A 72089-nucleotide genomic window follows, 5' to 3' on the forward strand; every position below is an offset into this window, starting at 1 on the left:
TCGTGCTCTTGCGTGCTGTGAGTTATCAGGTGAAACCCAATTAACTCTCTAACTGGACGATCTGGTAAATGTTTACCCATCACTTCATGGACCAATAATTCAAAAGAACAAATATTAAGTAATGTTAAAGATTTGTGACCAGGAGCATTTCAGTGATTATGTCAACATGCAATCTCAAAATATAAAGAGAATCAAGCAGGTCATTCTTTAAAGGATCAACCATTTGGAAATGTTATTAATGTGAGTGATTCTAACCGTTTCGGTAGTTAAATTCAAAGTCATTTTTCACAAACAGAATATTTTAACCTTGTGCTCATTTTTATTAATATATTTCCATATACAGTATGCATTAAAAATCTGTGTCAGTTTGGCTTATGAGTGATTAAACCAATACCCACGGCATTGTATTTCATTCTGTTACACTGCTTGAATTGTAAATGTATATACGGTACAGTGAAACATCCACATAATGTGCACACTAGCTCCCATTATGGTGATTAATGAAAATTTTATTTATCACTCAGATCATAAATAGGAGATCTTTCTTTAATTAAACTCAAATTACACTGTACATCTACTGTGGTAAACTCTAAAGGATTGAAATTACGCTGTGCAGATGTTTTAACATGTTTAAATGAAATTCCTTTGTTTGCTTATTAATTCAGATGGGATCATGATTTCAACTCACAGCTCTTTTTTTCTAAGTATTAAATGCAGTGGAATGTAAAGCAGGGCGGTCTTGTCCAGAAGCTCAGGACTTGATGGTCATGGAAGATGCATACATAATGTGGCCAAGCAGTTTGATTATTGACCTGTAAATCCTTCCAAAATTGCTGATGGCAGGAATAGAGAAATGATAAAAGTAAGAAACTACTTGCGAGAATGATGTGCAGACCCCCTAAGAGCAACCATGAGGTAGGATGGGTTATAAAGGAAGATATTATGGGAGCTTGTCATAAAAGTATGGTGATAATCATGGGGAATTTTAATCTGGAAAAATTAGATGAGCAAAGTTAACCAAAATGAGGAGTTCATAGAATGTTTTTGGGATAGTTTCTTAGAACAGCATGTTCTGATGCAAACGAGAGAGAATGGCTCTGCTAGACCTGATATTGTGCAACAAGATGGGATTAATTAATTACTTCATAGTGAAGACCCTAGATAGCAACAATCGTAATATGATTAAATTTTACATTCAGTATGAGGGAGAGAAGAGTGGGTCCAAGACTAGTATTTTAAATAAGGGCGATTATGACAGCATGAAATCCAAGTTAGTTAAAGTAAGCAGACAAATTAGGTTAAAGGATAGTTCATATAAGGAGATGTTTCAGAATATACAGAATAGATACATTTCAACGAGAAATCAATATTTCAAGGGGAGGAACTACCATCCGTGGTTAGTTAAAGATAGTATCGAACTTAAAGACTAAACATAATTGTGCTAAGGTGGGTAGCATGTGAGAAGATTAGATAGACTGTTAAAACAGCAAAGAATGACTAAAAGATTGATAAGGAAGGAAAAATTAGAGTATGAAAGAAAGCTATCTAGAAATATAAAGATAGTAAGTGTTTGTATACATTTTAAAAAGGAAAATAGTTTAAAAAGTGAGTGTTGATCCTATAGAAAGTGAGTCTGGGAAATCAATAATGAAAAATAAGGAAATGGCGTGTGAATTGCATCAGTATTCACTATAGCAGATACAAGTAATATTACAGAAATAGCTGTAAATCTGGAAATGGAAGGGAGGGAAGAACCCAAGAAAATTACAATCACCAGGGAAGTGGTACTAAGCAAATTGTTGGAGCTGTAGGCTGACAAGTGCCTGGGTCCTGATAAACGTCATCCCAGGGTCTTAAACAATCTGGCTCGTGAGAGGCTCATGAGATAGTTGATGCGTTGCTTTTAATTTTCCAACATTTCCTAGATTTGGGGTAGGTTCCATAAGGTTGGAAAATAGTGAATATATCTCCTTTCTTCAAAAAGTAAGGGAGACAGAAAGTAGGAAACTACAAGCCAGCTATCATAGGGAAAATGTAAGAAGCTATTAATAAAGACATTTTAGCAGGACACTTGGAAAATGTTAAGGTAATTAGATAGAGTCAACATGGTTTTGTGAAAGAGAAAACATGTTTGACCAATTTATTGGAGTTCTTTGGAGAAGTAGCATATACGCTGTGGATAAAGGTGAACCAGTAGATCCACTACACTTAAATTTCCAGGGGACAGTTGACATGATGCAACATCAAAGGTTATTGTGAAAAATAAAACTCATGATGTGGTGGGTAACATATTGGCATGGAAAGAAGATTGGTTAGCCAAAAGGAAACGAAGAATAAGCAAAATGGGTCATTTTCTGGTTGGCAAATATAACGCGTAGTGTGCCATATGGTTCAGTGCTGGGGCATCGTATCTTGTTACAAGTTATATAAATTACCTATATGAAGCGACTAAAGGTATTGTTGCGAAATTTGCTGATGATGCAACGATAAGTAGGAAAGTACGTTGTGAAGTTATGGGATTTAGAGATTTAGATTTATTGTCACGTGTACCGAGGTACAGTGAAAAGTATTGTTCTGCGTACAGTCCAAGCAGATTGTTCCATACATGAAAAACATAGGACATACGATAATACACAATATATAATATATAATGCTAATCTTTATTGTCACAAGTGGGCTTACATTAACTCTGCAATGAAGTTTACTGTGAAAAGCCCCTAGTCGCCACACTCCAACGCCTGTTCGGGTACATGGAGGGAGAATTCAGAATGTCCAATTCACCTAACAAGCACGCCTTTCGGGACTTGTGGGAGGAAACCAGAGCACCTGGAGGAAACCCACACAGACATAGGGAGAACGTGCAGACTCCGCACAGACAGTGTCCCAAGCCAGCAATCGATCCAGGGACCCTGCCGCTGTGAAACAACAATGCTAACCACTGTGCTACTGGGCCGTTATGTAAATACATAGACACAGACATCAGGTGAAACATACGGAGTATAGTGCTATTGGACACAAGGAGGCTACAACCGGATATAGATAAACTGAGTGGGCAAAGATTGAGCAAATGGAATATAGTGTGAAATTGTCCATTTTGGCAGGAAAAATAAAAGCGCATTATCTAAATGATGAGAGATTGCAGAGATTGCAAAGCTCTGAGATGTAGAGGGATCTAGGTGGCCTAGCGCATGAATCACAAAAAAGCTAGTATGCAGGTACAGCAAGTAATTAGGAATGCCAATAGCAATTTATTGTGAAAGGAATTGAATACAAAGGTAGGGAGGTTATGCTTCAGTTATAGAGGGCACTTGGAGTACTGTGCACAGAAGCTTTCCTTTTCTAAGGAAGAACATAAATGCATTGGAAGCAGTTCAGAGAAGGTTTACTAGACTAATGCCTGTGAGGTGAGGGTTGTCTTTAGAGGAAATGTTGAAGAGGCTGTTGGAGTTTAGAAGACAACTTGACTAAAACAAATAAGATCCTGAGGGGTCTTGACAAAGTAGTTGTGGGAGAATCTAGAACTAACAAGCCACTGTTTAAAAATAGAGAGATGATTTAGGACAGAGATGAGGATTTTCTTTCTCTCAGCTGATCATGAGTCTTTAGGACTCTCTTCCTCAAATGGTGGTGGGCACAAAGGGCAGAATCCTGAGGCCCACTCGCACGGATTGCCTATGAGAGCGGAAAATCTTACGAGAATCGGAAAACGCAATTCTCACCGTAGAGATCATGGGCTGGATTCTCTGCTCCCCAACGCCGAAATCGTGGGCGGCGCCGCTTTCATGATGCTCTGCCCCCTGAAAAATGGCGTACATTGCGAGTACACCGCACGCCTTAGCCACGGCCTCCGTATGTTGGCTGAGGCCCACCCTGGTTGCTCCGTCCCCGACCGGCCGAGTTCCCAACGGCGTGGAACATGTTTGGTCTCACCCGTTGGGAACTCAGAGTGGCGGCTGCAAACTCAGTCCAGCGCTGCCACAGTCGGGGAGGGCCGATCCGCGGGCAGGGGTGGACATATTCGGGGCTGGGGGCACTGTGATGGGGCGGTCCGGGGTGCGCAAACCGGCCAAAGGGGGAGAATATTTTGCAGGCCGGGTCCGCAAGCGGCATCCGCCATGAAGCACCACGCGGCCGCTGCAGACTGCCACCGTGCATATGCGCGGCCACGGATCCAGCAATTCTCCAGACCGTATCGGCAGCTAGAGCCGGGTGCTCTACGCTGCCTCCCTGCTAGCTCCAGCAAAACAGGCAATCAGTGGCCATTTTGCGGCAGTTTTCCTCGCATAAAATGCCCCCGTTTTCACGCCAGCTTGGGCACTTAGTCTCCAGAACGGAGAATCCAGCCGCACTTTTCCCAATTTTCCTTATCCCTCGACACCAAAGTCACAAGATTCACGCCCACAAAGGGAACAAACTACATTTTAATAAATTTTAATGCCTTTCCATGTACTTAGCGGCTCCCCACCAAATGATCCCATCTCACTAAATTGTCATACCTCGCGGAAGTGACATCACATTGACGAGGTTTGCAATAGGTTAGGTCAGGCATGAGGCAGTCGAGGGGATCCCTCTGGGTGAATTAGCCGCACCAGATTTCTGGTTCAGTACTCCGGCGGGATGTTCCGTTTCGCCGGCTGGTCAATGGGGTTTCCCATTGTGGGGTGGCCCCACACCTTTGGGAAACACCCGGGCTGCCGGCAAAATGGAGCATCCCGACGGCGGAGAATCCAGCCCAAAGTCTTTGAATATTTTTAAGGCAGAGGTGGATGGATTCTATATAATCCCCTCAACTGCCTCACGTCTGGTTATAGGGGGTAGGTGAGACTGTGGAGTTAATTTTACAATCAGACCAGCTATGATCTTATTGAATGCTGGAGCAGGTTTGAAGGGCTAAGTGTCCTACTCCTGCTTCCAGTTGATATGTTCATATGGTAAAAAGTGGGATAGTTTCCTGGCCAGCCATACTATAGAAGGCAATGGCAAACCACTGCAACACTTTGCCAAGCATAATCATGGACCAATCCAGTGAAAGTTCATGGTCGCCAATACCCTCTTAGGGCATGGAACCTGAAGGAGGTGGACTGTTGCCTCTTATTAAGACTTGTAAGAATTCAGTTTTCTAAATGGAAAGATAAAGAGAAGTATTTTAAACAGTGGCCAGGAATTTTGGATAATGAAGAGTGGGCGGTGACTGCGTTCCTGTCCCCAGTCAATACCAGCTGCCCCACAACCATTTAACACCCCAAGGAGTGTAATTGTTTGGAGATGGGACTTCTGCCCAGCACTCAGGAGGAAGTCCTACCTCAATCTGATTGGACAGCAGCTCCCTCGTCCCAGCAGCACAAGCAGTCCAGAGTCAAAGTCCCAGGAATCCAGATCCAGGTAAGTGTGGGGCCCTCAGGTTGGGAAGCTGAGGTGGAGCCCAAAGAGAGAGCGTGGTGAGGGTGTTGGTGGAGAGGCCAGACGAGGGAGTATCTGCAGGGCAAAGCTTTTGTGGGTGGATGGTAAGGCAGGGGGAGGGGGTGGTGGTCGGAAGGGTGGGGGGGGGGGGCACCCAATGTTGAAAGAAGGTTGTTGATGGAGACACTTGCCCCCCACCCCTGTCCTGCCGGAGACTTGAGCAGGGTCACATTAAGGGTTCCGCCCTGCACCAAAACTCCTCCCACCAGCTTTACAATGGAAAGGCCATTAATTGACTGTATAGGGCCTCAACTGTTTCAAGGGCAGGCAGGCCAGCCTAGGCCTCATCTGTTGAACCATAAAACTGCGGAGGGGTTAGGGCAGGCAGGAGACTGCTGGGAAGCTCGTTTGAGGACTTTAGTTAATAAGATTTAGGATTTAAAGTCGAAGTTCTGCTTCTGATAACCAGTTTAGGTTAGTGCGCACAGGGGTGAAATATGAGCAGGGCTTAATGTGAGTTAGGACATGTACAGTAGAGTTTTGAATGACATTATACTTATGGACGATAGAATGTAGAAGCCAGAGGTAAATTGGATTGACAAGACAAAGGCATGGATGAAAATTTGAGCAATAAATGAGCTATTCTGGAGGTGGAAATAGGCAGCCTTTGTGATGTATCTTGGTCAGAAGCTCATCTCTGGGTCTAATATGACACCAATGTTGCAAACAGTTTAATTAAATGTCAGACAGATGCTAGGGAGAGGATCAAGTCGATAGGCAGGGAACTGTTATTAACGGGAACTGAAAACAAGGGTCTCAACTTTCCCAATATTTAACTGGATGAAAAACAAAGCAATTTTCTAATTTCTCTTAAACTTGCTGACTCAAAGACCATCTGGAGCTCCCCTGACTGCTTCTTAACAACTCTCCACCACTTCACCAAGAGAGTCATTCTTTATACTAAGAGGACACATGAGCTATTCAACTTTGAATGGTAGCAAGATTGAGCCTATTCTCATCTATTTCCCAATTTTCATGTAACTAAACTTTTTGTTTATTTATCGTATGTCACAAACAATAATTTGAGGCTAACTTCATTATTCCGACATGACCCACATCAATCATTTTCAAACTCAGGGTCCCGGCCCGCAGAGAGTCACGGGCGGGTGTCGGGAGGGTCACGGAGCGATCGGTCGCAGTGTTCTCGATCACGGGAGGAAATGCCCAACGGCCGCGACCGGCTTTCAAAAATGTCTGCCGCGCCAGCTTTCAAGAATGCTGGCCGTCCCACGCATGCGTGACCCCTCAGCCTCAGCCAGAAGTAGCCGTGCGCAGGCCCAAAGCCCAGAGGGGCAGACCACCTTCTCCATACGCCAGCGTGCTGTTCCAGGAGCATATTTTTTAAAAATCAAGTAGCCTTTCCGTTAGAAGTGACGGTAGGCAGCAGGTCACATACCCAGTACACTGATGTTACATACTCTGGGTGCGAAGCTACTGAGGGGAGCTTCCTCCGTTTTGTAGCTGCCAGCAAGTAAACAACAGGACTGCGTGAAGAACTGAAGATGGATCTTTTTGGACTAAGGAAGAGAGAGCCAGAGACACAAACAAGTCAGGATCTCATAACTGAATTTTCTGGAGAGAGCTTCACAGAAGAGTCCACAGCAGGACAAAGCAGGGCTGATGTGAGCTCCAAGACCTCTGATGAACAACCTATACAGAAGTGTAATATTGAATGACAAAGCAAGTGAGATTGTGAGGACCAAGCAGGCTCACCAGTCGCATTAAAGGTAAGTGAAAATGGTGGGTTGCGAAGTTCGGGTGGCGTGGGCCACAAAGGTCGGCCGTCTGGTAAAAGTGGGTCCCCGGGAAAAAAGTTTGAAAAACACTGACCAACATCATTGCACTGTGCAATTGGAGGGAGATTGGGAAAATACTTTATTTACTGTGACAAATCCCAAAGAAAAAACAAAAAGTAGAAAAAAGACTTACCTTTAAAGAGTTCGCGAACTACATCCCAGCAGGCCCCGGTGGTCTCCGTCCATGCGCTGGCCGTGGAATAGCCCTATATATGAAGTTTGTTCTTTTTCTGATCTTCGGGTTGGGCAAAAGTGCCAGCTGGAGTATGTTTACACCTTCATGGCACGAACTGGCCATGTGCAAATCCACAGTTCATTTTCCATAAGAAACTACAGAGAATCACGAACACAGCCCAGACCATCACGCGAACCTGCCTCCCATCCATTGACTCTATCCACACCTCCCGCTGGCATGGGAAAGTGGGCAGCATAATCAAAAAAACCTCCCACCCGGATTATTCTCTCTTCCAACCTCTTCCATCGGGCAGAAGATACAAATGCCTGAGAACACGCACTAACAGATTCAAAAACAGTTTCTTCTCCGCTGCTACCAGACTCCTGAATGCCCTCTTGTAGACTGAACTGATCTCTCCACGTATCTTCTCTACTGCACTACACTCCGTACTTTTCACCTGATGTCTATGTCTATTTGTGTATTCATCATATGTCCTATGTATTCATGCATGGTGCGATCTACCTGGACTGTACGCAGAACAATAATTTTCACTGTACCTCGGTATACATGACAATAAATCTAAATCTAAATCTTTGTTTCTTCCTCCCAGGAAGCCAGTCCTGTGCAGAAGAAGAAAACAAGCAGGAAAGCAAAATTGCACAAAAAGTTCAGATGATCTAGAAGGGGTGCCATTCCACAGAAGTTATCCAGTGAGCACGACATGGGAGGGGCACAGAAGCTCCCAACCAACGACGGAAGTCCCAAACCAGGGAAAGGGACAGAAAGGGACAAGAAGACAGTCTAGTTAAGGGACAAGGACAAGAATCTGAATCAGGTCCTGTTAAGTAAAGTTAAAAATAAGGAGCAGAGGAAAAGACTCCAAAGTAAATAGACAGAGCTGTGGGAAGCAGAACTGGAGCCAAGTGGGCTTGAGAGAAGCCAGAAGATTTTTTTTTTTTTAGAAATTTACAATACCCAATTATTTTTTTGCAATTAAGGGGCAATTTAACATGGGTAATCCACCTAACCTGTACATCTTTGGGTTGTGGGGGTGAAACCCACACAGAGACAGGGAGAATGTACAAACTCCACACGGACAGTGTCCCAGGGCCAGGCTTCAAGCCTGGGTCCTCAGTGCCGTAGTCAGCAATGCTAGCCACTGTGGCATATGCCGTGTCGCAAATATCTGGGGTGCTGATTAGAAATCTATAGACTCTTCTCTGGTGGCGTCTATCACTTGATTTTGGAGTATGGTGCATCCGTCCACAGTTCACCTATTAGTTTACATGTAATGCATACTTACCATGAATATTAGAGTATAAGATAGATATCGTAAATTGCGTTATCTTTACAAATTCCAATGTATCTGTAAAGGTATAGTTGGAGTGAAGGAGCAATGTAATTTGACCATTTACTGGTGTTTGTATTGAAATCTTTCCAATGTTTTTGTCTAGTATAATATAGTGTTATATAGTTCATTTTTCTAGTTGATAAATGTGTTATTATTTTGTTAAAAGTACACTAGCAGACTCCTATGAATCTGTTCAGTAACTGCTCTCCACAGTTTCTGAAGAAAATAAAAGTAAGGGTCTAGCAAGCCAGGTTTCGCTTTGGGAATTGGCTTGTCCAGTAGTAACATCTGGGATTGTAACATTGCCAATATTTGTTTTATTCCTCCTCCTTTCAAAGAAATAATGATAAATCTTGGAAAATGTCTGAAACATCCTGATCTAGTTCATTTGTAGGCCTCAATGCGGGCCCAGATCTAGGATTTCATTTCGCTGCTCAATTTCTGCCATTTTAATTAAAATAATTTATTATTCTTTTTGAATATTAATTAGACGTGATGTTATAACCTGACAAAGACATAAAGCAGTTTTATCAGCCCAAGTCAAATCCAAAGCTTTGCAAACTTAATTCTGATTCATTTTGTAAAATCCCCAAATATCATAACTGTGCTTACTTTGACATTTCTGCATAAGCAGTTACACGTAACAATGCTAGGAGGCAGGAACTCTATTGCCATGGAGTAACTGCTTTGCATTTGCCTAATTTGTCATCTACTTACTGAATATTATTTTCAAGCTGTACAGGCTCATATTTTGCCTTGAGGTGTACAATACCATTTCTGTCACTTATGTAAATTTTAGGACAATATTATCTTGCTTCCACTCTCAGAAGAGTTACTGAAAGAATACATAGATGAATACATTGACCGACCTTTCGCTTCCTGTCTATCCCTGTGGATGTAATCAAATAAAAACTACTGCATAAACTGTCAAATACAGCATCATGAAATACACATCAATTTACCTGTATTTCTGGAAGCCAGTCCACTCTGACTCGAATCTCCTTCCTCTCCCTGAGGTATGTGTTTACAACCTTTGGATTTAACCAGGTATTATGCAGCTCTATGCCAACTTTAATTTCTCTGGGTCTTCCCTTAATATATTGCCGCCATGTTTTACTTCCTTCCTCCACTCAGTTGAACTTTCCCAGATTTCTGCTGCCACTCTTCATCCCAGTCATTTTCCCACTTATTTGCCCATTCAGAGATAGCACCAGTGATGGGGGCAATCTTCACCTTCAAAGAAAAACACCACACCGCATCAAAATTGAGACTGGTGCAATTTTTAGATTATTAACCTAAGGAACCTTACATTTTCAAAGCTATGGGGATCAAATCCAAAATAATACTAGTTTTGTGTCATTGTTAATTCCCATTCATTAGACTTGCCCTACTTTAAGCATTAGATATATTAATGATGCAGAGGCGCAGTGCTTGATGAGAATGTTTAATATTCAAACTATAGCATTTTAAGAGATTTGGATCTATGCAATAAGTTATAACCCCGCTTGTCCCATTCTTCCTACATTGCGGGACCATATGACTTGAGACCAGGGACAAAGTGAGATGGGAACGATTCATTCTGTTTGCACTGGCAATGCGGACAGACTGATCGTCATTCTGTTGCTTTGAATTTACAGCAAAGTTTACGTGTTTGGATTAGGTAAGATCATCAAAAATGTATAACATATGAGTGAATAGAAAGATTTACCCGCGTGAAACATTGAATAAGACATCCTTATTACGGTTCCATTTTTCTTTTGCTACAGATGGTTCTGAGTTTCAACTGCTTTTTGTGTTCTACCTCCATACTCAATTTTGTTTAGTACAAGAACGGAAATAAATTTAATCCTAAGAAATTATACTCCTTCATTCCCCTTATGACATGGCATTTCAGGGTCGGCAGAACAACTTTATTTTCATACTTAAAGGTCTATTGCGATAAAATTTTCACTAGAAAGACAGTAGACTGCAAAATGCTGGAAAATTGGGCATCATTTCATGGGTGTGATGAAACGCAATGTCGCCCTAGTTAATCTCGAGCCTTAACAGAATGAACCAGGCAAGTTGCAGGTGTTGATCACGGGTGCGATCTATCGTAATAGTTTCTAAGTGTGATAGTGAGCAGGAACAGTCAGGTGTTTCCCGATGGCCGACCCGGCAAGGCCATCACCGATATCTAAAGTTAATTATGTCACTTAATGATGCCCCTCGGGTTTCACGCTGATTCACTGGGACCGCGCTTAGCAGCTCCCCACTCAAGAGGGAATGCTGCTCTTAAACCGATCCCGCATAGCAGACCCAAGGCAGCACGCAGCCATGGAACCGCGCAGACCAGCTTCACGATTCGGGGATGCCGACCTGGCAAGGCTAATGGACGCGATGGAGTCCAGACGGGACACCCTGTTTTCCCAAGGCGGTTGGAGGGTCAGCCAAAGAGCAACAGTGCCACCTGAAATGCAGTGGCAGCAGTCGTCAACACGGGGAATGTAACCAGGAGGACTGCCACCCAGTGATGGAAGAAGCTAAACGACCTCCACCTGACTGCATGGGTGAGTTGGCACGGACCCCTGGCACTGGTCTGGCCTGCCACCGTTGGACGTCCCCATCCCCCCGCCCCATGACACCCCTGCGCTTGGCACCACCCCCCAGCAATATACCATGCCTTTGCCCCAGCACACCCTAGCACCCATCAGCACAACCCACCCATGGCCAGCAGTGGGACCGCATCTGTCCTCCACCATGCCTCCCCCTCCCCCGTGAAGCATGCAGCTAGCAGCTCATGACGCCCCATCTGTGTCCCCACAGGGGAAACTGGCCCATAACCGACAGGAGAGGGCCCAGGTGGGTGGTGGGGTCATCACGGTCCTCACCCCTATGAGGAATGGGCCCTGGAGGTTGCGACGGGTGGTCAAGGACAGATCAGTCACTGACGTCAAGATTGGCCTGTGTCACAGAGCTGAGTATCCCCCTGCTCCCACCCAGGTGGCCTGTCACACGTGAGATGTACATGCCAGCATGATGATCCTTCCCTCCCACTGTGCACTGATCCATTCTCCCGCAGGATCGTCAGCTCCAAGGATTCCACCGTTGAAGCGTCACAACTATCATCCCCACCCTCCACCAGCGCAGAGACACACACCACGGTGGGCGAAAGGTGTGGACAGGCTTCTGGGGCACAATATGGTCATCACCACACAGTTGCTGATGCACATCAGGTGGAGGCTGGAATGCCCGGGGGGGACAGCGGTTAGAATCTGCTGGATTTGAGGACCCGGCTGGGTCCCAGACAGATGTCGAGCCCCTGGACCAGGCTATTGCAAAGCTGATACAGTCGCCAGGGTGCGGCCGTGAGATTCAGAAGGGGATGTCAGCAACACTCCAGTGGGTCCATAACCAATTGGAGTAGTCCCAGGGGCTATGGCCACAGAAGATTACGCTGCCAATGCGTGGCACTGAAGCCCACACTCCTAGGGTGGCGACTGCAATGGAGAGCCTGGAGCACAATGTCAGCAGCAAGAGTGGTGGTGTCCAAGGGCTTGCTCAGTCAGTGAAGGCCATGATGGAGCGCTTCGACAGCTTGAGGAATGTCCTTGAGGCAAGGGGACCTTGCCAAGGCGCTGCGGAGCATGTTCCAGTCTTAGGTGGGCATTGCCGAGGTGCTCCAGAGCATGTTCCAGTCTCATGTGGGCATTGCCGAGGCGTTGCAGAGCATGTCCAGTCTCATGTGGGCATTGCCGAAGTGCTCCAGAGCATGTTCCAGTCTCATGTGGGCATTGCCGAGGTGCTCCAGAGCATGTCCAGGTCCCTGAGGACCATGTCCCAGGTGCAGATGCATGTTGGCGATGTACTGCAGAGTATGGCCGGTCACAGACAGGCATCGCTTAGGGCATTAACACCACGGTGCAGACGTTGGGGAGTCGCCAGGACTGGCACAGCCAAATGATGCAGGAGCATCCAGAACTCAATCCAGCAGCCTGTCCATCCTGATGTGATCCCAGGGCCCTATGGGCACTGACTGGGAGGAGGGAGCGCTGGAGGCCAAGCCAGAGCTGCCCAACAGGGAGACGACGGCAGTCACCTACTCTCCCGGCAACGGTGAGTCTCGGCAAAGCCAGTGACACTGGCAATCTGGGCGGGGCCTCGGCCTCAGACCCCCCAGAGGATGCCCGCCATGGACATCTAAGACCACAGGACGCGGTAAGCAGTAGGCTGCCCCACCTCTGATGTGCATCCTGGGGACACACCTAAACATAGCGGCAGAGCACGAGGGTTAATCAGATTGAGGATCACTAAGAGGACACTTGGGGGCGGAGGAGGTGGCACCATCAGAGGCTAGGGATAGTTAGGGGATTACTAGGGATTACTCAACAGTAAAGCTTGTTACACCCGAGACACGTGAAGCCTTCTGTCACGTTATTCCTCACTGCAGGCTGGCCTGCACCACCCTCCCCAGTTGCCCTCACCTGTCTCCTGCCCCCAGGCACTGTGGTCCTAGGCCTAGGCCCCTGCCTCCCCAAAGCACACCATGTGAAAGTGATGGGTGTGAGCATCCTGTCACCAGACAGACAGGCATCAGAATATGACGTAGACTGAGGAGCACCGGGCTCAGCTCACAACGGGTTATCATCACTCTCCTGCCTTGTATATTGACAGTGCCGACACAGGCCCTGGACCTCCTCGCCCTCCTCCTCAGATAAGGCCGTATGTTCCTCCTCCTCCACCTGAAGTCTGTCGCCCCTGTGCAGTGCCAGGTTGTGGATGGCGCAGCAGACCACCACAAAGTGGGCGCTCCTCGAGGGGTGTACTGTAGTGCACCACCAAATCGGTTGAGGCATCGCAACTGCATTTTAAACAGTCCAATGCACCGCTCAATGGTAGCCCAGGTGGCCACATGGGCCTCGTTATATCGGGTCTCCATATCATTGTCTGGTCTCCGTACTGGCCTCATTAGCCAGGACCTCAGCAGGTACCCCTTATACCCCAAGAGCCAACTGGTCAACCTGAGGTGTCCAATGAAAATGCCAGGGATCTCCAACTGCCGCAGGAAGTAGCTGTCGTGCCCACTCCCTGGAAATTGTGCACACATGTGCATGATCTTGAGGTGGTTGTCGCACACAAGTCGAACGTTCAGAGAGTGGAACCCGTTCCTGTTAATGGAGGGCGGTCCCGAACCGCCTGGTGTGTGTACCTCACATCCCCTGCCATCCCTCATGGTGCCATCCAACACACCTTGCACACGCAGCCCCAGCCACAGCAGGGGCCTCTGGACACCAGGGGCGAAATTCTCCGTAAGCGGCGCGATGTCCGCCGACCGGCGCCAAAAACGGCGCAAATCAGTCCAGCATCGCGCCACCCCAAAGGTGCGGAATCCTCCGCATCTTGACCGGCCGAGCCCTAACCTTGAGGGGCTAGGCCCGAGCCGGACTGATTTCCGCCCCGCCAACTGGCGGGAAAGGCCTTTGGTGCCCCGCCAGCTAGCGCGGAAATGCCATTGCCGGGCAGCGCATGCGCGGGAGCGTCAGCGGCCGCTCACGGCATCCCCGCGCAGGCGCAGTGGAGGGAGTCTCTTCCGCCTCCACCATGGTGGACCCCGATCGCGGGCCAGGCCACCGTGGGGGCACCCCCCGGGGCCAAATCGCCCCGCGCCCCCCCCCCCCAGGACACCGGAGCCCGCCCGCGCCACCTTGTCCCGCCGGTAAGAGAGCTGGTTTAATCAACGCCGGTGGGACAGGCATTCTAGCAGTGGGACTTTGGCCCATCCGGGCTGGAGAATCGCGGGGGGGGGGGGGCCGCCAACCGGCGCGATTCCCGCCCCGGCCGAATCTCCGGTGCGGAGAATTCGGCAACCAGCGGGGGCGGGATTCACGCCAGCCCCCGGCGATTCTCCGACCCGGCGGGGGGGTTGGAGAATCTCGGCCCAGGTCCCTGACCCTGTACTCCAGACACCAGCTGGTAATGTGGTTTGGACCATGCGCTGGTTCCCTAACCGGTCCACACACACACTGTCTGGTCACAGGGATGTCCCCGGTGCTGCAGCCCAACTCTTGGATGTTTGAATGTTGGCTGCAGCCTCTGCGGTGTGGACACTTCCGGAGTTCAGGCACAGTATCCAAGCCTCACAGTCTGATTGGGATGCTAGGCAGTAACACTCACCTGCGACATGATGCCCTTTCTCACGGGAATCCACTTGGGAGCTGTGAGGTGTTCACATTACGAGGATTGCCAATTCCCTATTAGTAATAGCCTTCAGCTGTGCGGCAAGCGGCTGCCACGGTCAGTGGGAGTCAACGTGACCGTCACCATATTATCACAGACAGGGCTTTGTCACCGGGTGCTTGGTGGGACGTACAGGCAGCCGCCGGAACTGGCCCGTTATGGGTATTCACGATCCGGGAGACTGGCATGCCAGACCCCCTGGCTCTAGACCACTCGCGTCCCAGCCCAGGGGGAAAGCCTCACTAATGACAGCCGAGCCCCACTGACTCGGCCCATCCCTCCACGGGGGGGGGGGGGGGGAAGCACTGCTCCTTCTCGTTAATGGGATGGAAATTGGCCTTAATTAGCGATTATTGATTTCTCTCCACACCGGGATCCGGATCTCGCCAACTGGAGTTGGCCGGTTAGATCGGAAACCAATCTGCGCCCGGCGTGGTTCCCGAACCTGCTCACACGCACTCTCGCCTGACGCAACACGGCCATTAGATCGCGCCCTACTTGTCCTGAGACAGCTGATCTTTTGGCCTTTCCAAGTACTCCCGCCACAGAGGACTGGAGGGAAACGCTATGGAGCCAACTGCGATGGAGTGAGTGCAAGGGTGGGCTGACAGCAGCCTGCAGTGGTTTTATGGACCCAGGAGAAGAGAGAAACACTTCCGGTTTGTCGCACTGTACAAAATACAAGAATATTCAGATTTCTGGGCTAGTTTTTGACCGGTCTCCAGCGGTCCATTTAATGCTTGTTGGTTAGGCTGACCAAGGTGGAGAAATGTGAGACAGACCTTGCAATGTGCATGTTCCAACTAGGGCAGATAAATGTACAAATTCAGGTCTGAAATAAGTGAAGATGACTCAATTTTAATATTGATATTAGGCCTGCTCCCCATTCCAGGCAGCTGCTTGTGTCACTTTGAAAAAGGCCCCATCTAATTTATCAGATTGTCTGTTGGGCTTCTGCTCTGCTAAATTGATCGTTGCTATGTGGTCACTTTAAGAGCATAGAATGGGCACAATACTGTTAAATTTAGATCTCACTGTGTCAAAATGAACATTTTTTAAGGGAGCACAGCAACAAATGCCCTTCTTCACTCCCACTAGAAAGTGCATCCCCTACTTTCAATGCTCCTATCCCTCCCCAGATATATTTAGACTCACCATCATCAGAAAACCGATTCTGTGTATTGTTTTCGTGCTATACAACTGGTTAGATGTGGAATGTACCTGCAGCTCAGGTTATGAAAAGGATGTGCCCCATTGAACTATCTCGCTAACTACATTAAGTTGCAAGCCCATTTTCAGGAGTGTTTTTGAATTGTTGACAGTTTTGATGCTGCGTTGGCTTTTTGAAGATATTACTTTGCTTTCACTTCTTTGACATGTGTGTTTTTCCCTATGAAAGCTGATGCGAATCCTAGAAAAATAAATCTTGCTGTTGGGATTTCAATCCTTAGTAGAATAATGAAGATGAGATCTAATTGGACAATTCTGTGACCACTATCACTCATTTTCCATTTCGATCACCTCTCATTACTATAACTGCATCTAGAAAATAAATCAACAACATAGAGACAACATTAGAAAAAATGTTCTGTGCACAGAGTTTCATTAATTTAATGGGAAAGGTATTTATGTAAGAAGTGCACAAAGCAAATAAAGTTTAGGAATCTGACAAATGAGCCTGGATATTTAGGCTCTATTTTACCAAATTTAGACTCATGAGTTTTACAATTATAATCGTGATAAATGCCAAGTGCCAAAAACTTAGGCCTGGATTTTCATCTCTTGATAGAGGAGGGAATTGGGTCAGGAAAGTTAAAACATTCTGGCAGCAAATTGCAATTGTCTTCCCAAGCCATGCTATTTCTCTGCGGCCCTTTTGTGGGTTAGGAAGACCTTGGGCTGAATTTTACATTGTCGATTGCAGGGCAGACCCTCCCCCTCCCACTCTTGGTTGAACCTCCCTCCCCCTTCCTGCCCGCTCCCTCCCTTAAACCTAGCCCTCACACCGACTACCCCTCTCCCTAGAACAAAGAACAAAGAAAAATACAGCACAGGAACAGGTCCTTCGGCCCTCCAAGCCTGCGCTGACCATGCTGCATGTCTAAACTAAAATCTTCTACACTTCCGGAGTCCCTATCCCTCTATTCCCATCCTATTCATGTTTTGTCAAGATGCCCCTTAAACGTCACTGTCGTCCCTGCTACCACCACCTCCTCCGGCAGCGAGTTCCAGGCACCCACTACTCTCTGTGTAAAAAACTTGCCTCGTACATCTCCTCTAAACCTTGCCCCTTGCACCTTAAAGCTATGCCCCCTAATAATTGACCCCTCTACCCTGGGGAAAAGCCTCTGACTAGCCACTCTGTCTATGCCCCTCATAATTTTGTAGACCTCTATCGGGTCGCCCCTCAGCGTCCTTCCAGTGAGAACAAACCAAGTTTATTCAAACGCTCCTCATAGCTAATGCCCTCCATACCAGGAAACATCGTAGTAAATCTCTTCTGCACCTTCTGGTAGTGTGGCGACCAGAATTGAACACTATACTCCAAGTGTGGCCTAACTAAGGTTCTATACAGCTGCAACATGACTTGCCAATTAATATACTCAATGCCCCGGCCAATGAAGGCAAGCATGCCGTATGCCTTCTTGACTACCTTCTCCACCTGTGTTGCCCCTTTCAGTGACCTGTGGACCTGTACTCCTAGATCTCTCTGACTTTCAATACTCTTGAGGGTTCTACCATTCACTGTATATTGCCTACCTGCATTAGACCTTCCAAAATGCATTACCTCACATTTGTCCGGATTAAAATCCATCTGCCATCTCTCCGCCCAAGGCTCCAAATGCTGACAGTCCTCACCTAATCAAACCCTCTTACCAGCTCCAGGGATCTTGGGGTCCTCTCTTCACCAATAGTCCTGGCAGTGGCCAGTGATACCTTTCAATCAGATTGGCTGGCAGGTCCCAATGAATGGCAGAAACTCCGTTTGGCCCTTGACCATCAGCCCTGCATTGCTTTATAGCTGCAGGGCTGGTTGGTGTTATATTTTAAATAATGACTTATCTAAAATATATATATTTCTCTTGAATCCACCAGGATGATAAAATGACCAATAGTCTTCTTGTTGAAAGATTAACTATTTAATGAGTAATAAAATAATAAACTGTGAATTCTTTTACTCAATACTAAACTAACAACAAAGAATTAAAGTACAATACAGATAACTATATAACTATACACTATTATGACAAACTAGTTCTAACTTCTCTCACTCTAGCTATTCTATGTCTTGTTTGTTCACTGTTCTGAATCATGGGCGAGATTCTCCAACCCCCTGCCGGGTCGGAGACTCGCCGGGGGCTGGCGTGAATCCCGCCCCCGCCGGTTGCCGAATTCTCCACCACCGGATATTCGGCGGAGGCGGGAATCGCGTCGCGCCGGTTGGCGGGCCCCCCCTCGATTCTCCGGCCCGGATGTGCTGAAGTCCCGCCGCTAAAATGCCTGTCCTGCCGGCGTAGATTAAACCACCTACCTTACCGGCGGGACAAGGCGGCGCTGGGGGCTCCGGGGTCCTGGGGTGCCCCCACAGTGGCCTGGCCCGCGATCGGGGCCCACCGATCCGCGGGCGGCCCTGTGCCGTGGGGGCACTCTTTCCCTTCCGCCTTCGCCACGGTCTCCACCATGGCAGAGGCGGAAGAGACTCCTTCCACTGCGCATGCGCGGGAATGCCGTCAGTGGCCGCTGACACTCCCGCGCATGCGCCGCCCGGAGATGTCATTTCTGCGCCAGCTGGCGGGGCACCAAAGACCTTTTCCACCAGCTGGCGGGGCGGAAATTCGTCCGGCGCGGGCCTAGCCCCTTAAGGTTGGGGCTCGGCCCCCAAAGATGCGGAGCATTCCGCACCTTTGGGGCGGCGCGATGCCCGACTGATTTGCGTCGTTTTGGGCACCAGTCGGCGGACATCGCGCCGTTTCCGGAGAATTTCGCCCCACGTCATCATCTGCATCATCTAACTTAGAAAAGGTGGGAAATCAGTTCTTATACTATCTGACTGTGAGCCATCTAGTGTTGAAATGACTGTAATACATTTACATACATTGATCATGGCATCCTATTGAAACAGTACCTTCCAAAAGTTGTATTAAAAGTACAAAAGAGGTTTGCTGGAGTCTTCCAACTGCATCTGCCAAAATCCTTGAGACTCATCAAGCTTGGTAAATATTTTAGCATTTGCCATCTCAGCAGTTATATCTTCTTTCTTTGGTGTTGGATAATGCGCTCTCTTGATACTTTTATTGAGATCTTTTGGGTCCATACAGATTCTTATTTCACCTGTAGGTTTCTTGATACAGACTAGGGAGCTTACCCAGTCGGTAGGTTGAGTAACCTTAGAGATTATTCCTCGAGTTTGAAGTCTTGACAATTCAGCTTTCAGTCGATCTTTAAGTGGAGCAGGAACACGTCTAGGTGGATGAATCACCGATTTGGCAACCTCGTTCAGTTGGATTTTGTACTGAAAAGGTAACGTGCCCATACCTTGAAAAACATTTTGGTATTGCTGTAAAAGTTGCTGAACATCATCATTGAGTGCATTTAATTGACAGGTATTCATGAAGATTCTCTGTGTGAGTTGCAAATCTTTGCATGCTTGTGTTCCAAGTAATGACGAACGCGTATCATTGACAATCCCGAACCTTACTTGTTGTTGAATGTCTCTGTTTGTGACACTTAGGTAGCTGGATCCATGTGACAAAATGGGGTTTTCCAGTGTAATCACGCAATGAGCATTCTGGAGGAATCATTTCACAATGACTCTTGATCTTTGACAGGTCCTTGGAATTCAAAAGATTCGCCGAGACATCGGTAACCAATTTAAAAGTGATTGGAATTGTGTTAACATACACAGTAGTCATCCATTTGTTGCTTACTATGTTGACTTTTTGTTCTTCCATTGCTTGAAGATTTTTCTCATACTCTCGATGAGGTAACTTCATTGTTTTAAGATGATCCTCACTTGCTTGTAGATCATGCCTGATGGACGAATCAACTATACCAACGAAGAAAGTATTTTCTAATGAGTAAATGTTGTCATCTTCTGTGAAATCTTGTTGAGTGTTTATTTCTTCTGTTTTGTCCACAGTTTGTACTTTGTGATACTTTGTGTATGTAGGAGGAATGTATTTAGCAGTTGATTGACATTGTGAATCATAATGGTTGAGTTTCTGACATTTTAAACATCGTTTGCCAAAAGCTGGACAATTTCCCTTTAAGTGGGCATTACCACATCTGTGACACGTAATTACGTTGTCGTCATGATGTAATTGTGACGTACACGCATGCGCAGACTTCGTCTTGAATGTCTCGCATTTTGGTGCGTAGTGTGCATGTGCAGAGCTCGAAAATGCTTGCAGAGGATAGCTTCCGTTCCTTACAGATTTCTGCTTTGCTTGCGACACCACTTTAATTTTCTCTGCCTCGTGGTAGAGATGTGCGCTTTTTTACTTTGGATAAAATGCTAGATATTGGTTTCTGGTTTGTTCTGCTGCTATACATTTGTCAATCAGGATTTGTTGAGTTAAATCATTCTGACGAATTAACGCTTCTCTGTTTTTTTCATCAAGTATACCATATACTATTTGGTCTCATACAAGTGAAACATGCAGATTTTCATAGTTACACATTTTAGCTAAGAGCTTGAGATCTGTGATAAAATTATTCACAGGTTCACCAGTTTTTTGAACTCTCCGATTAAATTTCAGTCGTTCTAAAATCTCATTTGTCTGCATTTTACAATGTTCATCAAACTTCGCGGTCACTGGATCAAATTTGGTTTTATCTTCACCAGCACTAAAATGAAATGAGTTGAATATTTCGACTGCTTGTTGTCCTGCAAGAGATAGAAATAACGCGATCCTTCTAGCTTCTGATGCTGCACCTAAATCACTAGCTTCTAGGTAAAGTTGAAATTGCTGCTTGAACCACTTCCAATTTAAATTTAAATTACCAGTTGTCTTGAGATGTCTTGGTGCTTGAATTTGGGTCCATTGATAGGTCGTTTGCATCAAAGTTTTCAAAGTTGCGATTATTGCTCTTGTCGAATAGTTGAATCCGTTTGTGCTTTTTTCTTTCTTCTTTTCTATGCTAAATCTTTGTTAGTTTTTCTTAAAAGATTTGTAACTCGCTGGTACCATGTTATATTATAAATAATGACTTTTCTAAAATATATATATTTCTCTTGAATCCACCAGGATGATAAAATGACCAATAGTCTTCTGTTGAAAGATGAACTATTTAATGAGTGATAAAATAATAAACTGTGAGTTCTTTTACTCAATACTAAACTAACAACAAAGAATTAAAATACAATACAGATAACTATATAACATAGAACATAGAACATAGAAAATGCAGCACAGAACAGGCCCTTCGGCCCACGATGTTGTGCCGAACCTTTGTCCTAGATTAATCATAGATTATCATTGAATTTACAGTGCAGAAGGAGGCCATTCGGCCCTTTGAGTCTGCACCGGCTCTTGGAAAGAGCACCCTACCCAAACTCAACACCTTCACCCAACACCAAGGGCAATTTGGACATTAAGGGCAATTTATCATTGGCCAATTCACCTAACCCGCACATCTTTGGATTGTGGGAGGAAACCGGAGCACCCGGAGGAAACCCACGCAGACACGGGGAGGACGTGCAGACTCCGCACAGTCAGTGACCCAAGCCGGAATCGAACCTGGGACCCTGGAGCTGTGAAGCAATTGTGCTATCCACAATGCTACCGTGCTGCCCTTGAGAACAAATAAATCTACACTATATCATTTAACCGTAATCCATGTACCTATCCAATAGCTGCTTGAAGGTCCCTAATGTTTCCGACTCAACTACTTCCACAGGCAGTGCATTCCATGCCCCCACTACTCTCTGGGTAAAGAACCTACCTCTGATATCCCTCCTATATCTTCCACCTTTCACCTTAAATTTATGTCCCCTTGTAATGGTTTGTTCCACCCGGGGAAAAAGTCTCTGACTGTCTACTCTATCTATTCCCCTGATCATCTTATAAACCTCTATCTAGTCGCCCCTCATCCTTCTCCGTTCTAATGAGAAAAGGCCTAGCACCCTCAACCTTTCCTCGTAAGACCTACTCTCCATTCCAGGCAACATCCTGGTAAATCTTCTTTGCACCTTTTCCAAAACTTCCACATCCTTCCTAAAATGAGGCGACCAGAACTGTACACAGTACTCCAAATGTGGCCTTACCAAAGTTTTGTACAGCTGCATCATCACCTCACGGCTCTTAAATTCAATCCCTCTGTTAATGAACGCGAGCACACCATAGGCCTTCTTCACAGCTCTATCCACTTGAGTGGCAACTTTCAAAGATGTATGAACATAGACCCCAAGATCTCTCTGCTCCTCCACATTGCCAAGAACTCTACCGTTAACCCTGTATTCCGCATTCATATTTGTCCTTCCAAAATGGACAACCTCACACTTTTCAGGGTTAAACTCCATCTGCCACTTCTCAGCCCAGCTCTGCATCCTATCTATGTCTCTTTGCAGCCGACAACAGCCCTCCTTACTACCCACAACTCCACCAATCTTCGTATCGTCTGCAAATTTACTGACCCACCCTTCAACTCCCTCATCCAAGTCATTAATGAAAATCACAAACAGCAGAGGACCCAGAACTGATCCCTGCGGTACGCCACTGGTAACTGGGATCCAGGCTGAATATTTGCCATCCACCACCACTCTCTGACTTCTATCGGTTAGCCAGTTCGTTATCCAACTGGCCAAATTTCCCACTATACCATGCCTCCTTACTTTCTGCATAAGCCTACCATGGGGAACTTTATCAAATGCCTTACTAAAATCCATGTACACTACATCCACTGCTTTACCTTCATCCACATGCTTGGTCACCTCCTCAAAGAATTCAATAAGATTTGTAAGGCAAGACCTACCCCTCACAAATCCGTGCTGACTATCCCTAATCAAGCAGTGTCTTTCCAGATGCTCAGAAATCCTATCCTTCAGTACCCTTTCCATTACTTTGCCTACCACCGAAGTAAGACTAACTGGCCTGTAATTCCCAGGGTTATCCCTAGTCCCTTTTTTGAACAGGGGCACGACATTCGCCACTCTCCAATCCCCTGGTACCACCCCTGTTGACAGTGAGGACGAAAAGATCATTGCCAACGGCTCTGCAATTTCATCTCTTGCTTCCCATAGAATCCTTGGATATATCCCGTCAGGCCCGGGGGACTTGTCTATCCTCAAGTTTTTCAAAATGCCCAACACATCTTCCTTCCTAACAAGTATTTCCTCGAGCTTACCAATCTGTTTCACACTGTCCTCTCCAACAATATCGCCCCTCTCATTTGTAAATACAGAAGAAAAGTACTCGTTCAAGACCTCTCCTATCTCTTCAGACTCAATGCACAATCTCCCGCTACTGTCCTTGATCGGACCTACCCTCGCTCTAGTCATTCTCATATTTCTCACATATGTGTAAAAGGCCTTGGGGTTTTCCTTGATCCTACCCGCCAAAGATTGTTCATGCCCTCTCTTAGCTCTCCTAATCCCCTTCTTCAGTTCCCTCCTGGCTATCTTGTATCCCTCCAATGCCCTGTCTGAACCTTGTTTCCTCAGCCTTACATAAGTCACCTTTTTCCTCTTAACAAGACATTCAACCTCTCTTGTCAACCATGGTTCCCTCACTCGACCATCTCTTCCCTGCCTGACAGGGACATACATATCAAGGACACGTAGCACCTGTTCCTTGAACAAGTTCCACATTTCACTTGTGTCCTTCCCTGCCAGCCTATGTTCCCAACTTATGCACTTCAATTCTTGTCTGACAACATCGTATTTACCCTTCCCCCAATTGTAAACCTTGCCCTGTTGCACGTACCTATCCCTCTCCATTACTAAAGTGAAAGTCACAGAATTGTGGTCACTATCTCCAAAATGCTCCCCCACTAACAAATCTATCACTTGCCCTGGTTCATTACCCAGTACTAAATCCAATATTGCCCCTCCTCTGGTCGGACAATCTACATACTGCGTTAGAAAAGCTTCCTGGACACACTGCACAAACACCACCCCATCCAAACTATTTGATCTAAAGAGTTTCCACTCAATATTTGGGAAGTTAAAGTCGCCCATGACTACTACCCTATGACTTCTGCACCTTTCCAAAATCTGTTTCCCAATCTGTTCCTCCACATCTCTGCTACTATTGGGGGGCCTATAGAAAACTCCTAACAAGGTGACTGCTCCTTTCCTATTTCTGACTTCAACCCATACTACCTCAGTAGGCTGATACTCCTCGAACTGCCTTTCTGCAGCTGTTATACTATCTCTAATTAATAATGCCACCCCCCCACCTCTTTTACCGCCCTCCCTAATCTTATTGAAACATCTATAACCAGGGACCTCCAACAACCATTTCTGCCCCTCTTCTATCCAAGTTTCCGTGATGGCCACCACATTGTAGTCCCAAGTACCGATCCATGCCTTAAGTTCACCCACCTTATTCCTGATGCTTCTTGCGTTGAAGTATACACACTTCAACCCCTCTCCGTGCCTGCAAGTACTCTCCTTTGTCAGTGTTCCCTTCCCCACTGCCTCATTACACGCTTTGGCGTCCTGAATATCGGCTACCTTAGTTGCTGGACTACAAATCCAGTTCCCATTCCCCTGCCAAATTAGTTTAAACCCTCCCGAAGAGTACTAGAAAACCTCCCTCCCAGGATATTGGTGCCCCTCTGGTTCAGATGCAACCCGTCCTGCTTGTACAGGTCCCACCTTCCCCAGAATGCGCTCCAATTATCCAAATACCTGAAGCCCTCCCTCCTACACCATTCCTGCAGCCACGTGTTCAACTGCACTCTCTCCCTATTCCTAGCCTCGCTATCACGTGGCACCAGCAACAAACCAGAGATGACAACTCTGTCTTTCCTGGCTTTTAACTTCCAGCCTAGCTCCCTAAACTTGTTTATTACCTCCACACCCCTTTTCCTACCTATGTCGTTGGTACCAATGTGCACCACGACTTCTGGCTGCTCACCCTCCCCCTTAAGGATCCCGAAGACACGATCCGAGACATGCCTGGCCCTGGCACCCGGGAGGCAACATACCTTCCGGGAGTCTCGCTCGCGACCACAGAATCTCCTATCTATTCCCCTAACCATTGAATCTCCTACAACTATTGCTTTTCTATTCTCCCCCCTTCCCTTCTGAGCCCCAGAGCCAGACTCAGTGCCAGAGACCTGGCCGCTAGGGCCTTCCCCGGTAGGTCATCCCCCCCAACAGCATCCAAAATGGTATACTTGTTTTGAAGGGGAACGGCCACGAGGGATCCCTGCACTTTCTGCCTGTTTGTTTTTTTCCCCCTGACTGTAACCCAGCTATTCTTGTCCTGTACCTTGGGTGTGGTTATCTCCTTGTAACTTTTCTCAATCACCCCCTCTGCCTCCCGGATGATCCGAAGTTCATCCAGCTTCAGCTCCAGTTCCCTAACACGGTCTTTGAGGAGCTGAAGTTGGGTGCACTTCCCGCAGGTATAGTCAGTGGGGACACCGGTGGTATCCCTCACCACCCACATCCTACAGGAGGAGCATGTAACTGGCCTAGCCTCCATCCCCTCTTACCTGACAGAATATAGCTGCCCTGTGGACTAACTAGATCTCCGCCCTCCGACCCTGCTCCCAGTCAGCTACACTTTCTGTAAACTCCTGGCTCTCTTCGCACTCTTTGCGGAAATGTCGGAAACAAAATGAAAGGAGCGCCTTACTCCCTCCTCACCTAACTCCCTCGGTCACCAAACTCTCACTATCGCACTCAAATGCACAAAATTCAGCACTCCCTCGGTCACCAAACTCTCACTATCGCACTCAAATGCATCAAATTCAGCACTCCCTCGGTCACCAAACTCTCACTATCGCACTCAAATGCACCAAATTCAGCACTCCCTCGGTCACCAAACTCTCACTATCGCACTCAAATGCACCAAATTCAGCACTCCCTCGGTCACCAAACCCTCACTATCGCACTCAAATGCATCAAATTCAGCACTCCCTCGGTCACCAAACTCTCACTATCGCACTCAAATGCACCAAATTCAGCACTCCCTCGGTCACCAAACTCTCACTATCGCACTCAAATGCACCAAATTCAGCACTCAGTGCAAACAAAGTCTGCACTGTAGGGGATCACTTTTATACTGTGAATCTAGCCTCTGAAAACCTGGCCTAATCCAATTAACTAATTAACAAGCTCCAGCTGCAAGTGCCTACAAGTAGAAGCCGGCTTAAAGCTTATTGAAAATTCACCTTCTTCTAAACCAAACAGCAACTTTTAAGTTAATTAACTAAATAAAAGAAAGACTAAACTTTAGATAAAAATGAAGCCTTATACTCCCTCGGTCACCAAACTCTCACTATCGCACTCAAATGCACCAAATTCAGCACTCAGTGCAAATACACTATGATAACAAACTAGTTCTCACTTCTCTCACTCTGGCTATTCTATGTCTTGCTTGTTCACTGTTCTGAATCACATCATCATCTGCATCATCTGACTGAGAAAAGGTGGGAAATCAGTTCTTATAGTATCTGACTGTGAGCCATCTAGTGTTGAAATGGCTACTGCATTTACATCCATTGATCATATATATTCATATTTGAATATCACTACAGTTGGCAAGGAGTGTGTTGGCTCCATACTGACATGGTTTCCAGGGGTGGGAGGGGTGGGCATGCCACCTGCACCCTTCCCTCTGTGTTATTCAGCCGCTTGAGTGTAAATTCTGCACACACGTCTGAGATCAGGGTCGCCATTGCGAGGCCCATCAGAGATTAAAACTTCCTTCCCTACACTAGAATCCCTACAGTGCAGAAAGAGGCCATTCAGCCTATCGAGTCTGCACTGACCCTCCAAATGAGCACTCTACCTAGGACCCACTTCCCCAACAAATCCCCATAATTCCACCTAACATGCACATCTTTGGATTATGGGAGGAAACTGGAGCTCCCTGAGGAAACCCCCGAAGGCACAGGGAGAATGCATAAACTCCGCACTGACAGTAACCCAAGGCCAGAATTGAACCTGGGTGCCTGGTGCTGTAAGGCAGCAGTGTTTTTTTTTTATAAATATTTTATTGAAAATTTTTGGTCAACCAACACAGTACATTGTGCATCCTTTACACAATATTATAACAACACAAATAACAATGACCTATTTTATAAACAAACAAAAAAAATGAATAAATAATAAATAACAAAAATGAAAACTAACCCTAATTGGCAACTGCCTTATCACAAGTAACACTCTCCAAAAATATAATTTAACAGTCCAATATATAATTATCTGTAGCAACGACCTATACATATTATACAGTATATATTAACAACCCTGAGAGTCCTTCTGGTTCCTCCTCCCCCCGCCCCCCCCCTCCCCCCCCCCCCCCCCCCCCCCCCGATCCTGGGCTGCTGCTGCTGCCTTCTTTTTTCCATTCCATCTATCTATCTGCGAGGTATTCGACGAACGGTTGCCAGCACCTGGTGAACCCTTGAGCCGACCCCCTTAGAACGAACTTAATCCGCTCTAGCTTTATAAACCCTGCCACGTCATTTATCCAGGTCTCCACCCCCAGGGGCTTAGCTTCTTTCCACATTAACAATATCCTGCGCCGGGCTACTAGGGACGCAAAGGCCAAAACATCGGCCTCTCTCGCCTCCTGCACTCCCGGCTCTTGTGCAACCCCAAATATAGCCAACCCCCAGCTTGGTTCGACCCGGACCCCCACTACTTTTGAAAGCACCTTTGTCACCCCCATCCAAAACCCCTGTAGTGCCGGGCATGACCAAAACATATGGGTATGATTCGCTGGGCTTCTCGAGCACCTCGCACACCTATCCTCCACCCCAAAAAATTTACTGAGCCGTGCTCCAGTCATATGCGCCCTGTGTAATACCTTAAACTGAATCAGGCTTAGCCTGGCACACGAGGACGACGAGTTTACCCTGCTTAGGGCATCTGCCCACAGCCCCTCCTCGATCTCCTCCCCCAGCTCTTCTTCCCATTTCCCTTTTAGTTCATCTACCATAGTCTCCCCTTCGTCCCTCATTTCCCTATATATATCTGACACCTTACCATCCCCCACCCATGTCTTTGAGATCACTCTGTCCTGCACCTCTTGTGTCGGGAGCTGCGGGAATTCCCTCACCTGTTGCCTCGCAAAAGCCCTCAGTTGCATATACCTGAATGCATTCCCTTGGGGCAACCCATATTTCTCGGTCAGCGCTCCCCGACTCGCGAACTTCCCATCCACAAACAGATCTTTCAGTTGCGTTATTCCTGCTCTTTGCCACATTCCATATCCCCCATCCATTCCCCCCGGGGCAAACCTATGGTTGTTTCTTATCGGGGACCCCCCCAAGGCTCCAGTCTTTCCCCTATGCCGTCTCCACTGTCCCCAAATCTTCAGTGTAGCCACCACCACCGGGCTTGTGGTGTAGTTCCTCGGTGAGAACGGCAATGGGGCTGTCACCATAGCCTGTAGGCTAGTCCCCCTACAGGACGCCCTCTCCAATCTCTTCCACGCCGCTCCCTCCTCCTCTCCCATCCACTTACTCACCATTGAAATATTAGCGGCCCAATAATACTCACTTAGGCTCGGTAGTGCCAGCCCCCCACTATCCCTGCTACGCTGTAAGAATCCCTTCCTCACTCTCGGGATCTTCCCGGCCCACACAAAACCCATGATGCTCTTTTCAATCCTTTTAAAAAAAGCCTTCGTGATCACCACCGGGAGGCACTGAAACACAAAGAGGAATCTCGGGAGGACCACCATCTTAACCGCCTGCACCCTCCCTGCCAGTGACAGGGATACCATATCCCATCTCTTGAAATACTCCTCCATTTGTTCCACCAACCACGTTAAATTTAACCTATGCAATGTGCCCCAATTCTTGGCTATCTGGATCCCCAGGTAACGAAAGTCCCTTGTTACCTTCCTCAACGGTAGGTCCTCTATTTCTCTACTCTGCGCCCCTGGATGCACCACAAACAACTCACTTTTCCCCATGTTCAATTTATACCCTGAAAAATCCCCAAACTCCCCAAGTATCCATTTATTTCTGGCATCCCCTCCGCCGGGTCTGCCACGTATAGTAGCAAATCGTCCGCATACAAAGATACCCGGTGTTCTTCTCCTCCTCTAAGTACTCCCCTCCACTTCTTGGAACCCCTCAACGCTATCGCCAGGGGCTCAATCGCCAGTGCAAACAATAATGGGGACAGAGGGCATCCCTGCCTTGTCCCTCTATGGAGCCGAAAATATGCAGATCCCCGTCCATTCGTGACCACGCTCGCCATCGGGGCCCTATACAACAGCTGCACCCATCTAACATACCCCTCTCCAAAACCAAATCTCCTCAACACCTCCCACAAATAATCCCACTCCACTCTATCAAATGCTTTCTCGGCATCCATCGCCACTACTATCTCCGTTTCCCCCTCTGGTGGGGCCATCATCATTACCCCTAACAGCCTCCGTATATTCGTGTTCAGCTGTCTCCCCTTCACAAACCCAGTTTGGTCCTCGTGGACCACCCCCGGGACACATTCCTCTATTCTCATTGCCATTACCTTGGCCAGGATCTTGGCATCTACATTTAGGAGGGAAATAGGTCTATAGGACCCGCATTGTAGCGGGTCCTTTTCCTTCTTTAAGAGAAGCGATATCATTGCTTCAGACATAGTCGGGGGCAGTTGTCCCCTTTCCTTTGCCTCATTAAAGGTCCTCGTCAATACCGGGGCGAGCAAGTCCACATATTTTCTATAGAATTCGACTGGGAATCCATCCGGTCCCGGGGCCTTTCCCGCCTGCATGCTCCTAATTCCTTTCCCCACTTCTTCTACCTCGATCTGTGCTCCCAGTCCCACCCTTTCCTGCTCTTCCACCTTGGGAAATTCCAGCCGATCCAAGAAGCCCATCATTCTCTCCCTCCCATCCGGTGGTTGAGCTTCATATAATTTTTTATAAAATGTCTTGAACACTCCATTCACTCTCTCCGCTCCCCGCTCCATCTCTCCTTCCTCATCCCTCACTCCCCCTATTTCCCTCGCTGCTCCCCTTTTCCTCAATTGGTGTGCCAGCAACCTGCTCGCCTTTTCCCCATATTCGTACTGTACACCCTGTGCCTTCCTCCATTGTGCCTCTGCAGTGCCCGTAGTCAGCAAGTCAAATTCTACATGTAGCCTTTGCCTTTCCCTGTACAGTCCCTCCTCCGGTGCTTCCGCATATTGTCTGTCCACCCTCAAAAGTTCTTGCAGCAACCGCTCCCGTTCCTTACTCTCCTGCTTCCCTTTATGTGTCCTTATTGATATCAGCTCCCCTCTAACCACCGCCTTCAACGCCTCCCAGACCACTCCCACCTGGACCGCCCCATTATCATTGAGTTCCAAGTACTTTTCAATGCACCCCCTCACCCTTAGACAAACCCCCTCATCTGCCATTAGTCCCATGTCCATTCTCCAGGGTGGGCGCCCTCCTGTTTCCTCCCCTATCTCCAAGTCTACCCAGTGTGGAGCGTGATCCGAAATGGCTATAGCCGTATAGTCCGTCCCCCTCACCTTCGGGATCAACGCCCTTCCCAGCACAAAAAAGTCTATTCGCGAGTAGACTTTATGGACATAGGAGAAAAACGAGAACTCCTTACTCCTAGGTCTGCTAAATCTCCACGGGTCTACACCTCCCATCTGCTCCATAAAATCTTTAAGTACCTTGGCTGCTGCCGGCCTCCTTCCAGTCCTGGACTTGGACCTATCCAGCCCTGGTTCCAACACCATATTAAAATCTCCCCCCATTATCAGCTTTCCCATCTCTAGGTCCGGAATGCGTCCTAGCATCCGCCTCATAAAATTGACATCATCCCAGTTCGGGGCATATACGTTTACCAAAACCACCGTCTCCCCCTGTAGTTTGCCACTCACCATCACGTATCTACCCCCGTTATCCGCCACTATAGTCTTTGCCTCGAACATTACCCGCTTCCCCACTAATATAGCCACCCCCCTGTTTTTCGCATCTAGCCCCGAATGGAACACCTGCCCCACCCATCCTTTGCGTAGCCTAACCTGGTCTATCAGTTTCAGGTGCGTTTCCTGTAACATAACCACATCTGCCTTAAGTTTCTTAAGGTGTGCGAGTACCCGTGCCCTCTTTATCGGCCCGTTCAGCCCTCTCACGTTCCACGTGATCAGCCGGGTTGGGGGGCTTCTCCCCCCCCCCCCTTGTCGATTAGCCATCCCCTTTTTCCAGCTCCTCACCCGGTTCCCACGCAGCTGTATCTCCCCCAGGCGGTGCCCCCCCCCGCCCATCCCCTCCCATAGCAGCTCCCCCCTCTCCCCAGCAGCAGCAACCCAGTAATTCCCCCCTCCCACCCCCCCCGCTAGATCCCCCGCTAGCGTAATTACTCCCCCCATGTTGCTCCCAGAAGTCAGCAAACTCTGGCCGACCTCGGCTTCCCCCCGTGACCTCGGCTCGCACCGTGCGACGCCCCCTCCTTCCTGCTTCTCTATTCCCGCCATGATTATCATAGCGCGGGAACCAAGCCCGCGCTTCTCCCTTGGCCCCGCCCCCAATGGCCAACGCCCCATCTCCTCCACCTCCCCTCCTCCCCCCATCACCACCTGTGGAAGAGAGAAAAGTTACCACATCGCAGGATTAGTATATAAAACTCCTCTTTCCCCCCTTTTTAACCCCCCTCTTCGCCCCCCACATTCGCCCCACCACTTTGTTCAAACGTTCTTTTTAATAGCCCGCTCATTCCAGTTTTTCTTCCACAATAAAAGTCCACGCTTCATCCGCCGTCTCAAAGTAGTGGTGCCTCCCTCGATATGTGACCCACAGTCTTGCCGGTTGCAGCATTCCAAATTTTATCTTCTTTTTATGAAGCACCGCCTTGGCCCGATTAAAGCTCGCCCTCCTTCTCGCCACCTCCGCACTCCAGTCTTGATAAACGCAGATCACCGCGTTCTCCCATTTACTGCTCCGAGTTTTCTTCGCCCATCTAAGGACCATTTCTCTATCCTTAAAACGGAGGAATCTCACCACTATGGCTCTGGGAATTTCTCCTGCTCTCGGTCCTCGCGCCATCACTCGGTATGCTCCCTCCACCTCCAACGGACCCGCCGGGGCCTCCGCTCCCATTAACGAGTGCAGCATCGTGCTCACATATGCCCTGACGTCCGCTCCCTCCGCACCTTCAGGAAGACCAAGAATCCTCAGGTTGTTCCTCCTTGCGGTGTTCTCCAGTGACTCCAACCTTTCCACACATCGTTTCTGATGTGCCTCATGCATCTCCGTCTTCACCACCAGGCCCTGTATGTCGTCCTCATTCTCGGCTGCCTTTGCCTTCACGACCCGAAGCTCCCGCTCCTGGGTCTTTTGTTCCTCCTTTAGCCCTTCGATCGCCTGTAGTATCGGGGCCAACAGCTCTTTCTTCATTTCCTTTTTGAGCTCTTCCACACAGCATTTCAAGAACTCTTGTTGTTCAGGGCCCCATGTTAAACTGCCACCTTCCGACGCCATCTTGGTTTTTGCTTGCCTTCCTTGCCGCTGTTCTAAAGGATCCACTGCAATCCGGCCACTTTCTCCTCCTTTTTTCATCCGTATCCAGGGGGGATTCCCTTCTGGTTTACCGCACAGTGTTTTTAGCCGTCAAAATTGCCGTTGGGGCTCCTATCAAGAGCCCAAAAGCCCATTTCACCGGGAGCTGCCGAAACGTGCGACTCAGCTGGTCATCGCCGCACCCGGAAGTCCGTAAGGCAGCAGTGTTAACCATTGTGCCACCGTGCTGTTCCACCAGCATACAAGTCAACCTCTGAAGCCTCCAAAAATCCTTCCAATAATGGGAGTTGACCCATACACTGAATGTAAAATGTGAGCTGCGAGTGTGGGTGTGGATGGTTGCCATTTTGAAATGTGAAAAAAAAAAATTAACACTGGTAACTCATGTTAAATTAATGTGACCTGGGTTCTTGCATAAATTAATCGTACAATGATGCTTAACTATTATCAAAGCATTTTAAAACCAGCTACTTCATGTCTTCAGCATCTGACACAAAACGTTTACTTTGGCTGACTCTGAATCAGATTTGGTTCTTTCTTCTCCAGAATCAAATCGCCACAATAAATCATCTTCCTCTCCCGATATCGAATTGGATATTCTGCATTCTTTTAACCAATCTGATAACACTTTGCACATGAATAGAATCCTACAGTTTAACAACAAAGCCATGAAAAACATTAAATAGGGCAATGCTCTAATTTCCACTCTTTTTATTTTCCCTGTCAACCACCCACCTATTCCATTTGGTGCAAGTATGATCGATCCTTGGATGGCTTGTTAAGGCACGAAAAGTGTTGCAGATGGTGTTAGGCTAGGATTTTAACAAGGAGAAGCCATAGACATATCAGGGTATTTACTTTAAAAATAGTTTATTTAAAAGATTTACGGTATGTATATAGTGAGTCACAGAGAAGACATATCTCTCCTCAGTTGCTGCCTACGGTACCTAGTACATGACCACCTGACATCAGGTGCCACGTTATCATGTGCCCCGTAAATTAGCATATCCATTCTGTTAACCCTTTATGAACCTTTTTGATGCGAGATTGAGCAGTTTAGGCCATACTGGAGTTTAGGTTGGAGTTTAGAAGAATGAGAGGAGATCCAACTGAGGTATATAAGATGCTAAAGGGGATTGACAGGATAAACGTAGAACTGATGTTTCCCCTTGTTGGACATTGTGGTGTGAGAGGGTACAGTTTTAGGCTAAGAGGTGGCAGGTTTAAAACAGAAATGAGGAGGAATTACTTCACTCAAAGGTCATGAATTTGTGAAATTCTCTACCCCAGAGTGCAATGGATGCTGGAACACTAAACAAATTTAAGGAAGAGATTGATAGGTCCCCAGCGGCATTGTTGAGATAATGCATCGCACTTTAAAAGCGACCATTAGGAAGATGGTGCAACAGAACAATACCACATGGGACACGGTCCTCCCATTTGCTCTCATGTTTATTCGGAACACCGTTTCCAGATCCACAGGTTTCACCACCCACACTCTCATGACCGGACGGCCCGTGAAGGTAATTGAATATTTATTAGGTCTCGATTTGGCAAGCCCCACAGTCACCGCCCTCACCCATAAAAAAGCAGTCCAACAAGTCGCAGAGAATATTAAAGCAGCACAGCTCGCTGCAGCTGTCCAACTAGGCGCTAGAAGGAAGCAGAGTAAAGCCTGCTTTGACAAAACCGTCCACCCTGTAGAGTATACAGTCGGTCAGCAAGTAATGGTTTCCCTCTACAACCCAAGTTCTTTCCTCTCCCCCAAATTTGCAGGACCCTGCTCCATCTTGGACAAAGTGAGCCCCTCAGTGTACAAGATAACGTACCCCAGTGGTAAAACAGGTTGGTTCCACATCAACCAACTCAAAGTCTATGGAACCCATTGTAGCCACTACCACCACATCCCTCCGGCAATCGGAGACAATTCTGCCCCGCCCATCGACAACCTAGTCCAACCCTCCCCCAGCCATGCCAGCACGTCCACGCCCACAGACCCGACCTTGTCTCCGCCCACAGGTAAAGACTTTCACCTTGAACTTGACTCCGACGACAGCGACAGCCTCCCCGAATTGATCACTATCTCTGACCACTGGTATGATCTCTCTGCCCCCAGTCACCCCAGACAAGGATATCTTCGCCCCCCTACCTCCCCATCCACAGCCACTGCCACAGCCACCGCCCGACGACAGTAACTTGCCCATCGCTGCCACCGCCCCTAAGCCTCACGACAAACGAACCCTCCTTTGGCACCGCAACAACTCTTGTAGATTGGTAAGACATGACAATTCGGATCCTACGACGGCCCAAGCGGCCACGGCACAAAAACGGCAGACACGAGTCTGGCAACCGGGAGATGGTGATGAATCAGATTCTGACTCTCGTTTCGGTAATGCTTTTACAACGCTGGTTGGTACCCTGAGGTGTCCAGATGATGAGAAAGAGATGAATGTGTCCTAAGTATGAATGTGTCCTAATTTCTGATGGAGCCTGCCTGCCTTTTTCCTTCTTCTTTTCTTCTTGTCACATGGTTTTAATTGATGTCGGCCTGACACCCAATTTCTTGATACAGTCATAGTTACTCTTCTCACAGAGACACAGATGCCATTTACTGACCAATGGCCGTTAAAGGCTCAATTGTTGGATCTCACATGACTACAAATTCTTTCCGCTCATTTTGGTCACCCAGGTAGGGAGTAACAGCACTGATCCCCGCCCTACCTGAGGACCCTAAATGCATCCGGTCAGTTAAGTTTGGGTAGTGGAGCAATGGCACTGATCACCGCCCTACCCTGGGATTCCACCCATTCTTGCCCTGCCGCGGCCCTCACGCATCTCATGTTCCCGTCACTTTGAGTACTCTGGAATGGTTCTTTTCACTGTCTTTGGCAGGTCTTAGTTTCCCCTTCTCTGCTCTTTTATTGTGGTTTAAAGAATGCCCTTTTCCACAGTCTGTACTCTAATCCCTTTACCTTCCGCGACCCTTTGGTCGTTCCCCACATGCTATTTACACGTTTGACACACTTGGTTGCCACACATGCTGCTACACGCGAACGAAGAAACTTTATAAAACTGGCTGCCCTAAAATTCGGCTGGTTAAGATGAGCCTCAACCACCAATGGTTGCAGTAAAGAAAAGACTGGACAGAGAAATTGTCCGCCCACTCCCCGCATCGATCACAAGCTGCGAGAATCTCTGTGCTTTAAAAATTGGTATTTCTTGTCTCTCAAAACGTTATTTCAAAAAAAAAATGAAGGAGTCACACATGGTGACGATCATAATGGGAAGTTGGATTAAGGAGAGAAAGACAAGTAAAATGGGATATTAACCAAAGATAATAACAGATATTATGCTTGCACCCCCAGGATCACACGGAAAACGGAAGAAGACAAGATGAAGCAAGGACCACTGACATACATTTTGATCATCGCTGGACTTCTGCAACTGCGCGCGCAACGGACTATTTTAATGTACCCCACACCAGGCCCGAACACTACCACACAACATGACACCCCTAGCCTGGACACTACACCACACAGAGAGATAGACACTGAAACCCCCACTTGGTGCGAAAACATTGCCAAATGGAACTCCCTTTCGTACACAGTAGAGGCCTTTCTAGTAATTGCGATAATCTGCAGTGTCATTCAGACACTTCGTCTCCATAAATGGTGAACAAAAGCCTCCCGATCCCCGATATATACAGTCCGAGCCCCCTTCTTTGGAATTCAACAAAACTGAATTACTTGCTGTAAGAATTATAACCATATACCTCTGTAAACTTTGCTAGATTAAGTAGAAATGTAATGCTGCTGTTTTAAAACTTTTGTACTGTACATAAGTTCTTTTTGATATTTGCCAGAAGCATGTCAGTAGTTTAGATAGGGTTAGTTAGAGATTCAATTGTGCGGATAAGTTAAATGTTTAATAGTGAAATGTTTTGTAGTGACCCGATAGAAATTAGTAATTTGTGATGTTTTAATAGAATTAGGTAAATGCCCCAAAATATAGGACAGAGTAGTGTAGAACCTGTCCTTGACCAAGAGTGACCGGCACACCAAGGATGATAAGGGATCAAGAGTGTGATCCACCACGCTTTGCGTTCAGGATCAAGAGGACGGGATGTAGCCATCTGAGATGGCCATCTGCAAAGGATCATGGGAATTATGGCTAACCCAGGCCTCAGACAAATACAGAGCTCAGTACTGAGTTCAAACAGATCCCATTTTCACTGGAACAATGAGACAAATGTTTGGAGTAGGTGCAAGCGCAGTTGAACGGTACATTGCTAAGTTATTAAAATCAGTGAGAGTTGAGAAAATCGGTTCTAGCAGATACAATAGCGGTTGATATTTTCACAAGGGCTATCATTATGTCGTAATGCTTGGTTATTTTCCAAGCTTGGTTATTTATATGTGAGGGTTTTTTTGAAACTAGAGTGAAGGGTGTGATAGATATTTAGACCTTTCATTTCAATATGGCTCTTTTTTATTTCATTTCAATATGGCTTTTGTGGTCTGCCCTTGGTGGATACTGGGGCTATTCCACAGGTTTACCACTCTCTGGGTGAAGACATTTCTTCTCACCTCTATCCTAAATGGTCTACCCCATATCCTCAGATTGCGGCACATGATTCAGGACACATCCACCATCGGGAACATCCTTCTTGCATCTACACGAGTCTAGTCCTGTTAGAATTTTATGGGTTACTATGAGATCCTCCCTCTTTCTTCTGAACTCCAGCAAATACAATCCTAACTGACTCAATCTCTCCTCACATGACCATCCAGCTATCCCAAGAATCAGTTTGGTAAACCTTCGCTGCACTCTGTCTAGCAAGAACATCCTTCCTCAGCTAAGGAGACCAAAACTGCACACAATATTCCTGGTGTGGCCTCACCAAAGCCCTATTTAATTGCAGCAAGACATCTCTGCCCCTGTACTCAAATCCTCTTGCAATGAAGGCCAGCATACCATTTGCCTTCTCTACCTCCTTCTGCACCTGCATGCCTACCTTCAGCGACTGGTGTAAGAGGGCACCCAGATCTCATAGCATAGTCCCCTCTCCTAATTTGTGGCCATTCAGATAATAGTTTGCCTTACAGTTTTTTCACCAAAGTGGATAACCTCACATTTTTCCAAATTATACTGCATCTGCTACTCATTTGCCCACTCACTCAACTTGTCCAAATCACACTGAAAGATCTCTGCAGACTCCTCACAGCTCACCCTCCCATCCAACTTGTGTCACCTGCAAATTTGGATATATCACTTTTTTTAAAAAAATTTAGAATACCCAATTCATTTTTCCAATTTAAAAAAAATATATATATTTATTAAAGTTTTTTAACACAATTTTTCTCCCTTACAAACAATAACCCCCCCCCTCGTAACAAAACCAAAAAAAATGAGAAATCGCGCAGAGCAAGATATATACATGGCAAAATGATATATTTACACAGCTTTGTACACTGGCCCTCACCCGTACGTGCCAGTTTCCCCAACCCTTCATGTTATTTCTTGCTCATCCACCCTCCCAGGCAGTCCCCCCATTCCCCCCCTCCCCCCCCCCCTCCCAGGACGTTCCCTCCACCCCCCCCCCCAAGGTTGCTGCTGCTGCCCGACATTCCTCTAACGCTCTGCGAGATAGTCAAGGAACGGTTGCCACCGCCTGTAGAACCCCTGCGCAGACCCTCTCAAGGCGAACTTAATCCTCTCCAACTTTATAAACCCAGCCATATCATTTATCCAGGCCTCCAGGCTGGGGGGCCTCGCCTCCTTCCACATTAGCAAGATCCTTCGCCGTGCTACTAGGGACGCAAAGGCCAGAATGCCGGCCTCTTTCGCCTCCTGCACTCCCGGTTCGTCCACTACTCCAAATATTGCTAGCCCCCAGCTTGGCTTGACCCGGACTTTCACCCCCTGAGATATTGCTCCCGCCACTCCTCTCCAGAACCCCTCCAGTGCCAGGCATGACCAAAACATATGGACATGGTTCGCCGGGCTGCCTGAGCACCTTCCACATCTGTCCTCTACCCCAAAGAACCTACTCAACCTCACCCCCGTCAAGTGCGCTCTGTGGACCACATTAAATTGTATCAGGCTGAGCTTGACACACGAGGAGGAGGAATTAACCTTACCTAGGGCATCAGCCCACAGACCTTCCTCGATCTCCTCCCCCAGCTCCTCCTCCCATTTACCCTTCAACTCTTCTACCAGCGCTTCCCCCTCTTCTTTCAACACCTGGTGTATTTCCGACACCTTGCCCTCCCCGACCCATACACCCGAGATCACCCTATCTTGAACGTCTTGTGCCGGGAGCAACGGGAATTCCCTCACCTGTCGCCTCACAAAAGCCCTCACCTGCATATATCCAAAGGCATTTCCCGGGGGTATCTCGAACCTCTCCTCCAGTGCCCCTAGGCTCGCAAACGTCCCGTCGATGAACAGGTCCCCCATTTTTCCAATCCCCGCCCGATGCCAGCTCTGGAACCCCCCGTCCATCTTCCCCGGGACAAACCGGTGGTTACCCCTGATCAGGGACCACACCGATGCTCCCATTGCACCCTGGTGCCGTCTCCACTGGCCCCAGATCCTTAGCGTTGCCGCCACCACCGGGCTCGTGGTATACTTTGTCGGCGAGAGCGGCAGCGGTGCCGTCACCAACGCCCCCAGGCTCGTTCCTTTACAGGACGCCATCTCCATCCTCTTCCATGCCGCCCCCTCTCCCTCCATAACCCACTTGCGGATCACCGTCACATTTGCTGCCCAGTAGTAGCTCCCCAGGTTTGGCAGCGCCAATCCTCCTCGGTCCCAACTGCGTTCCAGGAACCCTCTCCTTACTCTCGGGGTCTTATTCGCCCACACAAACCCCATAATACTCCTGCCTACTCTCTTAAAAAAGGCCTTAGTGATCACGATGGGAAGGCACTGAAACACAAACAGAAACCTCGGAAGGACCACCATTTTGACCGACTGCACTCTACCCACCAGCGAGAGTGGTAACATGTCCCATCTTTTGAAATCCTCCTCCATTTGCTCTACCAACCTCGTCAGATTCAGTTTTTGTAGGGTCCCCCAACTCCTGGCTATCTGGATCCCCAGATACCGAAAGCTCCCCTCCGCCCTCCTCAGCGGTAGGTCCCCTATCCCTCTTTCTTGGTCCCCCGCCTGTAATACAAAGAGCTCACTCTTCCCGACATTGAGTTTATAGCCCGAAAACTCCCCAAACTCCCTTAGAGTCTGCATGACCTCCACCATCCCCTCCATTGGATCCGCCACGTACAGCAACAGGTCATCCGCATATAGCGACACCCGATGCTCTTCTCCCCCTCGGACCACCCCCTCCATTTATTAGACTCCCTCAATGACATGGCCAATGGTTCGATCGCCAATGCGAACAATAGGGGGGACAGGGGGCACCCCTGCCTCGTCCCTTCGGTACAGTCGAAAGTACTCCGACCTCCGCCGGTTCTTCACTACACTCGCCATCGGGGCTAAACCCAATTGATAAACTCTACCCCGAACCCAAACCTACGCAGCACCTCCCAGAGGTACTCCCACTCTACTCGGTCAAAGGCCTTCTCCGCGTCCATAGCTGCCACTATCTCGCCTCTCCCTCATCCGACGGCATCATTATCACGTTTAAGAGCCGCCGCACATTGGTGTTTAGTTGCCTGCCCTTTACAAATCCTGTCTGGTCCTCGTGGATTACCCCCGGGACACAGTCCTCGATCCTCGTGGCCAGCACTTTTGCCAGCAACTTTGCATCCACATTGAGGAGCGAGATCAGCCTGTACGATCCACATTGCAGTGGGTCCTTGTCCCGCTTTAGGATCAAAGAAATTGTCGCTTCTGACATTGTCGGGGGCAGGGTCCCCTCCTCTCTTGCCTCATTAAAGGTCCTCATCAGTAGCGGGGCCAACAGGTCTGCGTACTTCCTGTAGAACTCCACCGGGAATCCGTCCGGTCCCGGGGCCTTCCCCGCCTGCATGCTCCCCAAACCCTTGCTCAGCTCCTCCAACCCAATTGGTGCCCCCAAACCAGCCACCTCTTGCTCCTCCACCCTCGGGAATCTCAGCTGATCTAGGAATCGTCTCATCCCCTCTTCCCCCGCTGGGGGCTGGGATCTGTACAGCTCTTCATAAAAGGCCTTGAATACCTCGTTTATTTTCGTTGCACTCCGAACCGTGGCAACCCTTCCATCTTTGACTCCCCCTATTTCCCTCGCTGCCATCCTCTTACGGAGCTGGTGTGCCAGCATCCGACTAGCCTTTTCCCCATACTCGTAGGTCGCCCCCTGCGCTTTCCTCCACTGTGCCTCCTCCTTCCCTGTGGTCAACAGGTCAAACTCCGTCTGGAGCCGTCGTCTTTCCCCAAGTAATCTTTCCTCCGGGGCCTCTGCGTATCTCCTGTCCACTCTCAAAATCTCCCCCACTAACCTCTCCCTTTCCATACCCTCTGTCTTCTCCCTATGAGCCCTAATGGAAATTAGCTCTCCCTTGATCACCGCCTTCAACGCCTCCCATACCACCCCCACCCGCACCTCTCCATTGTCGTTGGCCTCCAAGTACCTTTCGATACACCCCCTCACCTTCCCACACACCGCCTCGTCCGCCAGCAGTCCCACATCCAGCCGCCACAACGGACGTTGGTCCCTCTCCTCTCCCAGCTCCAGTTCCACCCAGTGCGGGGCATGGTCCGAAACAGCTATCGCCGAATACTCCGTCCCCTCCACCCTCAGGATGAGCGCCCTACCCAGAACAAAGAAAGCTATCCGGGAGTAGGCTTTGTGTACATGGGAGAAGAAAGAAAATTTCCTGGCCTGCGGCCTTGCAAACCTCCATGGGTCCACTACCCCCATCTGATCCATAAACCCCCTAAGTACCTTGGCCGCCGCCGGCCTCTTTCCAGTCCTTGATTTGGAGCGGTCCAGTGCTGGATCCAACACTGTATTGAAGTCCCCTCCCATTATCAGGCCTCCTATCTCCAGGTCCGGAATGCGCCCCAACATGCGCTTCATGAATCCTGCATCATCCCAGTTCGGGGCGTATACGTTTACCAACACCACCCACGTCCCTTGCAGCCTACCGCTCACCATTGCATATCGCCCTCCATTGTCCGCTACAATAGTCTTGGCCTCAAATGACACCCGCTTTCCCACCAATATTGCCACCCCTCTATTCTTCGCGTCCAGTCCCGTGTGGAATACCTGTCCTACCCATCCCTTTCTTAACCTGACCTGGTCCGCCACCTTCAGATGTGTCTCTTGGAGCATGGCCACGTCCGCCTTCAGTCCCTTTAAGTGCGCGAACACTCGAGCCCTCTTCACCTGCCCATTCAGGCCCCTCACATTCCACGTTATCAGCCGGATTGGAGGGGCTCTCACCCCCACCACGCCCCGCCGACTAGCCATCTCCTTTTCTGGGCCAGTCCACGCCTCCCTCACCCTCCAGTCCCCCAGAGGGGGGACCCCCGTCCCGACCACCTCTTCTGTGTCCCATTCCCTTTCGGCCAGTGCAGCAGCAACCCTTTTTTCCCCCCCTTCCCCCCCTCCCCGCCCCCCGCTAGACCCCTGTCTAGCTTTTTTGCTCCCCCATGTCACTCCCGTAAGTCAGCTGACGCCTGCTGACCCCGGCTTCCCCCGCCGCCCCATTGACCTCCCCGCGTGGGAGTCTCCCAATCCATATGCATTCCTTCGTTCCCCTTCCCGCCTTTCTTCCCGCGCGCGGGGAAAAACCCCGCGCTTTCCAAAGCCCGCTCCGCCCCCTCTGGCGCAGCTCCTGTCGCGGCCTTGTCTCTCTCCCCCAGCCCATGTAACATTTCCTGCGCGTGATTGACCCCCTATATACAACAGCCATCACACATCGAACCCCAAAACATCCCCCCCACCCTCACAAACCCTCAGTTAGAGTCCAACTTTTCGGCTTGTACAAAGGTCCACGCCTCTTCAGGCGTTTCGAAGTAATAGTGTTGGCCCTTGTATGTGGCCCACAGTCGCGCTGGCTGCAACATTCCGAATTTCACTTCTTTCCGGTACAACGCCGCTTTGGCCCGGTTGAAACCCGCTCTCCGCTTTGCAACCTCCGTGCTCCAGTCCGGGTATATTCGGATCTCTGCATTGTCCCACTTACTGCTCCGCTCCTTCTTGGCCCATCTCAGGACCCACTCTCTGTCCGTGAACCGGTGGAACCTCACCACCATCGCCCTTGGCGGCTCATTTGCCTGGGGCTTCTTCGCCAGAACCCGATGTGCCCCGTCCAACTCCAGCGGCCTCGAAGGGGCCTTCGTGCCCATCATCGCCTCGAGCATCGTGCTCGCGTATGCCCCGGCATCAGCCCCCTCCACTCCCCCAGGGAGACCCAGGATTCGCAGATTCTTTCTCCTCGACCTGTTCTCCAGGTCTTCGAGTTTTCCCGCCCACCTCTTGTGTAGCGCCTCGCTCTGCTCCACTCTCACCGCCAGGCCCACGAGCTCGTCCTCATTCTGACTGACTCTTTTCTGTACCTCCTGGATCTTAGCTTCGTGGGCCTTCTGCGTGATCCCGAGTCTTTCAATTGCTGAAAGCATAGGCGCCAACATCTCTTTGCGCATCTCCTCGCGCTGCTCCTCGAAGCAGCGCTTGATGAACTCCTGCAGCTCCCCTTTGTCCCTGGCCGCCGCCATTTTGTTTTCTTTCCCTCGCTTCTCCCGTTGCTCCAGTGCCGCTCCTTTGGCTATTACACTTCTGGTCCGTTTCATAGAAGTTGGCAGTGTTTGCTTCACCAGTCTGCCCCAAAAAGTCTATGGAAACTCCTGAAAAAGGTCTGAGAGTCGGCTCCAGACGGGAACTGCTGAATGCGCGACCTACTCCTCCATGGCCGCCACCAGAAGCCTCGTCCCTGCTTCTTCAATGGCCCTGGTAGATCTTTTCACAGTTGTTCCCTCTGCTGCTAGAATTCACCTTTGATAGAGTCAAGCCAGATTGCAGCTTTAAGCTTGCCGTTCCCCCGCCTGCATGCTGGAAGAGGCCCTCGTCTACTGCTGCAGTTCAAGCCAAATCTTTCACTGGTGTAGCCAAAAGACACAACACTCCTGGGGGACACTGTCAGGGGAATGCTGCAGTCTTCTTCCCACACCGGGAAATGTCAAACAAATGCCATGGGGGCCCTGTAAAAGAGCCCAAATGTACGTTCCAAGCGGGAGCTGCCGAATATGCGACCTAGCTCTGCATAGCCGCACCCGGAAGTCCATTTTTTCCAATTAAGGGGCAATTTAGCATGGCCAATCCACCTACCCTGCACATCTTTGGGCTGTGGGGGCGAAACCCACACAAATACGGGGAGAATGTGTAAACTTCACACGGACAGTGACCCAGAGCCGGGATCGAACCCGGGACCTCGGCGCCGTGAGGCAGCAGGGCTAACCCACTGCACCACCGTGCTGCCTGAGATATCACATTTTGTTCCATCATCCAAATCATTAATATATATTGTGAATAGCTGAGGTCCCAACACTGGTCCCTGCGGTACCCCACGAGTCACTGCCTGCCAATTTGAAAAAGACCTGTTATTTCCTACTCTTTGTTTCCTGTCTGCCAACTAGTTTTCTCTCCCTCTCAATACACTTTCCCTAATCACATGCGCTTTAATTTTACACGTTAATCTCTTATGTGGGACTTTGTCAAAAGTCTTCTAAAAGTCCAAAGTTTGTTTTAATATGCCATATCCCGATTTGTGTGTGAAATTACTCCTGGAGCTAAGTATCCTTTCCTCACAGTCTTACAAATTAAATAAAATATTGGGGTTTCTGTCCAATATCCGGGAAATTGTTGGGGTCAGGTCCAGGATCGTGATACAATGCACAGGAAATGATGAGTACTTAACGCAAAATATTTTGGGTGTACTTTTTGCCACACTATGTAATTTCTGCCCAGTTATAGGGTGCGATTTAATGGCCATGCTGCACCTGAAAAACAGCTCGCTATGGCTGAGAAAAGCCAGGAGACGCCGCTCCCGAGATCTACCTGGCTCGCATTGCCTCGCGAGATCTAATGCGATCTCGTGAGACATTGCGATGTGAATCCTGCCCATTGTGGGCGGGATTACTCATTAGCAAATCTGCATATTAAAGCGAGACAGCTAGTCTCACTTTAATGTGCAGATTCCGGAGTTGGCTGAGGCGTGGGATTAATCTCCCTCACCTCGGAGACCTCGGCAAGCACTGTTCAATACTGGTCTCCACAAGCGGGATCAGATGGGGCACTCTTGGGGGTCTCCCAGGGAACCGGAGGTCCCCAGGTGCATGCCATTTGGGCAGAGTGGCACCCTGGCAGTGCCACCTGGATGCCAGCCTGGCACTACTAAGGTGCCTGGGTCACACTGCCAGCTGGCTGGCATTTTCTGTGTAGGTGCAATTGGGTTGGGATGCCCAGCACGGGTGTACTGTTCTCTCGCTACACTGAGGAGTTCTGGTGAGCGTTTTATAGCCTGTGTTTCTCTGCGCTGCAAGATAAACGCACTGGCTATGGGACTTTATTCCCATTTAGTTAAATCGCGCCTTCTATATATTCTTTCTCATAAATTTGTGTTTCATCAGTCACCCAATGTCTTGCTTACCTTTTATAGGTAATGCTATCATCCTCAGCCAGATATTCTTCTCTGCAGTATTATTTTCAATATTTCAATCAAGGGGGTACAGCAAGCTAATAAATGAGGTAGATCATCCTTCTTCTACACTTGCAGGTGTATTTTAAGGGAAACACATTTTATGATTGCGATAGCTTTATTGCTAATATGAGACGCCAACGGAACTTCCTCAACTTAATTTCTGTGGCAAATACACATGGTATGAATTTCTGTCTGTTTTACACTATGGACCACCTGCTTGTAGTTAGCATGTTCAGCTACGGGATAAAATGTAACCAAGAAAAGATTCAGGCTGAAAACCACAGAAGACCAGAAGGGAATGTTGCAGTCATGCATTCTGTAGCAAACAAATTAGTTACTTACACAATCCTGTTTTTCCGATTTGCAAATTAGCAGACGGTTTTTAGTCCATTGAGCAGGGATTCCAAGATTATGACCCTAAAAGGTTCATCAGTTATTTGAAACAGCTTTTATTCTTTCAAGCACCGCCAGCTAAAGGGTGCACTGCAATTGGGAGTGTCCTGTGTGGTGGTTAACACCACAGTCCATCAATCAGTCAAGAGGGCTGAAAATCATCAGGCCTGGGGCATTGTTAATCTGAGTGCTCGATCTGGAAGATTGGTTCAAGGTAACAGGGATAATCAAGATAACTGCTCAAAGTCCTTCTGTTGGTTTCCCCATGGAATAGCAAGTTCTCACAGAAGAATAAAGAACAAAGAACAAAGAAAAGTACAGCACAGGAACAGGCCCTTCGGCCCTCCAAGCCCGTGCCGACCATGCTGCCCATCTAAACTAAAATATTCTACACTTCCGGGGTCTGTATCCCTCTATTCCCATCCTATTCATGTATTTGTCTAGATGCCCCTTAAACGTCACTATTGTCCCTGCTTTCACCACCTCACCCGGCAGCGAGTTCCAGGCACCCACTACCCTCTGTGTAAAAAACTTATCTCGTACATCTCCTCTAAACCTTGCCTCTCGTACCTTAAACCTATGCCCCCTGGTAATTGACCCCTCTACCCTGGGAAAAAGTATCTGACTATTCACTCTGTCTATGCCCCTCATGATTTTGTAGACCTTTATCAGGTCGCCCCTCAACCTCCTTTGTTCTAGTGAGAGAAAACCAAGTTTATTCAACCTCTCCTCATAGCTAATGCCCTCCATACAGGCAACATCCTGGTAAATCCCTTCTGCACCCTCTCTAAAGCCTCCACATCCTTCTGATAGTGTGGCAACCAGAATTGAACACTATACTGCAAGTGTGGCTTAACTAAGGTTCTATACAGCTGCAACATGGCTTGCCAATTCTTATACTCAGTGCCCTGGCCAATGAAGGCAAGCATGCCCTATGCCTTCTTGACTACCTTCTCCACCTGTGTTGCCCCTTTCAGTGATCTGTGGACATGTACACCAACATCTCTCTGACTGTCAATACTCTTGAGGGTTCTAGATGGATGCATTTTGGAGAATTCATGCCAACAGTGGAATTTGCGATTGGAACATAAATATATTAAAAGTCATTTAAGCTACTGCTTTGATTGAAGGCCAATCCCAAAATACGATGATGAGTACAGTTTGTCAAGAATTTTCTCAGATTTCAGTTGGTTTTGGTGGGAGGAAATACGATGAGTATTATTCTGTTCTGTAATCAATGTGCATCATCCCAGATAAAGAGAGTGAGGCACTGGTGTTAGAATTCTGTGGCACCAAAGGGAAATGGAATGGAAGTAAAGTTAAATTACCGAGCAACACTACATTGAACTCATAAGTTTCAATTCTTCTTTTATAGATCCAGCAATACAACTGGAGCATTTCCCTGGATAACTGTGTTTATTACTGTTGAGAATATCAAACAAGAGATTCAGTTCGGGATAAGTAACCAGTGTCACGCACACCTACCAGATCAGGCGAAGAAAATTCTCCTTTAGTTCCATGGTAGAATTCATAGCAATGTTATAAATATTTCCTGTTGAATAACTGACACTAGAAGTAAAATGGCAAAGGTATTGTCAAAAATGTTATATTAAATCTTCACAATGGAGTACTGATTCAAATGTTTCATCTATATCCGCTCAGCAGTGTGATTAAAGTGAAACACTTATTAAAGCCATATTACACTCATATTGTTGATTTTTTAAAACTGTATCTCATATTCCAGAAGGAGAGTTCACTTGCTAAATAACATGCTTTGTAAGGATCTGACACATATAGGGTTAAAGTGAGACTGAGTACAGTACCACCCACACAGTGATGTAAGCGAACACATGACCCACACCTAAAGGTCAGTCTGGTGTTGGACAAAGCCATGTACACAAGCAAGTGTGGAGACAGTCCCTGGCTTGAATTATTTTCTGTATATAGGTACATAGTTCTTATAGTTCTTTATAAATGCATGTAGTTAATTTACTTAAGACTACAATTGGCACGATTCTCCATTTAGGAGGCGATGTATTGCAGCGGGAGCAGTTTTTAAGCACTCCACTTACCACACACTCATGGAGCTTGCTGACAGAAGACCTGCCCACCGGGTTTGAGAATCTGAGGTGAACCACAAATCTATGCCAGTGGGGAGCAGAGGGACACCCTCTTTCCCAGGGTGGGCCACAGACCTAAGCCTGCCCTCCCGAAGAGCACCTGGAAAGTGTCAGCAGAGGCAGTCAGAGCTACCAGCCTCACCTGAGGAGACAGCGCATGAACTATTATGGCCGAGGGTTTAGAAAACTCCAAAGTATATTATGGAGTTCACCTGACCCACGACTTTTAATAGATTTTGGTTATGGGGAGCACAAGGGTCCACTCTCCAGGTGCTATGCAACAGAGACCTTAAGTATTTTTAAAACAAAGCAATGTTTATTCTATGAACCCAATTAGCATTTTATAAACACACAGTAAACATCTTATCAACTACCAACACACGTAACCCCATAGATACAATACTCTATAGGAACCCTTAATACCTTTCCTAGCATCATCCATAAGTTAAACCCTTTTTTAACAAAGACAGCAGGTTTAAATTCTCTACAAAAACAAGTATTACTTTGAAATCATCAAGTAAACTGAAGACATTCTTTAGCTTGGAGAGAGAGAGATCATTACACATCTGCTTACTATGAATACAGCTCTCCAACTCTGAAAATGAAACCAAAAACAGAGCCACAAAGCAGTTTTACAGCTCAAAATGAAAGTAAAAGACAGACAGACAGCCCAGCTAACCACACACTGACATCCCTGTAGCTATTTGATAAACACCCATTTCTTAAAGGTACATCCACCTGACAGAACGGGGAGGTGCAGTCAGAGTCAATGGATGGGAGGCGGTTTCACGTGATGGACTGGGCTGCGTTCACGACTCTCTATAGTTTCTTACGGTCTTGGGCCGAGCAGTTGCCATACCAGGCTGCAGCCAGATAGGATGCTCTTTGTGGTGCATCAGTTAAGAACTGTTAAGAGTCAGTGTGGACATACCGAATTTCCTCAGTTTCCTGAGGAAGTATAGGCGCTGTTGTGCTTTCTTGGTCATAGTGTCGACATGGATGGACAAGGATAGATTGTTGGTGATGTGCATACCTAGGAATTTGAAGCTTTCAACCATCTATCCCTTGGCACCATTGATTCACTTCCTGAAGTCAATGACCAGTTCCTTAGTTTTGCTGACATTGCGGGAGAGATTGCTGTCATTACACCATGCCACTAGGTTCTGTGTCTTCCTCCTGTACTCTGACTCATTGTTGTTCAAGATTGGACCCACTACGATCATGTCATCAGCAAACTTGTAGGTGAAGTTGCAGCCAAATTTTGCCACGTAGTCGTGTGTAGAGGGAGTATAGTAGGGGACTAAGTACGCATTTTCGTGGGGTATTGAGGACTATCTTGGAGGAAAGGATGTTGTTTATCCTTACTGATTGTAGTATCAGAAAGTCGAGGATCCAGTTGTAGAGGGAGGAGCCAAGTCCTAGGTTTTGGAGTTTTAATATGAGCTTTTGCTGGAATTATGGTGTTGAAGCCAGAGCTGTAGTCAATGAATAGGAATCTGAGCTGGAATGCTTGTTATCGAGATGCTCCAGGGATGAGGGTAGCACCAGGGAGATAGTGTCTGCTGTGGACCGGTTGTGGCGGTATACAGGTTGCAGTGGATCAAGGCATCCTGGGAGTATGGAGTTGATGTGTTTCATGACCAACCTCTCAAAGCACTTAATAATGATAGATGTCAAGGCCACCGGATGGTAGTTATTGAGGCATGTTGTCTGGATCTTCATTGGCATCGGTACGATGGTGGTCTTCTTGAAGCGGGTGGAAACCTCGCAACAGAGTAGGGAGAGGTTGAAGATGTCCTCAAACACACCAATTGGTCCACGCAGGATCTGAGTGCACGTCGAGGGGCTCCGTCAAGACCCGTTGCTTTCCGAGGGTTCATTTTCAAGAAGGCTGATCTGACTTCGGAAGCTGTAATGGTAGGTATGGATGTGTCCAAGGCTGCTGGGGCAGTTGACAATAGGTTGTTGGTTTCCTGCTCGAACATAGAACATACAGTGCAGAAGGAGCCCTCACTTCCACCCTATCCCCGTAACCCAATAACGCCTCCAACCTTTTTGGACACTGAGGGCAATTTATCATGGCCAATCCACCTAACCTGCACTCCTTTGGACTGTGGGAGGAAACCGGAGCACCCGGAGGAAACCCACGCAGACAGAGAGAATGTGCAGACTCCGCACAGACAGTGACCCAGCGGGGAATCGAACCTGGGACCATGGAGCTGTGAAACCACAGTGCTATGCACTCATGCTACTGTACCGAGCATAGAATGCATTGACTGAAATTGTCTCTTGGCATTCCTGATGGCTTTGCGGAGGTCGTACCTGGATTTCTGGTATGGGTCAGGGCTGCTTGTCTTGAATGCCTCAGACCTGGCCTTCAGTAGGGAGTGAATCTCCCAACTGAACCATGGTTTCCGGTTGGGGAACGTACGAACTACCTTCTTTGGCACGCAATCTTCTACACACTTGCTGATTACGTCTGTGGCAGTGGTGGGATACTCGTTTAGGTTGGTCGCTGAGTTCTTGAAAATGGACCAGTCCACTGATTCCAAGCAGTCGTGTAGGAGCAGGGTGTTTCACGCTGGCTCTGCCGGCAAGTTCCCCACTGCTACCAAATTACGCTTTTGGTAACTTTTTGTGCCCTGGGGAGTTTCTCACCAGTTTAGCCCACACTCAGAATTTTTTTCAGCACTGGGGAGCTGAACTCAAAGATCGAGCCGCCATTTTGAAAGGACCTCTAAGTGAGCTTGTGGGTCCCCCACATCCCTCACCCCTGGCAATGTCAGCCCCCACACACATAGGCACAACCCCGCATCCCCCCAAGTAAGGATGCCTTGCTATGGGTTCCCTGGGGGGCTTCTTATCAGACCCCCCCCCATGCCCCCTTACAGACCCCCCTCTATGATCCCATCACCTCCCCTGACCTCCTACATAGCTGCCCTGCAACCCCACATCCTTAAAACCCCCCTCCAGCCCCCTTTCATGGGCATGGCTGCCCCTCATGCCTTGACCCTTGGCAGTTCCACCCTGGCACCCAGGCACCATTGAACTGCCTCTCTGGCACGCCGACAGTGTTCCTGGGAGCTTGGCAGTGCCACCTGGACACCTTGGCTGTGCCAGGATGGCAGTGCCAAGGTGCCAGTGGGGCATTGCCAAGGTGCCAGTGGGGCATTGCCAAGGTGCCCACATTCCAGGGGGAGGGCCAGGGGGCCTCCGATGGCCTGTGGGATCCCCACTCCTGAGTGGTGTGCCACCTGGTCCACGTTTGCATGGACCAATACTGAACGGCGCCTGGCTGCGCCTCGCTGGGGAAGCTGGTAGATCCTGGGAGGCCAGTAGATCCCGCATAAGCTTGCCTAATTAGGTTTAGTCAACCAAAATTGATGAACCTCTGCCCAATCTGAACAACATGACATGCTCAGTGGTAAAGAGCAAAATAAGATTTTAAAAGCAGAAAATGGGTGGGGTTCTCCGTCCCGCCGCACCTGTTTTCTGGTGCAGTGCACCCCGGCCGGCAGCGTGATCCTCCGTCCCGGCAGCTGGCCAATGGGGTTTCCCATTATGGCCACCCCCACGCCATCAGAAAATCCGTTTGTGTGAGTGTGCTGCCGGCGAAGCGGAGGATCATCCGACGGAGAATCCAGCCCGTGAATTCTGTCGAACTAATTGACTGAATTGCAGGAGTCTAAAGAGCAGACAGTGACCATGGATGACATTTTTTTTAAATCAATTGTAAAAACTTTACAAGAGTTCTGCAGATAACTCTGAAACCAGGACAACTGAACTTACCAGAATAGTTGTTGAGCTGAATGAAAGATTCATAATCTTGAAAAACAACTGGAAAATAAGAGAATAATCAAATTTCTGGCTAAGGCTGTGATACAAGTGGGATTTGAGGTTCCATTGTGCAAACGCCTCATGGTGAAAGAAAAGGGGAAAATGCTATTGGGATGAGCACAATATTCATCCACCCGGAATAGGGGCTGGTTTAGCACAGAGGGCTAAACAGTTGGCTTGTAATGCAGAACAATGCCAGCAGCGCGGATTCAATTCCCGTACCGGCCTCCCGGAACAGGCGCCGGAATGTGGCGACGAGGGGCTTTTCACAGTAACTTCATTGAAGCCTACTTGTGACAATAAGTGATTATTATTATTATTATTTTAAGAAACAGGATAACTCAACAACCACCTATATCACCACAATTGGCAAATAAACCAAGAACAGTCCAATATCAAGGAATTGAAAAAGAGGATGAAAAGATCCCCAGTGCCAGAACAATCCCAAAATGAATAGAATTTACCTGCAGTAGAGCCTCCCACTCCTCTGATATTGATGTTATAAGGGCTTCAGATCACCTGGGTCTATGAATTCAGAGACTTGAAGGGAGAGATGGGGTAGTATTAACAATGTGTGAACCAGAATAACTTGAAATGCATTGGATAAATACTTGAGGGGAAGTGTAGTTTAAGGGTGTTAAGGATTTTCAGCACCACACACCTGTCCTCAGATACTGAAGCAGTCCATGTCCAAATGCAGCAAGACTTGGGCTGAGAAGTGGCAAGTTACATTCATGCCCACAAGTGCCAGGCAATGACCATCTCCAATAAGAGAGAATCTAACCATTGTCCCTTGACATGGATTCTCATTGCTGAATCCCCCACTATAAACATCCTGGGAATTACCATTGACCAGAAACTCAACTGGACTAGCCATATAAACACTCTGGCTACTGGATCAGGTCAGAGGCTAGGAACCCTGCAGTAAGTAATTAACCTAATGACTTCCCAAAGCATGTCCACAATCTACAAGGAACAAGTCAGGAGTGTGATGGAATTCTCTTACCTTGTCTCAATGAGTGTCGCTCCAACAACACTCAGGAAGCTTGACATCATCCAAGATAAAGCCTGATTGGCACCCCATGCACAAAGATTCACTCCTCCGCCACCGCCACACAGCACAAACCCTGTGCACCATCTAGAAGATGCAGTGCAGGAACTCACCAAGACTTAGACAGCACCTTTGAAATTTATGACCACTACCATCTAGAAGTACAAGGGCAGCCGATGCATTGTAACCTCCACCTGGAGGTTCCCCTCCAAGTCACTCACCATTCTGACTTGGAAATATATCACCGTTCCTTCAATGCCGCTGGGTCAAAATCCTGGAACTCTCTCCCTAACAGCACTGTGGGTGTACATACAGCACAAGGACTGCAGCAGTTAAAGCGACTCACTATCACCTTCTGAAGAGCAATTGAAGATGGGCAATAAATGCTGGGCTAGCCCTTGAATGAATAAAAATAAAGAGACTGACACATAGTGTTGAGTACAGTACCACCCACACAGTGATGTAAGAGTACACCTGGCCCACAACCAGGGGTCAGTATAATGTTGGGCAGAGCTGTGTCCACAAGTAAGTATGGAGACAACTCCTAGCTTGAGCCCTTTACTGTATATATGTACATAGTTATTATAGTTAATAAATACATGTAGTTAACTCACGTAAGCCTACAAAAATATCATTAAAATCTACCGAATGGTATTCCAACACTCTACAACAATGTTCCTTGAAGTAAATGGAAACAGAAAAGACATTTCAGTGAACATTTAACAAATGTTTATTTTATACACAGCCAAGATATTAATTTTCTTTGTTCTCACACTAGAGTGCTTTAATGAAAACATTGTTATGCAGATGTACCTTCAAAGATATTCGCTAAGATGCAGAAATTCGGGACCCCTTTAAAAATGGCGAGTGGGAGACTTCCGGTGGCGGCAATGGAGGAGTAGGTCGCGCATTCGGCAGCTCCTGTCTGGAACGGACTCTTGGACCTTTTTTCAGGAGTTTTCACGGACTTTTTGGGGCAGATTGGTGAAGCGAACACTGCCAAATGGATTCCCTCTCTGTTGTATGGATAGCTGGACCAGGAGTGGCCGGGTGAATCGTTTAAGTCCCAATGGACAGAAGCGTGCGAGCGGGCGCCGAGGCACAGCATGGCGGCCGGTATAGACCAGGGTGCATGGGCGCAGTGGTCACAGGAGCAACAGGAATTCCTTAGGGGCTACTTTGCTGATCTGAAAAAGTACATGCTGGCCCCGACGAAGGCACCAATAGACCAAATGATCGCAACTCAGGCGACACAAGGGACAGCGATAAAGGAGATGGAGAAAAAGCTATCCGACCATGAGGACAAGTTGGTCATACTGGCCCTTAAGGCGGAGGCGCAGGATGGCCTCCACAAGAAGTGGCAGGAGAGGCTGGAGGACCTAGAAAATACGCCCAGGAGACAGAACTTGAGAATTGTGGGCCTCCCCAAAGGTGTGGAGGGGTCGGATGTGGGAGCATTTGTGTCCAAGATGCTGGAGATGCTGATAGGGACGGGGGTATTCACTCGACCCCTGGAGCTGGACGGGGCGCACAGAGCCCTCGCAAGGAAGCCCAAGGCGAATGAACCGCCGAGGGCCACGGTGGTGAGATTTCATCACTTCTCGGACAAGGAACATGTCTTGCGGTGGGCAAAAAAAGAACGGAGCAGCAGGTGGGAGAATAGCGTGATACACATCTACTAGGACCTGGTTGCGGAGCTGGCCAAGAGGTGAGCTGGATTCAACCGGGTGAAGGCGAGCCTCTTCAGCAAGGGGGTGAAATTTGGGATGCTACACCCAGCAAGGCTATGGGTCATGTACAAGGAACGGCATCACTATTTTGGGGCGCCGGATGAAATGCTGGACTCGAATTAAAGGCCAGTTAAGCTTTGGTGGAATGCGGCGGTGGGGCTGGGTAACATGGTACCGTTTCTAATATAAGATTGTATACAATGTTGGGTGGAACATCAGCTCTCACTATATGCGGATGATTTGCTCCTGTACATTTTGGACCCTGTGGAGGGGATGGGGGAGGTTCTGCGGATCCTGAGGGATTTTGGTAGTTTTTCAGGGTACAAACTGAACATGGGAAAGAGCGAGTCATTCGTGATCCAGGCCAAGGGGCAGGAGGAGAGACTGAAAGAGCTGCCACTCAGGATGGTAGAGAAAAGTTTTCGTTACCTGGATATACAGGTGGCCAGGAAATGGGATGCCCTGCACAGGCTCAACCTGACCCGGTTGGTGGAGCAAATGAAAGGGGACTGTAAAGGTGGGACATGCTTCCGCTGTCACTGGCAGGGAGGGTGCAGACCGTGAAAATGACTGTCCTCCCCAGATTTTTGTTTGTCTTTCAGTGCCTCCCCATCTTCATCCCTAAGGCCTTTTTTAAGCGGGTGAGTAGGATCATTTCGGGCTTTGTGTGGGCGAATAAGACCCCGCGAGTAAGGAGATCGCTGTTGGAGCGCAGTCGGGGTGGGGGGAGGTGTTGGTGCTGCCGAACATTCGCAACTATACTGGGCGGCCAATATAGCTATGATTAGGAAGTGGGCGTTGGGGGGAGGGGGGGGGGGGCGGCGTGGGAGCAACTGGAGGCGGCGTCATGTAAAGGTACTAGTCTAGGAGCTTTGATAACGACTCCTTTGCCCTTTTCGCAGACCCGTTACTCCACATGTCCGGTGGTGGTGGTGACACTGCGGATCTGGGGACAGTGGGGGAGGTACAAGAAGGTGGAGGGACCGTTGGTCTGGACCCCGATATGTAAAAACCACAGGTTTGTCCAAGGTAGGATGGATGGTGGGTTCCAGAGCTGGCAGAGGGCAGGCATCAGAAGGATGGTAGATCTGTTCATAGACAGAAGCTTTCCCAGTTTGAAGGCACTAAAGGACAAATTTATTCTGCCGCCAGGAAACGCCTTTAAATATCTGCAAGTCGGCGGGAGCGGCGTGCAGGGGCTGTCGGTGAGTGAGTATTTGAGTTTAAAACACTTACCTTGCAGGAGCAGCACTTAGAATTTCGGCGGGAGCGGCGTGCAGGGGCTGCCGTGAGGTGAGTATTTGAGTTTAAAACACTTACCTGGTCCCGTTTCTGTTCTTCTTTTCTGTTTTATTTTTTATTTTATTTTTTTAAGGCAGGAACCGGAAGTTCGACCCGGAACCGGAAGTTCGACCCGCGGACTTCTGGGAAGGTCCCCCCCCCCCCCCCCCCCAACCCCCCACCACCAATAAATTCTGGTGGAGAGGAAACCCAAGACACTACACGTGTAGTGTCTCCCACCCGCCCTCCTTCTCTAACCTAATAATAAGACCCATTGGTGTGAGGTAGGTGCCATATTATATTATTATTATTTTTTTTTAAATTTATTTATTAACCAGATCTTGGTTGGAAGTTAGAGGGATGGCAGGGAAGGGAGTGCAATGTTCCTCCTGCAGGATGTTTGAGGTGAGGGATGCCGTTAGTGTCCCTGCTGATTTTACCTGCAGGAAGTGCTGCCATCTCCAGCTCCTCCAAGACTGAGTTAGGGAACTGGAGCTGGAGTTGGATGAACTTCGGATCATTCGGGAGTCAGAGGGGGTCATAGATAGCAGCTTCAGGGAATTAGTTACACCAAAGATTGGAGATAGATGGGTAACTGTAAGAGGGACTGGGAAGAAGCAGTCGGTGCAGGGATCCCCTGCAGTCGTTCCCCTGAGTAACAAGTATACCGCTTTGGATACTTGTGGGGGGGGGGGGGGGGGACTTACCAGGGGTAAGCCATGGGGTATGGGCCTCTGGCACAGATCTGTCCCTGTTGCTCAGAAGGGAAGGGGGGGAGAGGAGCAGAGCATTAGTAATTGGGGACTCGATAGTCAGGGGCACAGATAGGAGATTTTGTGGGAGCGAGAGAGACTCACGTTTGGTATGTTGCCTCCCAGGTGCAAGGGTGCGTGATGTCTCGGATCGTGTTTTCCGGGTCCTTAAGGGGGAGGGGGAGCAGCCCCAAGTCCTGGTCCACATTGGCACTAACGACATAGGTAGGAAAGGGGACAAGGATGTCAGGCAGGCTTTCAGGGAGCTAGGATGGAAGCTCAGAACTAGAACAAACAGAGTTGTTATCTCTGGGTTGTTGCCATTGCCACGTGATAATGAGATGAGGAATAGGGAGAGAGAGCAATTAAACACGTGGCTACAGGGATGGTGCAGGCGGGAGGGATTCAGTTTTCTGGATAACTGGGGCTCTTTCTGGGGAAGGTGGGACCTCTACAGACAGGATGGTCTACATCTGAACCTGAGGGGCACAAATATCCTGGGGGGGAGATTTGTTAGTGCTCTTTGGGGTGGTTTAAACTAATGCAGCAGGGGCATGGGAACATGGATTGTAGTTTTAGGGTATGGGAGATTGAGAGTATAGAGGTCAGGAGCACAGATTTGACGTTGCAGGAGGGGGTCAGTGTTCAGGTAGGTGGTTTGAAGTGTGTCTACTTCAATGCCAGGAGTATACAAATTAAGGTAGGGGAACTGGCAGCACGGGTTGGTACCTGGGACTTCGATGTTGTGGCCATTTCGGAGACATGGATAGAGCAGGGACAGGAATGGATGTTGCAGGTTCCGGGGTTTAGGTGTTTTAGTAAGCTCAGAGAAGGAGGCAAAAGAGGGGGAGGTGTGGCGCTGCTAGTCAAGAACAGTATTACAGTGGCGGAGAGGATGCTAGATGGGGACTCTTCTTCCGAGGTAGTATGGGCTGAGGTTAGAAACAGGAAAGGAGAGGTCACCCTGTTGGGAGTTTTCTATAGGCCTCCAAATAGTTCTAGGGATGTAGAGGAAAGGATGGCGAAGATGATTCTGGATAAGAGCGAAAGTAACAGGGTAGTTATTATGGGAGACTTTAACTTTCCAAATATTGACTGGAAAAGATATAGTTCGAGTACATTAGATGGGTCGTTTTTTGTACAATGTGTGCAGGAGGGTTTCCTGACACAATATGTTGACAGGCCAACAAGAGGCGAGGCCACTTTGGATTTGGTTTTGGGTAATGAACCAGGCCAGGTGTTAGATTTGGAGGTAGGTGAGCACTTTGGGGACAGTGACCACAATTCGGTGACGTTTACGTTAATGATGGAAAGGGATAAGTATACCCCGCAGGGCAAGAGTTATAGCTGGGGGAAGGGCAATTATGATGCCATTAAACATGACTTGGGGGGGATAGGTTGGAGAAGTAGGCTGCAAGTGTTGGGCACACTGGATATGTGGAGTTTGTTCAAGGAACAGCTACTGCGTGTTCTTGATAAGTACGTACCGGTCAGGCAGGGAGGAAGGCGTCGGGCGAGGGAACCGTGGTTTACCAAAGAAGTGGAATCTCTTGTTAAGAGGAAGAAGGAGGCCTATGTGAAGATGAGGTGTGAACTTTCAGTTGGGGCGCTTGATAGTTACAAGGTAGCGAGGAAGGATCTAAAGAGAGAGCTAAGACGAGCAAGGAGGGGACATGAGAAGTATTTGGCAGGTAGGATCAAGGAAAACCCAAAAGCTTTCTATAGGTATGTCAGGAATAAAAGAATGACTAGGGTAAGAGTAGGGCCAGTCAAGGACAGGGATGGGAAGTTGTGTGTGGAGTCCAAAGAGATAGGCGAGATACTAAATGAATATTTTTCGTCGGTATTCACTCAGGAAAAAGAGAATGTTGTGGAGGAGAATGCTGAGACCCAGGCTATTAGAATAGATGGCATTGAGGTACGTAGGGAAGAGGTGTTGGCAATTCTGGACAGGCTGAAAATAGATAAGTCCCTGGGGCCTGATGGGATTTATCCTAGGATTCTCTGGGAAGCCAGGGAAGAGATTGCTGAGCCTTTGGCTTTGATTTTTATGTCATCGTTGGCTACAGGAATAGTGCCAGAGGACTGGAGGATAGCAAATGTGGTCCCTTTGTTCAAGAAGGGGAGCAGAGACAACCCCGGCAACTATCGACCGGTGAGCCTCACGTCTGTTGTGGGTAAAGTCTTGGAGGGGATTATAAGAGACAAGATTTATAATCATCTAGATGGGAATAATATGATCAGGGATAGTCAGCATGGCTTTGTGAAGGGTAGGTCATGCCTCACAAACCTTATCGAGTTCTTTGAGAAGGTGACTGAACAGGTAGACGAGGGTAGAGCAGTTGATGTGGTGTATATGGATTTCAGTAAAGCGTTTGATAAGGTTCCCCACGGTAGGCTATTGCAGAAAATACGGAGGCTGGGGATTGAGGGTGATTTAGAGATCTGGATCAGAAATTGGCTAGCTGAAAGAAGACAGAGGGTGGTGGTTGATGGGAAATGTTCAGAATGGAGTTCAGTTACAAGTGGCGTACCACAAAGAACTGTTCTGGGGCCGTTGCTGTTTGTCATTTTTATCAATGACCTAGAGGAGGGCGCAGAAGGGTGGGTGAGTAAATTTGCCGACGACACTAAAGTCGGTGGTGTTGTTGACAGTGCGGAAGGATGTTGCAGGTTACAGAGGGACATAGATAAGCTGCAGAGCTGGGCTGAGAGGTGGCAAATGGAGTTTAATGTAGAGAAGTGTGAGGTGATTCACTTTGGAAGGAATAACAGGAATGCGGAATATTTGGCTAATGGTAACATTCTTGGAAGTGTGGATGAGCAGAGGGCTCTCGGTGTCCATGTACATAGATCCCTGAAAGTTGCCACCCAGGTTGATAGGGTTGTGAAGAAGGCCTATGGAGTGTTGGCCTTTATTGGTAGAGGGATTGAGTTCCGGAGTCATGAGGTCATGTTGCAGCTGTACAAAACTCTGGTACGGCCGCATTTGGAGTATTGCGTACAGTTCTGGTCACCTCATTATAGGAAGGACGTGGAAGCTTTGGAACGGGTGCAGAGGAGATTTACCAGGATGTTGCCTGGTATGGAGGGAAAATCTTATGAGGAAAGGCTGATGGACTTGAGGTTGTTTTCGTTAGAGAGAAGAAGATTAAGAGGAGACTTAATAGAGGCATACAAAATGATCAGTGGATTAGATAGGGTGGACAGTGAGAGCCTTCTCCCGCGGATGGAAATGGCTAGCACGAGGGGACGTAGCCTTAAACTGAGGGGTAATAGATATAGGACAGAGGTCAGAGGTAGGTTCTTTAGGCAAAGATTGGTGAGGCCGTGGAATGCCCTGCCTGAAACAGTAGTGAACTCGCCAACATTGAGGGCATTTAAAAGTTTATTGGATAAGCATATGGATGATAATGGCATAGTGTAGGTTAGATGGCTTTTGTTTTTTTGACTTCCCATGTCGGTGCAACATCGTGGGCTGAAGGGCCTGTACTGCGCTGTATCGTTCTATGTTCCATGTTCTAAGTACGAGCCTTCCTGAAAAAACAGGTAGTGGCCTTTCCGACGCTACCATCACTGAGGATACAGGACAGGGTTGTCTCTGGCACCTGTGTGGGGGAGGGGAAGGTGTCGGATATCTACCAGGAACTACAGGAGGCGGAGGAAACCCCGGTGGAGGAGCTCAAGGGCAAGTGGGAGGAGGAGCTAGGTGAGGAGTTGGAAGCGGGTCTTTGGGCAGAGGTCATGGGCAGGGTTAATTCCTCCTCATCATGTGCCAGGCTCAGTCTAATCCAATTTGAGGTGGTCCACCGGGCACACATGACGGCAGTGAGAATGAGCAAGGTTTTTGGGGTAGAAGACAGTTGCATGAAAGAAGAAAGAAGAAGAAAAGAAAATCGCTTACTGTCACAAGTAGGCTACAAATGAAGTTACTGTGAAAAGCCCCTAGTCGCCACATTCCGGCGCCTGTTCAGGGAGGCTGGTACGGGAATTGAACCGTGCAGCTGGCCTGCTTTGTCTGCTTTCACAGCCAGTGATTTAGCTTTGTGTTAAACCAGCCCATTACTCCAAAGTGAAAGGGCAGTCCTGCAAACCATGTCCACATGTTTTGGGCATACCCGTAGCTTAGAGAGTTCTGGCAAGGGTTCGCGAGGGCAATGTCCAAGGTGCTTCACACACGGGTGGTGCCGAGTCCAGAGCTAGCGATCTTTGGAGTGTCAGAAGACCCGGGAGTTCAGGGGGCGAAAGAGGCCGACGTCTTGGCCTTTGCATCCCTGGTAGCCCGGAGACGGATTTTATTAATGTGGAGGGACTCAAAGCCCCCGAGTGCAGAGACCTGGGTTAGTGACATGGCTGGGTTTCTCAGCCTCGAGAAAATAACGTTTGCCTTAAGAGGGTCTACACTAGGGTTCTCTCGGAGGTGGCAGCCATTCGTCGACTTTCTCGGGGAAAATTAAAATGTCAGCAGCAGCAATCCATAGGGGGGGTGGATGTGGGGGGGCGGGGGGGTGGCGTGCTTCATTGGGATGGTGTGGGAAGACTGAGGTCGGGTGGGGTAATGTCTATTTGATTGTTATTGTATATTCTCTTTTTGCACTATGTTAATGTTCACTCTGTTGTATTTAGTTATTTTTACTACTGTTTTATTATGAAAGACTTTGCAAAACCTTCATAAAAATACTTTTTAAAATGGCGAGTGGGATCCAGTTCTTGCCCCCCCCCCCCCCCCCCCCCCCCCCCCCCCCCCCCCCCCGCCCCCCTCCTTCCCAAACCCGGCAATTTTCACCGATGTGGGATAAGGTGTGGGCAGTCAGTCCATCTGCAACATTTCCAACCTTGGTGACTCTGTTGTGAAAGCGAGCAGTTCCAACCCCTCACCCCACCTCAGGTAAAACTGGAGCTTCCAGATCAGCAAGAATTACCAAACCAGGTCACAGACAAATATGATAAGGGCATTTAGAAGTCAAGTGATCAACTTTTCTGTCCTTTTGGGCTGCAATTGAAAGCCCGAGGGCCACAATCAAATTTCAAATCTACTAATCTGCATGCACCTCAAGTTACTGATACCAACAGATCTCGGCTTACTTATTAACCAGCGATGCAATAGCATGAAATATCGTCCTTTCCAGCACATCAAGTCTATAAGATTCAATGTAACAAATGAGAAATGTGAGAATAATTGTTGTGGTCTCAAGAGAGACCCTAAACTTATTAAAAGAAATTCAAACACCTAGTTATTAACTGAAAGACCAATGCCACTATATTTCGAGATTTTAAATAAAAATGACCCTTACTGGGCCTAAATTAACAAAGAAAGCAGTGTTAAATTAAAACTATATTCTGTAATTCAACCCTGTTCAACTTTATACTTCCACCCAAGTTTTACCCAAACAGTACAGAATCTTGAGAGTTCATTCATTTCGTCTGGGACTAAACCAAGATTTGTCACAATTTCCAGGGATTTAGTTTGGTTTCCCCTCACTTTGGAGTCTTGGGGCAGGATTCTCCGACCTCCCGCCAGGTCGGAGAATTGCTGGGGGGCGGTGTGAATCCCGCCCCACCGCTCCGAAGACGGTTGCCGAATTCTCCGGCGCCGGTTGTTGGGCAGGGGCGGGGATCGCACCGTGCCGGTCGGGGCCCGTTGGCAGTGGCCCCCCCCCGGCGATTCTCCGGGCCCCGATGGGCCGAGCAGCCGCCCATTTTCGGCCAGTCCCGCCGGCGTGGATTAGACAAGGTCCATACCAGCGGGACCTGGCTTTGAGGGCAGCCTGCAGTGTCCTCAAGGGGGTGCAGGGGGATCTGGCCCGGGGGGGGGGGGGGGGGGGGGGGGGGGGCGCTGACCTGCGATCGGAGCCCACCGATCTGCGGGCGGGCCTGTGCCGTGTGGGCACTCTTTCCCTCCGCGCCGACCTCTGTAAAGCTCTGCGATGGCCGGCGCGGAGACGAAACCCCCTGCGCATGCGCAGGAAACATGCCAGCGGTTCTGCGCATGCGCCAGAACACGCTGGCGCTCCTGCGCATGCGGCAATAGGCTCCGGACGGTGAAGGCCCTTCGCTGCCAGTTGGCGCGGTGCCAACCTCTCCAGCGCCGTCCTAGCCCCGGAAGTGCAGAGGATTCCGCACCCTCCGGGCAGCACGATGCCGGAGTGGTTCACGCCACTCTTTGGCGCCGGTACAGTCCGCCCCGCGGTTGCAGGAGAATCCGCCCTTGGTGTCCTGGCCACAAAATAAAATATTTACAAGCAAATGTTGTAAGAGAGAAATAAATCAAAATAGGGGGAAAAAATGAGTGAGAAGAAATAACAATATAGACAAGGAAAAGTTAAGAACATAAGAACATAAGAACATAAAGTTTCCATTCATACAAATAACAGGATCACTTAAATGAGTTGGCCAAATTGGCAGTGTACATGTTAAAATAAAAGTTCAATGTAATAAGTAAAGCAGAGATCTGGTTCAACCCAGGACATTTAGAGCTAATTGAAAACCTTCAAAAACTGTATGGACTGGGGTGAAGAGAAAAGTAAAGTCTCAACCCTGAGACCAACACGTATCCAAACTGTCCCCTCGGAGTTTAATGGAGACAGGACACGAGACAGCCAATCAATATCTCCCCGTGAGGTGCTTTGGCAATTTAGATATTATAATGGACTGGAAGCATAAATTTTAACCAGCCTTATTGGTTTTCCCAGGCTTGAGGAAACATGGCAGTTGAAGGGAGACAAGGACAGCTTCAGGGAAAGGGAACATTCCTTTTACAGCACTGTTTGTGGGCTAGGAAGAGTAGGAGTTCTTGCCCCGCAGCTCTACAAACCTACCCGCTACCCTTCCATCTGACTCTCCTCACCATCAGATCTCTCTACCATCCAAAGATGAAAGACCCCACAGCCAAGCAGGTTTGAACCTTGACTCCCCAATTAAATTTAGATGCAGACTGGTCATTGTCATAATGCTGAGCAGAAGCAACTTCGGAGTTGGGGTTCCAGTCCAAAATATCCAGTGTATAGCCAATAAATCAAAGAAGATTAAACAAAGCAGGTGGGCAATATGGCAATATGGACTCGACGGAAGTAAAGGAGCGCCTTGGCTAATGCAACTAAGAGATTGAGATCAAGGATAATAAAAGGAGAAAAGGTAATTATTAGTAATTGCTATAGACCTCCTGGAGAGGAGAGGAGACGAAGCATGAAAATATTTCTGCAAAGGGTCTGGAAAAAGGCCAGGGCATTAATCATAGGTAAACTTCAATTGCACAGATATTAGCGGTAGTTTTCTGCTTCTCCACTCACTGGCCCATAATTTACTAACCATTCACTTCAGTAGAAAAGAAATATCAGGCTTCCAAGCACTGCAACAGAAATTCTTGACCATTGATGAGAAAATCAACAGAGCTAAGATTCGACAGTACTCATTCCTCGAGTTCGTGCAGGCATATTTTCTTACTTAGCCTGTTAAACAGACAAATTAATTGGCTGCTAGACATGATTCAACTTTTAGTAATTATTCTTTCAGAAAATATTATTTGGGGATACAGTCTATGAATAATTGAAGACATAAAATATGCTAAATGTCGCATGCTTGAGAGGAATAGGTCATCGAGTCATAGAATCATAAATGTTTACAGCTTCGGCCCAACTTGTCCACGCTGCATAGTTTCTATCACTAAGCTAGTCCCACTTGCCCGCATTTGGCCCACAGAGGTGACTTTGATCCATAGGTTCTCCACCATTAGAGTTTGTCACGGCTCAGCAAACCCGGTCTGGGTCCTTTCATTATTATTAACGGCACCCTAATGGGCTACTGCCCGTAAGTACCAGGGTCATTGTGATGCCCACAATAGCTAGAGGTTCCCCTAGTGTTGCTCATTTTGATCCTAACAGCGTCGCCAATACTGTTGCTAATATTAATGATGTTGGTGAACCACAAGCCTTCCCTTATATTGATCAAATGACCATACAACCAGTTAATTAGTTCAAAAGATGGTTTATTTGCATACACAAGAGTTATGTCGACATGCAAACACAATATCTACTACGAGTTAAACTACGAGTTAAACTACACTTATCAGCTACAATAACCTATAATTAACTTCAGGGCGACCGGCGCTGTGCAGATGGATAAGGCCTTTATCCTGATCTCACGTGGCTGGTTAGAAAAAGTGGTTCTGTCTCTGCTGGGCTCATCCATCAGGTAGCGATCGCTGGTCTTGAACTTGGCTGTCTGGTCGTTATGCTGCAGTTGGTGTGGGCACAGGCCAATCCCAAAAGAGGCTGGCACAGGCCGGGTCCAAAAAAGACAGAACACATGGCTGTGTCCTCTTTTATCTCTCTGAATTTCGCACTCTTTGGGGCAGTCCTTAACCTTGGACCCAATAGTTCGACAGGCCTCTGATCACTGCCTTCGATTTCGGCCAATTGCCTTGGTGGGTGGGCGGGGTCCTTAGCAGTCATTGACCTTGGCAGTTGGGCTCTCTGAGTAAAGGGAGTGGCGCCCATCAGTCTGTGGCTGTACCGTTTCTTGATTGGAGTCCTATTGTTCTGGGGAACGGGCCCATTAAAATGCAAACGAGCGGGGGTTTCGATCAGGTCCAGCTACCTGCGTTTCAAATACACAGAAGCTCTGTATCTGTCTGAGTCCTGGGTTGGACATAATTCCCATGGTCCTTTGCAGGTGGCATCTCAGATGGCTACACTAGGTAGGCTGCTAGCCTTGACTCGGTGTCTCACAAACTCAGCTGTTGATCGCTAGTCCTGATTTCCACCAAGGTCTGCCTCCCTATTACAAAACCTGCGGCCCCCCATGTCCATTTCGAATGGGCGATCGTTGACCTGGATGAGAATCCTGATGGGACAATGCAATTCAATTGCAGACATTCCTCATCATCAGAGTGTTCTAAATGGAGGGTTCGGGCTCTAGGGCTGGCATCTCCCTAGAGTGAGGGTGGCAGGTTTACTGCTGACCTGTGGTTTCCTATCCCTGCGATTTTGCCGGCCAGAAGTGTAGCACCGCTTTGGATTGTCCCTCCATTGATTCTGGGGAGGTGTCCCCTCTGGCTGTAGCAGCCCTTGGCCAACAGGCCTGGTTGGTCCTGGCAATGTTCCGACCAGGGCAGGGATCCGGTCACCCCAGCTCTAGAGGAAGCTGTACGCCAGCATGGGGGCATCCTACACTATTTACCTCCATCCCTGAGATCCGTTAGAGTTCCTGGATTCCCATCTCGGCATTCTCCCGTGAAAGAGAGATCTCGACTGCCTTTTTTAGGTCAGCAACGGCTCAGCCAGCAATTTCCACTGGGTCGCCATTTTATTTACTCTGCATACAAGGCAGTCTTAGTATCTCGGTTAGGGATGGTCCATGGTCGCAAAACTTTGCCAATTTGCGCAGTTGCACCATAAACCCGGTAACGGACTCCTTCGGGATCCCCTCGGCCTTATTAAATCCGTTTCCAGTGCGGCGGTCCGGTCGCTCTGGTCGGTTGCAGCTCTTTCCAGTTCTCACATCATCTCTTCCTGGGTTTCCAATTGTCATTCCACTTTTCCAGGATCTCTATGAAGGGGGCCAAGCTATGGCTGTCTTCACAGTCTCCATGAGGTCCTCTTTGATGGGTTCCCTCATCTTTAGGTGCCCCTGTCCCTGGAGCTCCATCCATTACTGCTTCGGTGGCTGGTTCAGTGCCAGTGGGCGTGTCGGTGATCCCTCCCAATCTGCCATGCTCTCTTTGGCTTCACTCCTCGTGTCCGCTGTTTGCATCCTTCTCTCCTGGCTCTTATCACACCTGCTGTTTTTTCTGTTTCTCCGCAGATTTGAGAGCATTTTCTTAGGTGGTAGTCATTGGGTTTGTTGCAGGTGAAGGTAGGGTTTTTTTTTTGTTGTTTGGCGTCTTAGTGGTTTGCTACGAGAGTCACAAGCTCTGCGAACATCTTGAAATCTGGGGCCGTAGGTTACATCACGCTATTTATTTTTTTGCAGACTTGATTAGGGAACTTAAGGTGAAGGAACCCTTAGGGAGCAGTGACCACAATATGATAGAATTTACCCTGCAGATTGAGAGGGAGATGCTGCAATCAGATGTAACAGTATTATAATTAAATAAGGGTAACTACAAAGACATGAGGGAGGAGCTGGCCAGAGTTGATTGGAAAAGGAGCCTAGCAGGGAAGACAGTGGAACAGCAATGGCAGGTGTTTTTGGGGGTTATTAGGGAGGCACAACAGAAATTCATCCCAAGGAGGAGGAAACATGCTAAGGGGAGGACAATGCATCCATGGCTGACGAGGGATGCAAGAACAGCATAAAGGCTAAAGAAAAAGCATACAAAGTGCTGAGGATTAGGGGGAAGCCAGAGGATTGGGAAGCCTTTAAAAGCGAGCAGAGGACAACTAAAAAAGCAATAAGGGGGGAGAAGATGAAGTACGAATGCAAGCTAGCTCGTAATATAAAGAAAGATAGGAAGATTTTTTTTCTTCAATATATAAAAGGTAAGAGAGAGGCAAAAATAGACATCGGAACGCCAGAAAATGTGGCTGGAGAAGTAATAATAGGAAACAAAGAAATGGCAGACAAACTGAATAGTTTCTTTGCATCAGTCTTCATGGTGGAAGACACCAGTGGGATGCTGGGAGAACCAGGGGGCAGAGGTGAGTGCAGTGACCATTACTAAGGAGAAGGTTCTGGGGAAACTGAAAGGTCTGAAAGTGGATAAGTCACCTGGACTGGATGGACTACACCCCAGGGTCCCAAAAGAGATAGCTGAGGAAATGTGGAAGCATTAGTGATGATCTTTCAGGAACCACTGGAGGCAGGAAGAGTCCCAGAGGACTGGAAAGTGGCTAATGCAACACCACTGTTGAAGAAGGGAGGGAGGCAGAAGATGGGAAATTATAGGCTGGTTAGCCTGACTTGATCATTGGTAAGATTTTAGAGTCTGTTATTAAAGATGAGATCGCGAAGCACTTGGAAGTGCATGGTAAAATAGGACTGAGTCAGCACGGCTTTGTCAAAGGGAGATCGTGTCTGACAAATCTGTTAGAGTTCTTTGAGGAGGTAACAAGCAAGTTAGACAAAGGAGAACCAGTGGACGTGATTTATTTAGATTTCCAGAAGGCCCTTGACAAGGTGCCGCATAGGAGACTGTTAAATAAGTTAAAAGCAAATGGTGTTAAGGGTTAGATCCTGGCATGGATAGAGGATTGGCTGACCGGCAGAAGGCAAAGAGTGGGGATAAAGGGGTCTTTTTCAGGATGGCAGCCGGTGCCTAGTAGTGTGCCTCAGGGGTCTGTGCTGGGGCCACAACATTTTACGATGTACATTAATGATATGGAGGAAGGTACTGAAGGCACTGTTGCTAAGTTTGCAGATGATACAAAGATCTGTAGAGGGACAGGTAGTATTGTGGAAGCAGGCGGGCTGCAGCAGGGTTTGGACAAGCTAGGAGAGTGGGCAATAAAGTGACAAATGAATGAAATGAAAATACAATGTGGAAAAGTGTGAGGTTATGCACTCTGGAAGGAGGAATCTAGGCAGAGTATTTTCTAAATGAGGAAATGCTTCGGAAAGCAGAAGCACAAAGGGACTTGGGAGTCCTTGTTCAGGATTCTCTTAAGGTTAATGTGCAGGTTCAGTCGGCAGTTAAAAAGGTGTGGCAAATGTATAATTACTGATAATTCACCAGTGCACTGTGTTATGTTATTAACCCTGTGGGCTCTACCTATGGGCCATTGTGTGGCTTCACCCATAGGTCGCACGTTCGTCAGCTCCCGCCGGGAACGGACTTTAGGGCTCTCTAGAGGGGCCCCAACAGCACTTGTTCGATGGCTTCCAGTGTGGGAAGGTGACAGAAAGGTCCCCCCAACAGTATATGGATTGGACCAGGAGTGGAGCGGTGAAAAAAGCAATCTTGGGGCAGCGAAAAGTGAGACGGAGAAAAAGCAAGATGGCGGCAGGTGGAGACCAAGCAGCATGGGCGCAGTGGTTGCAGGAGCAGCAGGAGTTTCTTAAATGCTGCTTTGAGGAGCAGAAGACAGAAATGCTGGCGCCAACGAAGGCAACGATTGAGAAGCTAGTGGAGACGCAGAGGGCCCAGGGGGCGGCGATCCGGGAGGTGCGGCAGAAAGCCTCGGAGAACGAGGATGAGATCTTGGGCCTGGCGGTGAAGGTGGAGGCACACGCGGCACTGCAGAAGAGGTGGGCGGAAAGATTTGAGGACCTGGAGAATAGGTCGAGGAGTAAGAATCTTCGGATTCTGGGTCTCCCTGAAGGAGTTGCGGGGCCCGATGCCGGGGCATATGTGAGCACGATGCTCAATTCGCTGATGGGCATGGGAGCCTTCCCGATCGCCCTGGAGCTAGATGGGGCTCAATGGGTCCTGGCAAGGAGACCCAAGGCCAACGAGCCGCCAAGGGCTGTAGTGGTGAGGTTTCACTGCTTTATGGATAGAGAGTGCATCTTGAGATGGGCCAAGAAAGAGCGGAGCAGCAGGTGGAAGAACACGGAGATCCGAACCTACCAGGACTGGAGTGCAGAGGTGGCCAAGAAGAGAGCTGGCTTTAATCGGGACAAGGCGGTGCTCCATCGGAAGAGGGTGAGGTTCGGAATGCTGCAGCCAGCACGATTGTGGGTCACATTCCAAGATCAGCACCACTATTTCGCAACGCCTGAGGAGGCTTGGAGCTTTATACAGACTGAAAAGTTGGACTCAAATTGAGGGTCTGTGGTTGTGGGGGAGATGTCTGCTGTATATATGGTTTTAATTACGTGTAGGGAATGTTCCCTTGGTTGGATGCTGGATGGGGATGGGTGAAGGGATTTGATGGGGAGAGTGTGGGCGCCGGTGTTGGAGGGAGGGGAGGCCCGGGGATGTGGGAATTGAGATAAGGCCGCAAAAGGAGCTGCGCCAGAGGGGGCGGGGCCGGCTCAGGAAAGCACGGGCTTTTTCCCGCGCTAGGGAGGGACGGCGGTGGGGGTCAGAGGAGTGCACACTGACTGCTAGGGAGGAGGGGGAGGGGGGATTCCCACACTGGGGGGATCGATGGGAAGGCGGGAGAGGCCTGGGTTAGCAGGAGTCAGCTGACCTACGGGAGTGTTATGGGGGGAGAAAAAGAGCTAGATATGGATCTAGCGGGGGGAGGGGGGGGTATAGGGTTGCTGCTGCATTGGCCAATGGGGAACTGGAAATAGGAGAGGTGGTCGGGGCGGGCGTCTCCCGTCTGGGGGACTGGAGGGTGCGGGAGGCGGGGGCACGTGACTGGCCTAGAAAAGGAGATGGCTAGTCGGCAGGGGGGGGCGGGGTGAGAAGCCCCCCAATCCGGCTGATAACTTGGAATGTGAGGGGCCTGAATGGGCCGGTTAAGAGGGCCTGAGTGTTCGAGCACTTAAAGGGACTGAAGGCAGACGTGGTCATGCTTCAGGAGACACATTTGAAGGTGGCAGACCAGGTCAGGTTGAGAAAGGGATGGGTAGGACAGATATTCCATTCAGGGCTGGATGAGAAGAACAGAGGGGTTGCAATACTGGTGGGGAAGCGGGCGTCGTTTGAGGCCAAGAATATTGTAGTGGATAATTGAGGTCGATACGTGATGGTGAGCGGTAGGTTGCAGTGGGTGTGGGTGGTACTGGTAAACGTATACGCCCCGAACTGGGGTGATACCGGATTTATGAAGCGCATGCTGGGTCGGATTCCGGACCTGGAGGCAGGAAGCTTGATAATGGGGGGGGATTTCAACACGGTGCTGGATCTAGCATTAGATCGCTCCAGATCCAAGATGGGGAAGAGGCCGGCTGCGACCAAGGTGATTAGGGGGTTTATGGACCAGATGGGGGGCGTGGATCTATGGAGGTTTACTAGGCCCCTGGCCAGGGAATTCTCATTCTTTTCGCATGTACATAGAGCCTACGCCCGGATAGATTTTTTTGTTTTGAGTAGGGCGCTAATCCCGAAAGTGGAAGGAACGGAGTATTCGGCCATAGCCATCTCAGACCACGCCTCGCACTGGGTGGAGCTGGAGTTAAGAGAGGAGAGGGATCAGCGCCCGCTGTGGCGTCTTGATGTGGGATTATTGGCGGATGAGGAGGTGTGCGGGAGGATGCGGGGGTGCATTGAGAGATACTTGGAGGCCAATGACAATGGAGAGGTGCAGGTGGGGGTAGTCTGGGAGGCGTTGAAGGCAGTGGTCAGGGGAGAGTTAATCTCCATTAGGGCCCACAGGGAGAAGAGAGAGGGCAGGGAGAGGGAGAGGTTGGTGGGGGAGATCTTAAGGGTGGACAGGAGATATGCAGAGGCCCCCATGGAGGGACTACTTAGGGAGCGGCGAAGCCTCCAGACGGAGTTTGACCTGTTGACCACAGGGAAAGCAGAGGCACAGTGGAGGAAAGCACAGGGGGCGACGTACGAGTATGGGGAGAAGGCGAGCCGGATGCTGGCACACCAGCTCCGTAAGAGGGTGGCAGCGAGGGAGATAGGTGGAGTTAAGGATAGCAGGGGGAATACGGTGCGGAGTGCGGTGAGAGTAAATGAGGAGCTGTACAGATCTCAGCCCCCAGCGGGGGAAGAGGGGATGCGACGATTTTTGGATCAACTGAGGTTCCCGAGGGTGGAGGAGCAGGAGGTGGCTGGTTTAGGGGCGCCAATTGGGTTGGAGGAGCTGGTTAAAGGATTGGGGAACATGCAGGCGGGGAAGGCCCCGGGGCCAGATGGGTTCCCGGTCGAGTTTTATAGGAAATATGTGGACCTGCTAGGCCCGTTGTTAGTGAGGACTTTCAATGAGGCAAGGGAGAGGGGGATCCTGCCCCCGGCAATGTCCGGGGCGCTGATCTCGTTGATTCTGAAGCGGGAGAAGGACCCACTGCAATGTGGGTCGTATAGACCGATCTCGCTCCTCAATGTGGATGCTAAGTTGCTGGCAAAAGTGTTGGCTACGAGAATTGAGGACTGTGTCCCTGGGGTGATTCATGAGGACCAGACGGGATTTGTAAAGGGCAGGCAGCTAAACACTAATGTGCGGAGGCTCCTCAACGTGATTATGATGCCATCGGTGGAGGGAGAGGCGGAGGTAGTGGCAGCTATGGACGCGGAGAAGGCCTTCGACCAAGTGGAGTGGGAGTGTATTTGGGAAGTGTTGCGGAGGTTTGGGTTCGGGGAGGGGTTTATCAGTTGGGTCAGGCTCCTATATAGAGCCCCGGTGGCGAGTGTGGGTACGAATCAGCGGAGGTCGGAGCACTTTGCATTGGCAATTGAGCCTTTGGCCATGGTACTAACGGAGTCCAGGAAATGGAGGGGGTTGGTCCGAGGGGGAGAGGAACATCGGGTGTCGATGTATGCGGACGACCTGTTGCTGTATGTGGCAGATCCGGTGGAGGGGATGGTGGAGGTCATGCGGATCCTAAGGGAGTTTGGGGGCTTCTCGGGCTATAAGCTCAACGTAGGGAAAAGTGAGCTCTTTGTGGTGCATCCAGGGGAACAGGGAAGGGGGATAGACGACCTACCATTGAAGAGGGCGGAAAGGAACTTTCGGTACTTGGGGATCCAGGTGGCTGGGAGCTGGGGGGCCCTGCACAAGCTCAATTTGACGCAGTTGGTGGAGCAGATGGAGGAGGATTTCAAAAGATGGGATATGCTGCCACTCTCGCTAGCG

At 48.7% G+C, this 72089-nt stretch overlaps 1 long non-coding RNA gene across 1 annotated transcript; it reads right to left on the reverse strand.

Annotated features, from left to right (window-relative positions):
* Positions 1–15991: 15991 nt before the first annotated feature.
* Positions 15992–51641, reverse strand: LOC140411721 (uncharacterized). The gene is made up of 3 exons (XR_011940965.1): positions 51599–51641; positions 47175–47258; positions 15992–16540 (listed from the first exon to the last, which is right to left on the reverse strand). It is a non-coding gene; the product is annotated as an uncharacterized lncRNA (long non-coding RNA).
* Between the last annotated feature and the right edge of the window lie 20448 nt (positions 51642–72089).

The sequence above is a fragment of the Scyliorhinus torazame genome, chromosome 4, assembly GCF_047496885.1.
Source record: "Scyliorhinus torazame isolate Kashiwa2021f chromosome 4, sScyTor2.1, whole genome shotgun sequence".
In the NCBI taxonomy this organism is placed as follows: domain Eukaryota; kingdom Metazoa; phylum Chordata; class Chondrichthyes; order Carcharhiniformes; family Scyliorhinidae; genus Scyliorhinus; species Scyliorhinus torazame.